Here is a 72,089-nt window from a genome sequence, read left to right on the forward strand (position 1 = left end):
AAGAATGTAAATAAATTGTATAATAAAAAAATAATTTATCGATTTTACGATTTTGTTTAATGATCTTACTAATTTTACTATATTACAATTATATTTGAAATCTAAATTACAAAATAAAATTATAAAATCTTACCATCTTATAATTTGAATTTCAATATTAGCTACAATGTTTACAATTGATTGAAATATTAAATTTGAGAAAGACTTGAGAGATTAAGAGAAGAAACCTGTATGACAACAATATATTAATTTTTTATATATGTTGTTTTTATATAATGCATATCTATATATATATATATATATATATATATATATATATATATATATATATATATATATATATATATATATATATATATGAACAAGTAGAGAAGTTATTTATGTGACTTTGTAAAAAAAAATATACCCAATTTGTTTTAGCAAAAAGGAATATATATACATAAGATAATTAAATTGTTTGAACTCGTATACAGAGGTTATTATTTTTTGAAGAGGCTATTATACTTTTAGAAATGAAGAATTATTTTATTTTATAATTTTTAAATAAGAAAAATATATTTCTTTATTTTTATACATATTTTAAAAAAACTATTATATAAATTCTTTAAACATTTTTTTTATTATAACTTGTTTGATACTTTTAAAAGAATACTAATAAAATATTTTATGGTTGCAAAAAACTTAATAAATTTATAAATGAAATATATAACGATATCATAAACAAGTTTCCTACTTTCCACATCCCCTTGCAAATGAAAGAAAAGAGGAAAATCAAAGCAAAATATTAAATTCATTCTAACTATATTTAGGAATGGATTTGTCAAGTACAAAATGTACATTGTCATAGTAAACCACACTTAGTTTTTAGAAGTGAATAATATTGTTAAATTAATTTATACAATCAAGAAAAATAGATTAATAAATTTAAAAGTGTAAATTTTCAAATATATTAGTCTAAAATTTAAATTAAAATGAAAATTAGTGATAATATTAATGCATGTTCAGAAACTAAAATATAGTATGTGGTTCTAAAAGTTTAGATGAAAAATTTAAAAATTTCAACAGTTTATTTAAAAGTTTTACAATTTCGAGATGTAATAATTACCTAGTTATAAGGAGACAAACCAAAATACTAACATTCTCTGGATTTATGGAGTGGTTACAAACAACCAACCGGATATTCAGGTAATCTGTTTATATCTTATTATGTTTATATTTTATTGGGCTTATATCAGCTCAGGATCCATGAGGTAAATTATAAATACAAAGCCAGGGCCAAAAGCCAGGTACGTTCCACTTACTCTACATGACTCTCAAATACTCAATAGTGATAATCATTCACTAAATATTCAACCAAGAGCCGAGGCTCTTCAAATTACACGCCTAACTTGGGCGTCGGAGTACCTTTTGCAGGTACATCCCCTCGTCAAGAAGGAGACCGATCGGTTTGCGCCAACACCGATCGGCCAACAGGAGGAGTTTGGAAACGAGCGAGCGGCCCAGACGCGTCAGCAGGTTAGTCTCTCGGTCCCCAAAAGTATCCACCGAAACATTTTGGCGCCCACCGTGGGGCCGAGCGGCAAACCCAACGGCGACCACGAGGAGCATGGAGGAACAACAAAGCTGAACGGTAAAGCCCGTTCCCTATGAAGCACTCTAGGTGAATCATCATCTCTACGTGAGACGTCATCCACAAGATAAGTATTTTTTGAAATATGAATATTTCATAAAATATCTAATTGATAATAGATATTATAACAACTATTTTTATGTTAAATATATAGTATAATCCATAATATATTATATGATATATAATATAGTACATAACTATAAATATAGTTATCTAATTATTATAACCGAAACATTTTCTGGCATGATTCAAATAGTCAAATAAATTATTGTGTTAGAGATAACTATCAACAACAATATTATAAAATCTCAAAACGGTTTTGATACCTTGTTTATTATCTATGTTATTTATTCGGTGCAATTCATAATATCTGGTAACCGAATCATTTATTATACGGTTATATACCATAATATATATCATCATGAGGATTTCAGCAATGAACATCTTGAACAAATATATATCGAAATCCACGCCATCAACTATGCAAGTGCAGACTAAGATCTAGTCATAAACGAACTTCATGCTTAAAGTATCATGGAATTCAATTAACGAAGGGGAAGTCTCCTATTGCAAGCACTGATTGCCAATTTTGTCAGCAAAGTTCATAATTAACGATCAAGTCCAAGACCGAGCGGTAAATCCCTCTCGGGAGAGAGGTAAAGCCCTCTCAAAGACGAACGGTAAAGCTCGTCCACTAGGAAGCACTCCTAGCTCAAAGCAGAGGTAAAACCCTCTCAAAGACGAACGGTAAATCTCGTTCACTAGGAAACAATCCTAGCTCAAAACAGAGGTAAAACCCTCTCAAAGCCGAACGGTAAAGCCCGTTCCCTAGGAAGCACTCCTAGGTCGAAGACCGAGCGGTAAATCCCCCTCGGGAGAGAGGTAAAGCCCTCTCAAAGACGAACGGTAAATCCCGTTCACTAGGAAACAATCCTAGCTCAAAACAGAGGTAAAACCCTCTCAAAGCCGAACGGTAAAGCCCGTTCCCTGGGAAGCACTCCTAGGTCGAAGACCGAGCGGTAAATCCCTCTCGGTTCATGTTGAAGGACGAGCGGTAAATCCCGCTCGGTTAATGTCAAAGGCCGAGAGGTAAATCCCTCTCGGTTCATGTTGAAGGACGAGCGGTAAATCCCGCTCAGTTAATGTCGAAGGTCGAGAGGTAAAATCCTCTCGATTAAGGTTGAAGACCGAGAGGTAAATTCCTCTCGGTTCCTGTTGAAGGACGAGCGGTAAATCCCGCTCGGTTAATGTCGAAGGTCGAGAGGTAAAATCCTCTCGATTAAGGTTGAAGACCGAGAGGTAAATTCCTCTCGGTTCCTGTTGAAGGACGAGCGGTAAATCCCGCTCGGTTAATGTCAAAGATCGAGAGGTAAAGCGCTCTCGGTTAATGTAGAAGACCGAGCGGTAAATTCCTCTCGGTTCCTGTTGAAGGACGAGCGGTAAATCCCTCTCCGTTACTGTTGAAGGTCGAGCGGTAAAACGCTTTCAGTTCCGCCAACGCAGCCTCCCTCAAACTCATCAGTCCTATAGTTAACCACGGCTAAAACCAACCGCTTAACTCGGACTTGGGGGGCATAATGTATAGTATAAAATATTAACCGAGTGGTTACAAACAACCAACCGGATATTCAGGTAATCTGTTTATATCTTATTATGTTTATATTTTATTGGGCTTATATCAGCTCAGGATCCATGAGGTAAATTATAAATACAAAGCCAGGGCCAAAAGCCAGGTACGTTCCACTTACTCTACATGACTCTCAAATACTCAATAGTGATAATCATTCACTAAATATTCAACCAAGAGCCGAGGCTCTTCAAATTACACGCCTAACTTGGGCGTCGGAGTACCTTTTGCAGGTACATCCCCTCGTCAAGAAGGAGACCGATCGGTTTGCGCCAACACCGATCGGCCAACAGGAGGAGTTTGGAAACGAGCGAGCGGCCCAGACGCGTCAGCAGGTTAGTCTCTCGGTCCCCAAAAGTATCCACCGAAACAGTTGGTATCCATGGAAAGAAAATAAATGTAAATTTCCTGAGAGTATAGTATTATAAATATTTTTAATAATTTCATGCAATGTTTATAAAGTACAAGATAACCCACGTATGAAGCAACTTGTTACTATGCTACCATGGTTCAATCTTTAAAGTAAAAAAGAACAAGAGAACTGTGAAGGTTGATGAAAATCAGAATAAAAAATTATTGTTTACTTATCATAAATTTTGTCGAAAACCAATTTGTAACATCTACCAAATTTCTTCACGGATATTTATATTAATGATTTTTTCTTTTAAATTTTCCCGACCACTTATATAATATAAAGATTTTTTTAGAATAAAAAGTTTAAATCCACTGTTAATTCCTGTAATTTAATTCTTATATAAATTTAAATCATGTAAAAATTTTCATAATTAAGATACTTTAATGTAATATTATATATATGATTTAATTGTTAATGTAACATTCCAATTTAGTAATAGGCTTAAATGCTTAGTTCGTCCTCATGTTAAGGTGAATTTCTGTTTAGTATCCGGTTTTAAAAATGAAGACTTTGAGTCCCTATGTTATGAAAAGTGTATGAATAAGGTCTTGTCCGTTAAGTTGACAGCAACGGCGTTAAGTCCATGTTGATGTGGTCGTACCTTTTCTCTTCTCTTCTGTTGTCCAGCTTTTTCTCTCTCTTGTTCAGCTTTTTCTTTGATGATTTGTTGAACTTGTTCTTTCTTTGTGGACCTTATTCATATATTTTTCATAACATAGGGACCCAATGTCTTCATTTTTAAAACTGGATACTAAACAGAAATTCACCTCTTAACATGGGGACGAAGTAAACATTTAACTTAGTAATATAAAACCACTAAAATAAGAGCTACAAAGATGATGATTTATCAAAAAACTTGAGATTTCTTAGAGAAGAAATATCTACATTTGAAGAATTACAGAAGCTATCTATAGCTTCTCCCTCACTTCCACGCTGAAACAACTAGAGAAATGCTCTTCCTAAACTCACACTCATTAAGGTGATCATCGCAAAAGAAAACATACACAAAAAGTAAGGGTAAACTAGATTACAACAATTAATGATATATTAACATAAGTTAACATTCACATAGAACAACAAACCAAACAAACACTTTATGCATGACAACCCTTTGACTTGACCATCCCGATTAGTATGAATATCAAGCTATGATAGTTCGTGCACTTATTGTGGCGAAACAACTAACCTACCCCAAGCTACCACACAAGGTTAGTCCGTTATCACTCGCCTTAGGCTAAGGTAAAGTCCCTAGACCAGGACCTCATGTTATTCTCATGACATGCATCACCCTTCTACTTGAGAATGAGTGACCATTAGAATGTCAGGATGAACTCCAAGACTAAGCTTCCCATATTCAACTTACAATACTTGAAACCACCACTAAGAAGTTCCTCCTTGGAACTCTCTTCCATACCTTTGAAACCATTAAGATCACTTCACATTCATATAGGACACCAATACATGAGACTACCGATCATACATTAAAGAAATAGAAACACCCATACAAGTCATTAAAAATCACACAATAACACAATTTCTTCATGGCATCTTGGTACTCACATTTCAGTAAGGAAAACAACTTTAAAACCCTCACCAATAGCTCTGGAAGGGTCCAAAACCCCCCAAAGAAACCTAAAGAACGTAAAAAATTGATAACTGGAACCCCAAATTTGAAATCTCGAAAACTAAAAAAAACCAAAATCTGCTGAGTTGCGCCCAACGTCGCAAAAAGGGGCGATCTGGCGCCAAAGGGCGCTCAGGAGGCGGCCAAGTGAATTCTTCTCACAAAAATGACGCCCAAAGGCCCCTTGGAGGGCGCCCAACGCTGCACCAGCTTCTAAAATTCACCTATTTTGATTTTGGTGACCCTCTATACAAGTTTAAATTATTCCTAAACACTCGTAGGCGCTGAGAAACATCTAAAATAATACCTCTAACTTGAATTGACCACTCAAAACCCAAAATGACCTATGAAAATCCAAATTCACTCCTATAAGCTACCCAAACTCAAATCTACTACTTTGAACACCTATTTTCTACAACTAATACCTGGAACAAATTCTAATGTACTTAATAACCTAGCCTAAACCATCAAATTCAACACAGACTCACTCCTTTAGAAATTCACCACTCAAAACCCCTTTAATTGTACTTAAAATCATGCAACACAACCTCACTAACTCTCTAATGCATTATACACCAAATTTTACTAGATTAACCACTCTCACAAGTCCTGATAGACTTTAAAACAGTTTGTAAATCATCACCTATAGCCCAAAACTTTTAATTTAGAATCTCACTTGTAAATCCTCAATTTAGACCAAAAACACCCAATAACTCACCCTAAGATGACACCAACTGTTACATACCAGATTTTTATAATTTCAATGCTTAAGCAAGTCATAATACAACTAATACTAGACCCCCAATGCCCCAAACTAGTTTACAACCCTTACCTCACAATTGCATTACTCAAAACCTCACTTTTACACTAAAAACACTACAAAACTCACCGAAGAACCACCATTTTTTTCCTAATAGATTTTAATCAAATAACACATTTAACAAGACTTAAATTATCTCATGACAACACCTAGACAATTACTTTCTTACCTCAACCTCTCTTTCTCAAACTCACTCATCCAAATCCCCTCATTTTAGACTTAAAACTCAAGATTTTTACCAATCCTCACTCCAACCACTTGAATCTAGTTTTAAACCATCATACCACTTCATCATACACAATTATAACATAAAAAACAATACAATTACACATTGTCAAACATTCAAACATGTCATATAATACTTTATCGTCATCCATACACCAAACATATTAATGCAAACATACAATTTCACTTAATTCATGTTGTCATACACAGAAAAGTTAACTTTTAAAAACATAAACAAAATTTTAAGCATAGGTCTAGGTTCCCTTACCTCACAATAAACTGTCCGACTCAAAAAACGTTCGGTCGATTTCTTGAAATGCAAGGAATCTCTAGACGAACCTGCAAAACATCAAATTGGAAACTGACAGAGTCTTTAGAATTCTAGATGAACCAAGAATGACTAGGAGAAGCATGATCACAGATGCAACAGTACAAGATTCTTCTAAAAACAAATTAGGAACGGGAGAGGAAAAAAAGTCGAAACGTACTTGCTCTATTGCAGAAACTGATCAGATAGAAATATAGACTTCGTCGCCGTGGTCGATTAGACACCTCCTGATTCTCCAATAGATGACTGAGAAGTTACAACTCCTAAAGAGAAAGTAGAAAACTCTAGAAAAATGATTTCTAGAGAGATGATATGTTTTAAAATAATGAAACTCGTTTATAACAAAACTATTTATAAATAAATCATTTAATATTAAAATAATCGAATCTTATTATTTTTAAACTACCACAACTTCTAAAATATCATTGGCTAGAGTTTTACCGTTAAAACATATTACTAAGTTTTCGTTAGTTTTCGTTATGAGTAAATTTCATTATTAAATATTGTTATAAACTTTGCTTAAATTCGAAATGAAACGAAAGAAGTTTTGTTTATATGTAAAAAAAATTGAAATAAAGAAGTTTAAATTTACTGTTAATTCCTGTAATCTAATTCTTATATATATTTAAATCATGCAAATTTTTCATAATTAAGATATTTTAATGTGGTATTATAGATATAATCTAATTGTGAAAACATATTAATGAGTTTTCGTTATGAGTAAATTTTATCATTAATATTGTCCTAAACTTTGAAATTAAAGGAAAGAAGTTTTGTTTATATATATATATATATATATATATATATATATATATATATATATATATATATATATATATATATATATATATATATATATATATATATATATATATATATAAACTATTTACTTTTAAAATAAGTAAACAACACAAATTTTTTTATTAAAAAATAACTTAAAAAAAATAAAGACAAATGATCCAATATCTTATGCAACAAAGTAACAAAAAACTATTATAAAAACATCAGCTTTTGTCTGTTAAAAGTAGTTGAAAATTGAATAATGTATCCACAATTAATTCAAAATACTTAAACTTTAAAAAAGTTAGAGAAACAAAACTGTAAATATTTTCTTATAAACATTAAATATGCATATTTTCAAAACATTAGGAGATGGATTTTTCTCAAAGGAATGCAAACTTTTGTATCGGAATTAATTATGAAATGCATCAGATGTATACGAAAGAAAACATACATAATCACGATGACGAAACGAAGGAAGATGTTTAAGTTACTAATGGAAAGGAATTAAATAGTTAGTTAAGCAGTGAATTAATGAGGTAAATATAGTGGATAATTAATAATGGAAGAGTTAGTAGTATATAGAAAGCGTGACAGGTATGTCCCAATCAGTTTCCATAACTGCATTAATTAGCATCAATTTTTCGGTTGGGTCTTTGTTATTAAAGCTTCTCAACCACTATTGCAACCCAACTTCAATCCCTCAACTATTTATGTATATTCATTACTTCTGCAATTATCATCACTTTTTGTTCGTTCTTCAATATCATCAACATATACCCTTCATGCAATCAGTTTCCACTCTCCAATATCATCACCAATATTCTTCTTTCTAACGTGTCATGTCCATCTTTCAATTAAATTCCATTTTCACCATTTAAGCCCCACAAATTGTACCACTATCACACCTTACAGCAAATCATATTTCTTCATAACTTTCTCAAACTCTATATTACTTGATATTTTCGTTGTTGATAGTACTTAGTGGTGCCCCATTTGTATGTGTCACAATTAATTTTATAGGTTGTACGTGACGCATGCGTTTTTAACTCTCTTTTCTTCTTACCCCATTGGAGGAGAAGGTGTCATTGTTACAAAGATAGGATGAGAGATTGTTCACTTTGCTTAATTTATTTATTGCTTGATCTTAAAAAATATAAAAAAAAAAATATTTTATGTGAACCAGAAAGAAAGACAGTGGTGTCACAAGTACTAGATGGAGTGGTGGAAAAGAGGAGCAAAGTAAACCAATTATTAATGCATTAAAAAATATAGGTAAACGGTTGGGTGGAGGCAATTAAAGTTGCTTTTAGACTATCGAAAGTCTGGGAACCAAATGGTGTGAAAATTTCCTCTTCGGAATGGCTAATGAAACAACGAATTATAAAATGGGTTTTTGAGGATGTTGATTATGGTAGTCAAATGGTGAAGAAGAAAATAAGTTGTTGGTATGGGGCAGCGTATGTGAAAGTACATGTAAAAGATGTTATGAACATCCAAATATTCGGTGACTTTACACTTTTATGGTATGGCGTGACAGTTTCTGCTGTATGCCTCTAACATGTTTCGATAAAATAAATCTGGCACTTTTGTTTCTCTGTCTACGTGTCGCGTCTTCTCTAAATATCTGAGGCCTTTTTTAATTCAATATATATTAGTTTGAATTAGACTTGGGATTAATTAAGCAAAGTTCTTCTTAAAATGACGATTTCCAAAAAAAAAAAAAGTGTTTATGTCGTTTAATTACGTAAAGAGAATTTGATTCCCTCCGCCAAACGAGGAATTCTTGTGCGTAAGGAAATGATTTCCGTTTTAGGGTAGACTTGAGTGATAGATTAAAGCTTCTTAAACAAAGTGTGGATTAACTAACTAAACACTTCACAGTTAAACAGTGTTATATAAATATCTTAGATATTTTATTTATTACATAAAAATATCTTAGATATTTTAAACAATTAAGTAACTAATCACATTTTTAGGTAAGGTTGTTATTTTTTTTTGCTTATAAATACAGTAACAGGACAAAGGTCCGGGACGTTCTCTCTATGCTCTAGAGACCCTAAATAATATTTCAGAGCAGTACCTCCCCCTCCTTTAACGAGTATGAACAACAACAATTGGAGAAGAACAAACATTCAGGAGCAACAAAAACACACGGAACAACATTTACACTGAAACAAACAGATTTCTAATAATTATGAAAATGTTGTGCCTTATTCAAATATGACACCATTTCTAATATTTATATATTTTAGTTCAACTCGTTAACAATTTCGTTAAAATATATTTTAATCCTTATGACCTTCATATAAATATATTATAAATTTAAATCAATCTTATAAAATTAATATCTATAATAAAGATTATACCTATATATATATATATATTTCCTCTTATCTCTAATTAAAAATATTTTTTAAGAATAAAATTACAGCAATGTCAGTTAATGTTTATGCATATTACACATATAATCTTTTTTTCCCTTTTTTCTTACTTTGAGTGTTTTGAATTGAATCCAAAGTTCTATTAGAGAAATTTGAAGGGACTTTGATTTGATTGGATAGGAAAAAAGTGCATTAGCTAGTGATTCCATCAGAAAAATGTTAATTATCAACATGTTTTTCAAAATTCAATAATAAAAGGGAAAAAGGAAATATTTATTTTTGGTTAGTATTTGTTCGAGATATAGTATACCTTTCAAATCCCTCTCCTCGGCCACCAAACCACATGGACATGATGGTTTACATATGATACGTGAACGTAATAAATCAGGGATGCGCAAGATTTAGTTTTTCAAACCACATTCTTCTTATGATTAACATCAACTTATACTAATAAATTGTGTGTTATCATTATTAGTCATAATAACAACATCTCAAAAACATAAAAAAAAACACTAAATTTATGATAAAATTACACAGTACACATAACACGTATTCATTATAAAAAAAACTAAAGAAAAATATAGATAAATAATAATAAATTTATAATTTCATTCACAAAAATCATTTTATATTTTAAATTTCATATTCTAGAAAAAAAATTATCATTAATTAATTCTCTTACATTAAAAAACATTAAAATTTATTAACTTTTTTAAAAGTATTTATTTTGAAGGATTTAAAATTAACAATTTTTGACCTATTCCTACTAAATTTTCTTCTTACTTAAAATGGTTTATTAAAACTTTTCAGTCATGAAACACATTTAGTTTATTTAAAAGTTAATTTCTTAATAATCATAATACTAATATCATTTTTATTTAGTTTTATTATAGTAACTTGTGCGTATTGTTATTATTATTATTTAAATTTTTATGAATTAATTTGTTGAGTCTATCAAAGAGGAAATTTATTGAAAAGACACAAACATCAATAATGAGATATGAGACTAACTATATAAGGAATTGATACTACTCTCTACCCAAAACTTGAAGACAATGAGTTAATAAGTCTTTTATCTTTATATGTTTTACTTTCTTATTTATTTTCTTATTTATATGAAACGTGGGACTTAGACTCACACTTAGATTTCAAACACATTTTTCATATTATAAACTTAGGATCAAGTACATGCTTATACTAAATAATATGTAATAGATATTTGGCTTAATACCTCTTTTGGTCCCTCGAAAGGGAGGAAATGTTCAAGTGCGTCCTACGTTTTTTAAAAAGTTAAATGTGATCCCAACTTGTGAAAAAAGTGTGCAATTAAATCTTTTTTGGTCATGGCGTTAATTTTTTAACGGTCGAGCTGACAACGTGAACTGAACTGTGCAACGTGTCAGATAATGTGGCAGTGGTTAAAAAATCTAAGGGGTTAGGGTTTCGGTTCCTAACACTTGGTCTCTGAGGTGAGGGAAGTGTTTGGGACGAGATAGGAATGACTTCTTCCCAGGGGTGTTCTTTTAATTTTGAAGACCCTTTGAAAATGGTGGCAGCAAAGTAAGCATGGCTAAGCCATTCCTCCTCCGATTTGGGAACTAACCAAAAAGATCAATTTCTAGGGTTCTTGGTTTCGTCAAATCAAAGATATTTTCTCTATGCAGCAATGGATAGCAGTAACTCGGAACAGGCCGTGCTTGATGCCAAACTCTATAGAAACATCAATTCTCTCATCGTCGCACATCTTCAGGACAACAATCTCACCTATGCAAGCCCAATCTTCCTTCAAACATAACCTAACATGTTGAATGAATGCATTTATTTATCTCAGAAACCAATTTTCTTTTCTATTTATAAAGCAAATAAAATGTTTACTAATTTTTCTTCAGGCTGCAAGTGTTGGTGCTTTAGTAACGTTAACCACTGTCACGTTATTTGTAATAATCAAATTTTTACTCTCAGACAGCCACGTATTCACTTTAAACAGACACATTGCATAGTTCACTACGTTGTCACTTGAACCGTTAAAAAATTAACGCCGTGACAAAAAATGATTTAATTACACACTTTTTTCATAAGTTGAAACTACATTCAACTTTTTAAAAAACGTAGGACGCACTTGAATATGTTTCCCCTTTCGATGGACAAAAAAGTATCAAGCCTAGATATTTTATCTTTTATAATCACGTTTTATGTTTATTGATGTTTTAGTTGAACTAAATAAATTGTCTTTATAATTTTATAAAGACAATATTACTTTGTTTTATAACGTGGAGATATAATAAGATATATTGTTTCTGGATGGATGTATATCAGGAATAATTACATTCGGTATTTGACCTTACATTTAGGTATTTGACCTTGTCAACTCTTTTGGTGTACCTCGATGCAGTGTCATGAGTTGAGTTAATATATTACGTACACGTAGATGGGACCTCAACAAAAGTAAAATAATAATAATAATACTTATTTGATCTCACATCTTTAAATATTTTGAATCTTTTTATTTTTTCAGAAATGTTGAAGTAATTATATCCTTATTTGCATGAACCACCACCGTTGGTGCATCTGATGTTTTTATATGCTAGAAATTACGAATATTCAAGACCCAGATTTTGAATGGTTCCCTCTTCCTTTTCATTACAGTTTATGGTAAGTCTCAGTCACGGACTCATCCAAACCCATTTGAACTTATCTGGAGCCTACACACACACACACATATATATATATATATATATATATATAGCAAACTTCAACAACTACTCTCAATGTAATTTAATGCAGACAGAGAGCAAGAAAGAGAGTGCAGTTGCATACTGCAAAGTCACACACAGCTCATCATCACTATATGAACCACTCACGCAATGACCAAAGAAAGAGCTCAATAACTGTAACAACACAATCAAGCACTGAAGATTGAATAAACATTCATATTATATTATTATATTATAATTATGTTAAGGTTACTGTTATTACTAGCTTAATAAGTCGAATCTGAACCTTGCATGGTATCAAATCTTCGGTGATAATAAATATTCCATCTTCTTTTCTACATTGTATATTATGACACATCCACCACCACCTCCTACCCCATTCCTAATCTCTCCACGTTAGCTACTTTCTTCAATACAGCAGCACAACCAAAATCACTACGTGCCCACCTCCTCTTTTCCATTCCCATCTTCACTTTCTGCCTTTTTGCAAACGTACATTGCAGTTTGCAGTTGCAGGGCACCTTCTTGTGTTAGCTACTACTAGTTTTTTCTTACTTTTCAGAAAAAAAGGATTGTTCTTCTTTTTTTCTCTCTTTTTTTCTGGCCAGAATGTCAGACCGGGGTACCTTCTCCGGTGACTCGGCCGTGGATGCTAAGAGCAAAAAGGAACATAAAGTTTCTCTGCTGAAACTCTTCTCTTTTGCTGACTTCTATGACTGTGTCTTAATGGCCTTTGGATCTGTTGGGGCATGTATACATGGTGCTTCTGTTCCCGTTTTCTTTATCTTCTTTGGCAAGTTGATCAATGTCATAGGCTTGGCCTATCTTTTCCCCAAGGAAGCCTCTCACAGAGTTGCCAAGGTTTGTAGCAACAACTAACAACCTTTTCTCCTGTCCTCTTCCATATTAACCTTCCAAGGTAGTAACTGTTTGGCTGGAAAAAAAACAACACTTTCTGTCAATTGAAGGCTAATTTGGACTTAACTATTGCATTCAAGAAATGTAACTATCTTACTAGCTGCATGTTTTAATGTGATACTTGTTTTCGATTTTGCAGTACTCTATGGATTTTGTGTATCTAAGTGTAGCAATATTGTTTTCATCTTGGATAGGTATGAAAATAGCCAAGTCAAAAATCATGTGTTATCTCAGTTGATTTAATTTTATCAAATCTTAGTAACTAAAGAATATAATCAATATTGATGTTGGATTGATCATATAGAGGTCGCTTGTTGGATGCATACTGGGGAACGTCAAGCTGCAAAGATGAGAATGGCTTATTTGAAGTCAATGTTGAATCAAGATATAAGTCTATTTGACACCGAGGCATCAACAGGAGAGGTTATTTCTGCCATCACCAGTGACATTATCATCGTTCAAGATGCACTATCCGAGAAGGTATGCATTTTAACCCATATTTCTTACTGCTTCCATGCATTTCTGAATGTTTTTCCTATCCTCATTACATATAAACTAAGAAGTTGTACAAAAACTTATTCCCATGTCAATTTCAATTTTAATCTCATTCAGTTTTTTTGTTTTTTTCTGGCTTCTTCAATCCATCTGGTGAAATTGTTTTCATTAATCATTATTAATTGCCGCTTCAACTTTGTTCGGACAATTTTTAGTTTATGGAGCCTTCCCCTATTCTTCTCTTCCCCAAACCAGTAAGAGACATAATTTTTTTTAAGAAGATTTTTCTTCATGTAATTTAAATAACAGGTAAGACTACAATTAATTGTTATTAAGAAAGTTTCCCTTGAATATAGATTTGAAAATAGAAATATTTTGAAAAAGAACATTGAATACACCTATTAAGATATAATAAATGCTCTTATTTGGGTAACAGCGCGGTGGGTTGGGGAATTTCACTTGAAGCGGTAAAATAATAACTTCACCATTTGGCGTTTCTTATGGTTATGTTCTTCCCTTCTTCCGCGCCTGTGTTTTGTCTCTGACACCATTGATATACGAAAATCGAACAGTGTGGATTTAATGCATCCGATAGCATTTATGCGACCGGTCGATATGGTTACGTTGTTTTTAAGGTTTTGAGTTTTTAACCTGAGCTGCATGTGCCTCCAATAAAATGCACACTTACTTTAGGATGCATGCAATTATGATTCGGCATCTACCAACAGTATCCCTGTGACCATTCACCAGACACGTAGCCACAACCATATGCCACACTAAACCATTTCTATGGTTTTAATCCATTTGAATTAATGGAACAATTTTTGTGGTCATTTACGTTTTAACATTCGAAGAGTTCAACGTTAATTGTTTATCAGAAGACCATTAAACTTTGTCAACTTAATCTATTGTGGCATTATATGATGTAATAATAAAAGCTGTTGCACATTCTAAATTAATTAGCTTTTTTCATGGGTTTTCTCCTGTGTATTTCGTTACATGGATAGAATTACTTCTAAATAAGTATTTTAAAACTTAACGAATGCATGTTTTTGGTAAAAAGATTGATAATAGTTGAAGATTGGAATTTACAGGTGGGGAACTTCATGCACTACATAAGCCGATTTTTAGCAGGGTTTATTATTGGGTTTGTTAGAGTGTGGCAGATAAGTCTTGTGACTCTTTCAATTGTACCTTTGATTGCCCTTGCTGGAGGTCTTTATGCATACGTCACAATTGGTCTTATTGCAAAAGTTCGAAAAGCCTATGTGCGAGCTGGGGAAATCGCTGAAGAGGTAATTAATTAACTCAATTTTCATAAAAATATTCAACTGTTTTCTACTTTCTTGTGTACGATCAAAGAAAATCTTGCTACCTATGTGGTTTGGATTATTTAGGGTTTTACCAATGTTCATTAAAGAATGCTAGATACCATGTGAAATTCGTGCTATTTACAATGTTTTTTAACTACTAAGTGGAAATTCATGCAGAACATTAGATTGGCAGGAATTAGGTCACTATATTAAGAGTGAAAGCTGTCGTATTTGCATGAATTTCAATCATAGCGTGTGGCTAGTTCTTTAAGACATGGCTCAATGTTGTACTCTTTGTGAGTTTCAGGTGATAGGTAATGTTAGAACGGTTCAAGCATTTGCTGGAGAAGAAAGAGCAGTAAAGTCGTATAAAGCTGCTCTCATGAAAACTTATGTAAACGGTAGAAAAGCAGGTTTGGCAAAGGGCCTGGGCCTGGGCTCAATGCATTGTGTCCTTTTTCTATCGTGGGCTTTGCTTGTTTGGTTTACTAGTATTGTTGTTCACAAGAATATTGCAAATGGAGGCGAATCTTTCACTACCATGCTCAATGTTGTGATCTCTGGCCTGTAAGCCCTTTCTATCTTCTACATGACATCCTAGAACAGTTCATAATAATTGTGTATCGTGGAATAAGTTGCATCTTATTTTTGGTTTCAATTTTCATGCAGAAATTTGCACATACACACACATGTAGTGAAGTACATTTTTCTGATAAGGCTGATAATGATAGTAAATTTTGCTGTTATTCACTAGAGTGAATTACATATAGTTGAATAATAGTATTAATTAAAAACATGTTACAGTGGGCTTACATATTTATTCTAATCTTAATCATATTTTCTTCCTTCTACAATATATTTATTAATGTCATTTCCTTGCCAATTATTAATACAACCAGACTATAGTTGACATTGCATTATGGATTGTATCTAGTTTAAGGTTGTATTTCTTGTGTTAAATTTTTTTTCTTCATTAAGGTAAGTGTGAAGGTCGTGTTTTGTTTCTCAGATCACTTGGGCAGGCAGCACCAGATATCACTGCATTCATTCGAGCAAAGGCAGCAGCTTATCCAATCTTTGAGATGATAGAGAGGGACACAGTGACCAAAAGTAGCTCAAAAACTGGTCGCAAGTTGGGCAAATTGGAGGGTGACATCCAGTTTGAGAATGTCTGTTTCAGTTACCCATCTCGTCCAGATGTAGTAATATTCAACAACCTTTGTCTTGACATTCCTTCAGGGAAAATTGTAGCCCTTGTGGGAGGAAGTGGTTCGGGAAAGAGCACTGTCATATCATTGATCGAACGCTTTTACGAACCACTTTCTGGACAGATACTGTTAGACAGAAATGATATCAGGGAACTTGATCTCAAATGGCTTAGGCAGCAAATTGGGCTGGTAAATCAAGAACCTGCCCTTTTTGCTACAAGCATCAAGGAGAATATACTTTATGGAAAAGATGATGCCACTCTCGAAGAACTAAAGCGTGCTGTGAAGCTTTCAGATGCTCAGTCTTTCATTAGCAATCTTCCTGATAGACTAGAAACTCAGGTAAGATATTGATGTGTATTTCAAGAGGTTTTCCATAACAAAGTAAATATGGTGAACTTTTTCTTTTCCTTGAGAGGTGATAGTGGTCACACTAAATCAGTTTTTTATCTTTTCAGGTTGGTGAGAGAGGGATACAACTGTCAGGAGGGCAAAAACAAAGGATTGCAATATCTCGTGCAATCGTGAAAAATCCATCAATTCTTTTGTTGGATGAAGCAACGAGTGCTCTGGATGCTGAGTCTGAGAAGAGTGTGCAGGAGGCTCTTGATCGTGTGATGGTTGGGAGAACAACTGTTGTAGTGGCACACAGACTTTCAACCATCAGGAATGCAGATTTGATTGCTGTTGTACAGGGAGGGAAGATTGTGGAAACCGGTAACCATGAAGAGCTCATGTCTAACCCAAGTAGTGTATATGCATCTCTTGTTCAACTCCAAGAGGCAACTTCTCTGCAACGCCTCCCTTCGGTTGGTCCTAGCATGGGACGCCAACCAAGGTACTTTATTCTCATTTTCATCGGGACACTTAAATGTAAAGCTTTGATAAAAGTTTTAAAAATACACAAGTTAATTGAATGCTTCTGTATGTCTTTTACGTTTGCCTCTTGGATAACAATTCCATTAACGTGCTGTTTATGATTATATATTTCTTTTGGTTGCAGCATAACCTACTCGAGAGAGTTATCCCGTACAACCACCAGCCTTGGTGGTAGTTTTCGATCAGATAAAGAATCTATTGGCCGGGTTTGTGCTGAAGAAACAGAAAATTCAGGCAAGAAAAAGCACGTTTCAGCAGCAAGACTGTATTCTATGGTCGGTCCTGACTGGTTTTATGGGGTTTTTGGGACCTTATGCGCATTTATTGCTGGAGCACAGATGCCACTTTTTGCACTCGGAATTTCTCATGCACTTGTATCATACTATATGGACTGGGACACAACATGTCGCGAAGTTAAAAAAATAGCTTTTCTCTTCTGTGGAGCAGCAGTTATAACAATCACTGTCCATGCCATTGAACATCTGTCTTTTGGAATCATGGGAGAGCGACTTACCCTTCGTGTGAGGGAAATGATGTTTTCAGGTAATATTTATCAATTGATTATTACTTGCTCCCATCACTTGTGCACTTTTCTTGCCATGATTTGTTTCCTTTCAAGCTTCTTACTTCAATCAATTCACACTGAATGTGAATGTATCAGCAAAAATCCATTATTTTGTAGTTTGTGTTACACATTTTGAGGATTCGGTATGTTCATGAATCATGATCAGTAATACAATTAATCAATTCATTTTCTGATGAATTATATTTTAAAGGTGCATTTGAGTTTTCAGTATTCAATATATTATTGCCTTTTTTACTTTTGATGTATATAAAAAATCTGAAAACTAAATACATAGCTATCGGAGCTTCTCAATTAACTTCCCTTGCTCATCTGGGTGCAGCTATCTTGAAGAACGAAATTGGATGGTTTGATGATACAAACAACACAAGTTCTATGCTTTCATCGCAGTTAGAGACTGATGCTACATTGTTAAGAACTATAGTCGTTGATCGTTCAACAATTCTGTTACAGAACATTGGTTTGGTTGTTGCTTCATTTATTATTGCCTTCATCTTGAACTGGAGAATAACACTTATTGTCGTAGCTACATATCCTTTTGTCATTAGTGGTCATATCAGTGAGGTGATTTTCCTTATTTAACATTTCAACATCATAGAACTAGCATATCTTTCTGCGTTTTAATATTTCCCCGGGATCATTTCAGAAACTTTTTATGAAAGGATATGGTGGCAACTTGAGCAAAGCATACCTAAAAGCCAACATGCTTGCTGGGGAGGCTGTGAGCAATATACGTACTGTGGCTGCATTTTGTTCTGAAGAAAAGGTCCTTGACCTTTATGCTAATGAGCTTCTTGATCCCTCTAAACGCTCATTTAAACGAGGCCAAATTGCTGGCATATTCTATGGCGTTTCCCAGTTCTTTATTTTCTCATCTTATGGTCTTGCCCTGTGGTAGATGTTTTAACTTTATTCTGTCTTAAGTAGGCTACTTGTAGGATTAATGTCTTACCAAATGCTGGTTACATTTGTGCTTAGAGTGTAAACCTTTTGCAGGTATGGATCTACATTGATGGAAAAGGAGCTTGCAAGCTTTAAATCAATTATGAAGTCATTTATGGTTTTGATAGTAACAGCTCTGGCTATGGGGGAGACTTTGGCCCTTGCCCCAGACCTTTTGAAAGGGAACCAAATGGTTGCATCAGTTTTCGAAGTGATGGATAGAAAGTCAGGAATAACAGGAGATGTTGGAGAAGAATTGAAAACAGTTGAGGGAACAATTGAGCTCAAAAGAATCAATTTCAGCTACCCTTCAAGGCCAGATGTGATTATTTTCAAGGATTTCAACCTAAGAGTTCCCGCAGGCAAGAGTGTTGCTCTAGTGGGGCAAAGTGGTTCTGGTAAAAGCTCTGTGATTTCCCTTATCCTCAGATTTTATGATCCAGTATCCGGAAGGGTGTTAGTTGATGGTAAGTTTTTCGTAGAACTTTATCCAATTAAATGCAAAGGATTTGTCATTGACCCATTTGCATGCATAAGCTATTTGCCTGTAACATTCTTTTAACAAGAATAAATGAAACTCTTACAGGCAAAGACATCACAAAACTTAATCTGAAATCTCTAAGGAGACACATTGGTCTTGTGCAACAAGAGCCAGCTCTTTTTGCCACATCAATTTATGAAAACATACTCTATGGAAAAGAAGGTGCCTCTGATTCAGAAGTGATTGAAGCAGCTAAGCTTGCCAATGCTCATAACTTCATCAGTGGTCTTCCTGAGGGCTACTCCACCAAAGTAGGAGAACGAGGAGTGCAACTATCTGGTGGGCAAAGACAAAGGGTAGCCATTGCAAGAGCAGTTCTAAAGAACCCTGAAATCTTGCTTCTTGATGAAGCCACTAGTGCACTTGATGTGGAGTCAGAGCGTGTGGTGCAGCAAGCATTGGACAGATTAATGCAGAACAGAACAACAGTTATGGTGGCACATAGGCTATCCACCATAAGAAATGCAGACCAAATCTCAGTTTTACAGGATGGAAAGATAATTGAGCAAGGGACTCATTCAAGTCTCATAGAAAATAAAAATGGAGCATACTTTAAACTAGTCAACCTTCAACAACAACAGCATCATCAATTATAGCATAATGGAAGAAGAACATAAAAAAAAACATGGATTTTTTATACTGTAATTTTGTATTTTTTTTTTAGTTTTTCCCCCACATTTATAGAGAATGATGTGGATTGGGAAGCTGATGTCGGATCCAAATAATTTCATACAATATGTGTATGTAAGTGCCATAAAATGTAAAATGGCTTCATGTATTTAGTTCTTCATTCTGATTTATTATCACCTCTGGTGATAGCATGCTTATAACATAAAACAAAGAAAAGATTGCACATTGCTTATAGCATGCTTATCACCTAACAAAAAAACAGTGTTAACATTGCTTATTCACTTTCACTGTTCAAAACATTATCAAAATAATAAATATAAATATCATAAATGAAACAGTTAGTGAAACTACATGATTTGTGCTGTAGAACTGCTGTTACTGGATTTTCACGCGAACTATGTAATATATTGTGTCAGGATGTCAGAAATATCAATTCAAGGATCGATAAATTCTCTAGTCTGTTGAGTTGACATTTTTCTGTAAATTTTCTTGTAATCTACGTGTTTCAATAAATAATAGATATACTTAATGAATATATTCTTTTTTAGTTCCTAAATTAAAAAAAAGGCATATTGCCATGACAAAAGTATCTGCAAATCAGTTTTTCTATTGTTTATCAAAGTATGACAATATCGTAATTCTTTTCATATATAGGAAAAGCCAAATGTCAGGTTTTTGCACGAGAATGGGCAAATTTGCCTACTATATTACCAAAATAGGCAAAGTCAAACAAATTTACGTAAATGGGGAAGTCGTGGGGGGCCCAAACGACTTCAAATGAAGAAGTCGTGCCCCCCTGCACGACTTCACACTGTAGATTACTACAGTGCTGAAGTCGTGCACCCCAAAAACGACTTCAGAGGACTGTAATCGATTACAATGTGCTGGTAATCGATTACAACGTGTTGAAATCGTGGTCACCTAGCACGACTTCAACTTGAATGGGAAAAATTCACTGGTAATCGATTACGGCAGGTGTGTAATTAATTACCAGGTTGTTTTTTGTGGAAGATTGACACTGGTAAGCGATTACAGGGTCGTGGTAATCGATTACCAGTGTGTTTTTGGTTGATTTATGAAATTTTGTATTGTAATTGTGGTGGATATTTTGAAGTTTATTAAGTGTGTTGATATGAAGTTGTGTAAGCACGCATCGTTGTTAATTACATTGTGATGTATTGTTTTGTATAGGAAGAGTATATCATTTGATTTAATAAAAATAAGAGAATATCATAATATGAAAAGACAAAGTATTTTATTGAATGAAAAGTGCATTACATAAAGAAGAACAACCTAAAATGTAAAGAAAATGACAGTAGAAATTGAAAGACATCTAGGAAGATGATCCACCGTGTGGACCAAAATGACGACGCAGATACTGGATGTCGTGCTCCACATTTTCAACTCTAGCATCAATAGTATCGAACCGGTCACCCATATTCAGCTCCAATTGTTCAAATCTTGCATTCATCGTTTCATTAAGTGTATTGAAGCTGTCGCCAACAAATGTTCGGAGATCGTTTATCCCCGTCATGACTTCATCAAATCGACTACGGGGAGGTGGTGGTGGTATGTATAGTTCAGGAGGTGGGTCACGCTGACGTTGAGGTGGAGGAGGAGAATTTCTGTGCACCCATCTGTTGTCAGCATTCTGGATGAGTCCAAATGATTGTATGACTGCTCCTGATATCATCCAATGCCTAGTTGGTGGCACCGATATTTCATCCTCCAGTGGAACTTGAAAATGTTCCAAGATGCGGGTGACCAATGTTGGATATGGAAGTGGAGCACCGTCCCTCAAACCCTTCTTCATCCTATGTCGGATTAGATGAGTCCAGTTGATCTGCTTTGCCGTCATTATAACCCACATAATCAGAATATCTTCCTCGGTTGCCTGTGCAAAGTTAGAAACACGAGGAAACAAAACACGACATATAGTATAATGTAAGACTCTAGCCTCAGCTGTCATATTCCCGGCTAGAAATCTAGTGGTGGGGCGATTGTGTGGCAAACAAAATAATTGTCTGGCTGCGTTCATATTAAAATCATTGGCCCAATCCTCACATAATTTCCCTTCAAAGGGCAACCCAACAGAGGGAAGATTGGCTATAGCAGCGAAAATGCTGGGTTTGATAATAATTTGGACATTGTTGACCTCACTTTTCATTGTGCCATTTTCAGCAAATTTTAGGTTACTATAAAATATACGCACCAAATGAGGATTATATGCACTAAAATCGCAGCAAAATTCATCCAATCCCAAATTTTGAAGCATCCGAAAAAATTCAAAATCATGGCTCTCAAAATACTGCTCATCTAGATATTTTGGCTCAATGATTGGGCGGTCTTTGTATAGTGATAAATACCTTTGGGCTTGTGCAGGAGTTGAAAACTGAACATTGTAGTGTTCAGCGGTGGGTGACGGCGGTGGTGAGGGTAGCGGAGAGTTTTGTGGCGGTGAAGGTTGACGGCGGCGACGTCCCCCACCTGTAGAAGATGATCCCCTTACTCTTTGCCTTTTCGAAGATTCCGCCATTTGAAAATCCAATCGGTGCAAAGTGAAGAGAATTGAAAGGGGAGTGGAGTTATGGTGTTTTAGAGTGAAAAAGGTGGAAGATTAGGTGATTTTTGGAGGTTGGAGAGGGTGGAAGAACCCTTGGTGGCGCTGCAGCTGGAGTGGTATAGGGTGGTTGTGCGTGAGGAGAGAGAAAAAGTTGAATATATAGAGTAGGGTTAGTCGCGTAATCGATTACAGGTTTGATGTAATCGATTACACGAGCCCTCTGGTAATCGATTACGAAAACCAGGTAATCGATTACCAGTCAGTCTGGTGTGGCCCATTGTGGAAAATCCTGGAAGTCCTATCATGGAAATGTGGTAATCGATTACGGACAGAATGTAATCGATTACCAGTGTGGCTTGTTATGCATAGTTCAAAAAATCCTGCAACTTCTGACACTGGTGGACTAGTAATCTATTACGAAAGACCTGTAATCGATTATCAGTCATTCTTGTGTGTGGATTTAGATAATTTTTGACCTGTTACGTTAAATTAGTTATTGAATGCATTATGTATTAAAATTGGTTTGTATATAAAGTTCAGTTGAATAAGGTAATATGATGATAATAGTTTATGATGATAAAACTGTTTTTTAATTACTTTAAGAGAAGTAAACAAATTACATATTTATAAATAAAGAAGGCAACCATTCTATCTATGTCCTCCAGTTCCACACGGTGGTCGTCGTCGAATTCGTTGGGCTCGCCTTTGTGATCGTTGTTTCGGTGTGGGATCGTGCGTTGGTTGGTCTTCATCCGTCGGATCACTTTCATTGCACTGTTGACGGCTTTGATAGTCAAATGTCGGTCGATAGACGTTATGTGAGGATGAAGGGTGTAAGTATGAAGATGGTGGAGTCATTGTGGTGGTTCCAAAATAATTGGATGGACCTCCACTGAACGGTGTGGATGGTGGAAAGGCGAAATAACCACTCTCAACCGCAGGATATGTTGGTGTCGGTGGAATGTTTTGTTGAAACCTTGAATTTACAGCTGGATGTTGATAGTTGCCATGGTCAGAGGCAGACCTTTGTGGATCATGATATGAAGAAGATGCACGGTGTTGAGATGGCGGCTGGAAGTGTTCCTCGTGGTCCATGTCATACTGCAAAACACAATTTCTATTAGTTAATAACACAAGATATGAACAGTATAATAAAATTTTTTGGAGGAAATATTGTACTACCTCAGAGTCCGTTGAATCTTCTATTAAACCAATGTACCGGATGGTATGACTTATATACCACTGCATATACTCCGATTCATCTCGCAAGTGACCATTTTTCTGAAAAGGTATCCCGTTGAAGACACGATTATGTCGGTCATTCCACAATCCAATCCACTGGTGATGGTGTTCATGCCAATTCCAATCAGCGCGTCCTCTCATATCCAATTTATGTTCCTCATCTAGATTCATTGGTGGATGAGGAACATTTTGTCTAAAACCAAACTGTCGCATGACCCGGTCGGATTGTTGGTATTCTACCACAGAGAAACATATAAGTGGCACAAGTGCCCGACATGTCGGTGGCACTTCTACTTGAATGAGATGTGAAATTTCAGCACGTCTGTACGGTGTCCATAGAAACTGCATCATAAGAAGTTCTTGGTTTAGGGTATACTAATTAAGCCATCAATTGTACAAAAAATTTATATCATAAAAATTTGTTTTGTATTTCAAAAATACCTGTCGAGGTGATACGTCGTCTATTTTTTTGGCGAAATTGTTTAACAGTTGTCATGTCCTGGCAAGCAGACTGTGTTGTGCGACACCATCTTTTCGCAAGTGGAAAAACTGCACCAGAAGAAATCTCGTATTCTGTGACTTCAAGTAATTCTGGTGAAAGACATGTTATTCTTTCCCATGCCCAGCACTGTAACAAGATCATGCACCCTCCGATATTGTCTTGGTCAGCCCTAGTCTCGTGATCAAGGGCACGATACAAGCAGGAGAGCGTGGCTGATCTCCAGCTATACTGTGAAACGTTTTGCAGGTCGGCCAATAGGGGAAGATACATCAAATGCACCATGCTTGCAGATGTATCTGGCATCATCACACTGCCAATTATTATCAACATATACGCCCTAGCGTATTGTTCAATAACCTGTTCCGTTGCATGATGAGGCACTTGGCGGAAAGTGTTATTCAACCATGACAACTTCATTCTGTTTCCCCTTACACAATTCTCAGGTGGAACATGTCCTAGTAGTTGATGACAAAATACCGTTAGGGGACCAGAACTTATGCCAGTGACCACCTGTCCTTCAATAGTAAGCCCCAGTTGTAATGCAACGTCTTCCAATGTAATTGTAGTTTCACCATGAGGGAAGTGGAAAGTATGAGTTTCCACTCTCCACCTTTCAACCAAAGCAGTAACAAGGTTGTGACTTATCTCCATACTTGAAGCTTGTAAAATATGGATAAAACCTGCTCCATGTAAAATATTCTTTATTCTTTCATCAATTTCGTGGACATGCTTTGCTAACCAAATTGCATGTCTTCGAGGGCAAATGACTCTTTCATTGCTTTCCCAAATAGACTTGACGATGTGTTTATCTTGTAGACGTAAAAGGGACATATCAACAGGAAGTTGACGAGCAGAAGCCATTTAAATTTTGTGGGTGAGAGTAGGTTACTCAAGCTTTGACAAAGGAGAAGTCTATTTGGTATTGGAACTCAGATTTGGTATTCGTAGACTACAGGGATATGGAAGCAAAGACCATGCTTAAGGGGTTTGGGTATTGAAACTGAGAGGACGTTGGGAGAAATGAAATGCACCCTCTACCAATTTAAGTAGAGGAATTGATTCCCAACAATATTCAAAGTCACGGGAGATAGAGAAAGGAAAGAAATGACAATTGATAATAAGTGCCCTCAGAGATTCTTCAACCTGCAAAAAAAGAAGACATGCATGTGAAAAAGTACAAATACAATTATAAATGTACGCATGCAAATGAATAGGAAAGTTGGTAAGCATAGTTGAATACTATTATTGGTGTTCAGAGAAAAATGTGAAGCATGCATGTGTACCCTTTCTTGTCCCCCGTAGCCCAATGCATCCATAAATATAATTTACATATTTATAATGAAAAGTAATTACTAAATTCATATAATAAATTTTCATGAATTGGAAAAACAATATGGAACCCAAAAAATAATTTTTGCAAACTGTAAAAGCAATGGGAATGGGATTTAAAAATAAAAAAACAAAAAAAAGGGAAGTTGGAGGGGGTGGGCACGACTTCAATAGGTGAAGTCGTGTACCCCCTACAAGACTTCAACAATTGAAGTCATGTAGGGGGTGCACGACTTCACCTATTGAAGTCGTGCCACCCCCTCCCCCCCCCAACTTCCCCTTTTTGAATTTTTTTTGATTTTTAACCTTTTGTAATTTTTTTTATTCCTTTTTCTAATTTTTTTAGATTCCCTTTTTTAAAAACATCCATTATGTGTATTTATAATTTAATTAATTTACAAACTATTTTATTCAAATAATTTAATGTATTTATAAAGTATTTTATGAATGACGGTGTAGGGAAGCTATCAAAGTGACAGTGCTTTACGGATGGAGGTGATTCATATCACTTTACAGGAAACGAATAGATGTTATACTATTGGTACCTTCTAACACCATCAAACCAGTGCTATATTCACAGTCCAGCAAATATTGTTGACTACTTTGAATTTTACATCATAACACACACTGATGCTTGTGAATGTATTATACGCTATATAAGAAGTCTATCTTCACATTCACTCTCCACGCCCAAAACCTCTTCCACTAGAGCTTGCCAACCAAAGTCTTCCGAATATTTCCTAAAAAATGGCATCATGGAACTTGCCATCATCTTCATCATCACAGCTCATTGATGAAGAACCTTTAATATTGGACAACGTTGATGACTTCAGCACGGATGATGAATTAGACAACATAATCGAAGATGACAACAACGACGACGGCCACATAGCACAATCATCTGCACAAGTAATTCCAGAGTTGATTCAAGGTATGCAGTTCCACTTAAAGGAGGAAACTATTCTTGCAATCAAACATTATCACATAACAAACGGTTACAAATACATCGTCGTTGAGTCCAAACCCAACATTTATGTTATTCGTTGTCTGGAATATCACAACGGTTGTCAATGGCGTCTTAGGGCAGCTTATAGCAAAGTCCGTAAATATTGGGAAATCAAAAATATAGACGGACAACATTCGTGTTTCTCAACAATACTATCTCAAGATCATACGAATCTTGATAGTACTCACATTGCCACGATCATATCCAATTCAATCCGGACAAACCCATCCATTCATGTCAAGAGTTTGATTGCCGATATTAAGGGTCGATTCGGATATTCTGTGTCGTACAGAAAAGCTTGGATCGCTAAACAGAAGGCTCTTGCTATGGAGTTTGGAGACTGGGAGGACTCTTATAACCACATGCCCAGGTGGTTGCATGCCGTCAAGGAAGCAAACCCAGGTACAATTTTACAATGCACTGGTTCTCCTGTCAATATTGATGGAGATACCGACGATAATTGCTATATTATGGAAAGAGTTTTCTGGTCTTTCGGTCCTTGCATAGAAGGATTCAAGTACTGTAAACCCATTCTTCAAGTTGATGGCACATTTCTCACGGGTAAATATCATGGAACTTTGCTAACCGCCATAGGTCAAGATGGCAATAGAAATATTTTTCCCCTGGCCTTTGCCATTGTAGAAGGTGAGACAAAGGAGGCCTTGATATGGTTCTTTCAACTACTTCGAGAACATATTTGTCATCAACAAAATATTTGCATCATCACTGACAGAGGAAAGGGTATATTGTCCGCCTTAAGATCAGATGAAGTTGGTTGGGAACAAGATGGTTTGAACTCTGTTTATTGCATACGTCATCTAGCATCAAACTTCAACACCAAATTCAAAAATCACGACCTAAAAAAACAATTCATCAATTTAGGTACTCATACAAAAATTCTTCTAACACTTATATACTTTTATAATTTTGTTAACATTATTATTCTTTAATTTATTTTTTTTATTACCTTATTACAGCTTACGAGGTGAAGCAAGCAACTGTCACAGCAAAACTTGCTGCTTTGAGAAACCAATACCCACAACAAGTTCAATGGATAGATAAAATTCCATTACAAAAGTGGTCTCAGGCTTTTGATGGAGGGAGAAGATATGGACATATGACGACTAATCTTGCTGAGTGCACCAACTCCATTTTAAAGGGAGCACGTTCATTACCAATATGTGCTCTCATCAGAACAACATTTGAGAGGACACAATCATGGTTTGTTGAACGTGGATTAAAGGCCAACTCTATGATACAAGCAGGACACCAATATCCTGAACAGATCGCCGACATCATTAGGAAAAATCAACAACAATTTGCATATTGTCATGTTCATCGCTACAATCGTGAAAATTCTGAACTTGATGTTCAAGAAATTTCAACACCTCACCACTACCGCCCAGTTCCACTTTCGTACAAGGTCAGTCTAAATGAATGGTGGTGTGATTGTGGACACTTCCAAGCTACTCGTCTCCCATGTCATCATGTCATTGCTGTTTGTGCATTTTCGCATATCCCCCTAACCCAAGTAATCGATCCAGTATACAGTCTTCACAACATTTTCAAGGCATACGAAGTACAATTTCACCCAATCCAAAATGAAGACTATTGGTCTCTGTATACAGGTCCAAACTTCATACCAGATCCTAAAATGCGACGCAAGGCATCCGGAAGACCATCTACAAATAGGCTTCATAATGAAATGGATCAATCCAATCCAGATAAGCCAAAAAAATGCTCTTACTGCCGCAACGAAGGTCATCATAGGGGAAATTGTCCTTTTCGCCAATAGTTTTTTCTTAATGTTACCAAATTGTAATCAAATCCATTACTCATATATTACTATAAATATTTCCTAGATATATTTATTTACTCTTTTCCTATAACATAACCAATACATAACATATGTCAAATACAAAATCATTTTCATAAACCAAACAAAAACCCATTGGTAATCGATTACACAAACCCTGTAATCGATTACCAGAGTGCTTCTTCCTACAAAACCAACCTGGTAATCAATTACTCACATGCCGTAATCAATTACCAGTACGTTTTCTGTCTACACATTTCAAAATCTGCAGGGTCTCCATTTCAACACTGTGTAATCGATTACAATGAAATTGTAATCGATTACAAGCCCCAGAAGTCGTTTTTAGGGTGCACGACTTCAACACTGTAGCTATGAACAGTGTGAAGTCATGCAGGGGGGGCACGACTTCTTCTTTTGAAGTCGTTTTTACCCCCCACGACTTCACTTTTGGTCAATTTTTGCCTAGTTCCGTAATAAATTGCTCATTTTTGCCTACTTTGGTGAAAAAGCCCAAATGTCAAGCCAACTATGTTGACCAGAAAAGTGTGTATATATACACTTCTTTATAATATGATGTTTCAAAATGTTAATTACATTAGCAATATATAAACACTTAATCTGTTTTGCTTAGACATCACATAAATAGTCTAGTATGAAATCTATACTAAAATTTTCAACTTTTTTTTTCAATGTATAATTAGTAAAAGAAGTTCATTTTCATCTTGTTGCAACTGAGTATATTCACAAGAAATTATCTAATGACTCATTTTGATATGCAACAAATAATTATAAATTTTAAAAAATTAGAATAACTTACTTTTCACATATAAATAATTATATTAATTATATTTTTTTCACATGCAAAAACATATAAGATGATTACAAATTAACAATTAAAAAAAAATCCATTCTTGCTTTTTTATATATAATATGGAAACTTGATTTTTAGAATTTCCATGGTGGTTTCTTTGTTTTGCTAATTAAGTGATCTAGTTATGTGTCAGAGCCATTAAAAATCCACTCAGGATTCACTTTAGTGGATTTCACGTGTCAAGAGGGGGCTCGACACTCAGTTGGTGGAAGACAGGTGTTAGCAGATGAGCGGACGCTCGTTTTGACGTTGGAAGGAAAACTTTGATTTTCAGAAATCCACGCCACTCACTGCATGCACCCTTCTTCCTCAGATTCTAAAAAATCTCATTTTCTCCTCCTTCTCATTACATCTCCTTCATCTTCTCTCTAAGAAATTCTCACCTTTACTTCCTCCGATCACCATTCAGGCACCGTTTCTACTCCTCCGGTGTCAAGAGCTTCAGTTTGAACCGATCGGTTTTGGGTTCTGAATTGATAAGTTCTTCTTTTCACTTAGCCGTGCGTTTTCTTGGACATGCAAACCAAGTTATGGTTTCCTGTGTTAATAACTCTTCTGAAATAAGAGGTTCTGATAGTATATTGGTTTTACTTGGTTTTAGTTTGGAAAATGTTGAGCGTTGAGGGTAGACGGATTCTTAGAGGTGAATCAGTGGTCCTATTTGTGAACGTTCGATCACATCAGAGGTAAGGGAAGCTTATTTAATTTAATTTGTATGTTGCTATGTTTTGATTGTATGAAGTATGGAAATTTAATATGATATGGATGTATGAGATTTTGAAGATAAATAATTCCTAAGTATGAAATTTACCTAAGTTGATGTGTGTTCGTTACTAAATGGTCTTTGACCGTTCGGTTTTTATAGGGGACTCGTTTAGAACGGAATTCTTTCATTTGGAAAGAATTTATGTTGAGGACGAGTGTCTTCGTCTAGTACAATTTGTGTACAACCGTTCCACCAAGGATATCCTTTCCTTGGTATTTTATTATAAATTTAAGTATATATGTGTAGTAGTATGTTCGTTCGTTCTTGAACATTAGTCAAATGATATTCTATATTCACCAAGCGATCGTACTATTTAGTGCTGGGTCTTACACTAAGCGGTCATTCTCTTTTCTATAATCTACCTTGATGAAAATAGCGTTCATCCAAACTCAATGGTGTTCACCATCTACCGTGCTCGATCTTTGACTGATATTCGATTTTCTTGAGGAAAAATTTATAAGTAAGCTAAGTATTTATAAGTGTTCGATTTCTTCATATGAGTCTTCTAAGTACTATTATTTGAATGTCTTGTAGTGTCTGTCTCCATTAGTTTCGGCCTAGAGTCTTAGTACTCGGTCTAGGCTTTAAGCTGTTCAGTTTAAACGCTCATGGGTCAATTCATCAAATTGATTCACCTTGTAAATAACGTTCGATCCTTTTAAATCTTGAGAAATATTATTGAACTCGGTCTCTTTCAAATCCCGATGGTAATTCTCTCTCGGTTTTGATCTATTCTGGAACTGAAAACCTCTCGGTCTCAGTCCAAGTGTTCGGTCTCGTTAAAGATTAAAGTTTTACGTTCGGTATTTTGTATCATAAGTGATCTTAGTTAAACTTGAAGTTAGAAAATGGAAGATGATGGAATATGATGTATATGAAATGTATTTGATTTTTGACGAGTATTCCGGGGAGGAATATCTCATGAATGAATATTGGAATTTGGTAAAGTATGAATGTGGGCATGCTAAGCTGGCGGTTCATCCTGATGTTCTGTGATTACTCGTTCTCACATAGAGAAGGGTAAGTCATGTGCGGGAACGACAGGAGGTCCTAGTCCTTATGGTTAATTTGGACAGATAGGACTAACCTCGGGTGGCAACTGTTGAGGGTATCCCAGTTACTACATCACCCGGGTGCACGAACGTCGTAGCTACACAGAATTCATACAGTCCGGACAGTCAGTCTAGTATTAGGCTTTGCATGAGCGAGTGATGAATTATCTTGTTTGGTTTTGATTGTGTGAAATATATGTTTGTACCTGAATTAAATTACATAAGCTTACCCTATGTATTTCTGTCTTGTCTGTTTTGTACGTTCGGTTGTCTTTCTGTTGCAATGATCATCCATGTGGATGTGAGCAGAAGGAGACGAGCTGCTGGAAGAAGCGCTGGAAGAAGAAAACTTAGTCGAGGTAGAAGTTAAGACCGAACAGTAGAACCGTTCGGTCAGTAGTTTAGTTTGATAGTAAGGTGATCATTCGATCACCTTTTCCCTTTGCTTTTGTATGACCGTCCGGTGTGGACATTTGTAAACCGTTCGGTCAGAATTGCTTATCTTGTACAATTTAAGTTTTTAGTTCTTTCTGTAAGGTCGTTGATGACAAATTTATGAATACCGAAAAACGCCGCCAAAAACTTGTTTAACCCTTGGCAAGTGTGACCGAATAGTATCAAGTAATAAACTCGGTAAGACCAAGTATCGTTCTCCCAAAGGACTCACGACCTAGTTAGTTATATGATTTCTTGATTATTTAAGACTTGAGAACAAATTGTTATAAGTTTCAAATGCAAAAGACAAAAAGTAAACATGTATGCATGTGATGATCAATGGGAAAGAAGAACACAAACACTGAACAAATTATATGGATGAGTATGTTGTTGGGGTAATCAATTTCATCTTATCCACTCTCATATATTTTAGGAATTAATCATTCTTTTCATCAATGTTAATGTCACTCTCTAAATTACCTTAAACTCGATGTGTCGGCGAAGAAAGCCTATCCTTAATTATGAGTTCATACAATTCCTAGCATCCCTAATAATTAATTCTGAAGCACAGAAGCTTAAAGGCAACCAACCCTCATATTCCTATGTCTAGGCAATACTGCTTTTGGGAGAATTTCCCCAGTTCTAGATTTCCCCGTATGTGTCCATATCGACAAAATCAATAATCATGACATCGAATGAGTTAAACAATGCATGCTATGAGCAAAGAAGAAAAACCCTAACTAATGATGAAAGAATGCATGTATCATAAATATGATGTTTAAACACAAAATTCCATATATGAGAGCTTCAAAAGATTACATTGATTCCCCAACAACAAGAAGAGTTTAGTTCACCATATTCATGGTGAAACTAGATGAAATACAATGAAATAGTGAAAGATAGAACCCTAGAAAGTTGAGTAGGTAGCCTTAGCATCCAAAATCTTCCTCCAAGGGGTGGAAAGGTGTGTGTTTGCTTCGTACTCTACCAAAGATACAAACCCTAGGAAGTCCTAAAGCTTATATACTATTCAAAATATTACAGAAAAGTGGGCCTAAGCCCAAAATAATGGCGCTTAGCGGTAAACTACCACTCAGCGCTAAGTGCGTGTGTTGAATTCTTCCCCTCAGCTTCACTTTCACCCCTCAGCGGAGCCAACGGGTGTTCATTAGTGCCGCTCACCGTTAAACTGGCGCTGAGCGGTACTTGCGACTTCTCTTCTTTTGCACTTATCTCTATCCTTCTTCACTTTTTTCATCAAATTCACCTTAAAACCTGTATAAAACATTGAAATCAAGCATAAACCTGTCCAACTCTCTTATTTCCAAAAATATAAACAAAAGCATGATTCCAAGCTAGTTTCTAAGTGTTAAAGATTGTTTTTAGTATCAATTTTAAGCATAAAAATAACAGTTTTTCAACTGTTATCAGCCGTTCGGCCACAAGCGTACTTCTCTTTTAATGTAAGACTGATCTGTAATATTATCAAATGTGACTATTCTATTATATAGTTTTAGACTATATTTTTGGAATGTTACGTTATGGAAGAAAAATAAGACTAAAATGAGTGCTTTTATTGAAAGAAAAAGAGATTTATTTTAATAAGATTTACGAAAAAAGTAAAAGGAATAAAGCAAATATGCATAAAACACAGCATTTAAAGCGTGAAAAAATTATTTAGGATACAATCTTCTGTATTAAAATAGCATTTGATAAAATACGCATTCAATATTTAAAAGTGTAAAACCGTGGAGAAAATTATATTCCAATATTTATTATTCTGTCCATATCCTATGCATTTCTTTACTATAATATATATTGTATATTTAATATATTTATAACTTATTCATTTATGTATTTATAAAACATGTAAAATTCTCTTTACAATATTTTCTGTATCTATATTTTTTATTACAAGAAATTATATTTTTAATTTTATAATTCACTCATTATTTATCTAAAAGAAATTATAATTTACCTATTATTATGGTTTTTATTTTTAAATCAGGGGCAAATCCCTTAATAGAGGTAATTTGTATGAAATTCTAACTTCAAACTTTATTATCATCTTTATACATGTTCAATTCTAGAGAGAATAATTAAGAACATAATCAAATCGAAAAAATCAATAAACAAATGATCATAGTAAAAAAGAAATGTGATAAGACAAATGAAGATCTACGAGAGGAATCAGGTATAGAAAGAAACTTGACCCAAATAAAAAAGCATAAAAAAAAGGTTAAATTGAGAGAAGTGGAATCGAGATGGGGATTCAAGCACACTCAAGAGAGATTATATGTAATAATAATGCTACATATGGTGGAATCAAAGATAACATCTAACACGTTTATGATAGTTACTTCAATTTATGTATATTTTCTTTTATTTTATTATATTAAGTAACTATCAAATGGAAAATATAAATAGATATAATTATAATCAAGGTGATAAATTATGGATATAATTTTAACTGTTTGAGAACTTTGCAAATATGAAGAAATGATGTATTCAGTTTTGTTTGTAACAACAATTTGGATCATCACTCTCATTTATTTAGTTTACAAGTTTTGCTTGCAATTTACATTTGTGCAAATCTTTTGTCTCCATTCTCCTCTTCATCTCCATTTTCAGTTTTTATCTTTTTCCTTCATCCATCATTCAACTTGTTGAAAAATAACAAAAAGACACCAAAAATATAATTATCAAAAGGAAATACACAAATTGTTGATTGAAATCAATATTAAAAGATTATTCAGTAACTTAAAGATTTATGTGACTTTAATTTATAATATAAGTAGATTGTTCATCACACTTTAATAATATATATATATATATATATATATATATATATATATATATATATATATATATATATAAATATATAAATATATATATATATATATATATATATACACACATATACTTGAAAAAAACTCATAAATTTACTATAACGCTATAAGCACTATTATAAATTTTCATATTTCATGCAATTTTTCTTGCAAATTTGTTATAAAACTTGATAAGAAAAATCTTTTTTTTTACTATTTTTTAAAAAATTTAATTAATAGATAATTATTTCGTGGATAATTATTTCCTACAAAATTATAAAATTTACAAATATTTTTCTAAAAAAATTCTGAATTTTTTATACAAAATATTTTTAAAAAAATTTGATAGGAATTTCTTACAAATTATTATTCATAACAATAAATTTACAAATATTTTTAAGAAAAAGTTAAAAAAAGAATTGACAATGTATACATTTTTTAAATGGGAATCTGCATTGCATCGAGATTTTTTCATATTTTCTGGGGTCTATTTTTCTTCTTCTAAATGCATCGGATCATCTCATCTGGTTTTAAATAAATATTCTGATTTTTACTTAAAAATTGTATTCTGAATTTTATTTAAAATTTTATAAGGTTTAATCATTTTCAAGTTCTCTAATTTTACTGAGAAGTTTCAATTAGGTTCTTAGTAGAAGTTTCAATTAGGTTCTTAGTTATTTTTTTTCTTAATTGAAACTCTATTTTCAAAAAATTAAAACAATTAGGTCATTGTCGTTAGTTTTGTACTAACACCATTAAAGGAGTGACACGTGTTAGTTTATGCTTTTTTTGAATTTTTAATTATTTTTTAATTATTTTTTAATTATTTTTTATTTTTTTAAAATAAAATTTAAAAATGCCACGTGTCAAACTGATAGTGCCATGTGTCATTGTCAAGTCACATTGCATTAGTCTTAGTTTGGTCCTTGTATTTTTATTTTGTCTTAATTTGGTCCCTCTATTTTTATTTTGTTTCAATTTAGTCCTAATTTTAAAAATTAAACAATTTTGTCCCTCTTCAAATTCAAATAAAATTTAAATTGTATATAAATCTTAACAAATATTTTTATTAAATATTTTTAACAAGATTAAGTTTAATTATATTTATATTTACTTAATTATATAAATGTTAATTATGTTATTTAAATATACCATGGAAGATCATGAGAGAAGAATGACATAACATGCTGGTGTGAATTTTCGTGGAAAAAGTTTTCATGGAAGATCATGAAAGAAAAAACTACCTTTAATTACCGTTTTCATGAAAACTTTCTCTAATTTTTTAGTTAAAAAATAAGTTAAATTTCACATCAATAATTTGTTCAATGAAATAAATCATTTCGAAAATTCACACCACCATGTTATGTCATTGTTTTCTTTTAACTCTTATAGGTATATTTAAATAACATAATTAACATTTATATAATTAATTAAATAAAAATATAAACAAACTTAATCTTGTTCAAAATATTTAATAAAAATATCTGTTAAGATTTATATACAATTTAAATTTTGTTTGAAATTGGAGAGGGACAAAATTGTTTAATTTTTAAAATTATGACTAAATTGAGACAAAATAAAAATAGAGGACCAAATTGAGACAAAATAAAAATACAAGGACCAAACTGAGACTAATGCAACAACATGTGACCTGACAATGACACGTGACACTATTAGTGCCATGTCACACTATTATTGCCACATGGCACAATATCAGTTTGAGACATGACATTTTTTATTTTAATTATAAAAAATTAAAAATAAATAAAAAATTAAAATAAAAATAATTAAAAAATTCAAAAACACGAGGAACTGACACCTCCTTTAATGGTGTTAGTGCACAACTAACTTCAAGGATCTAATTGCTTTAATTTTTCGTAAAACTGAGAACCTAATTAAGACTTCTCAGCAAAATTAGGTCTTACCAATAAGGAGCATTGGTAAATTTGAAGATAAATGATTTTGATGATGCTGAAAGACGATAGACTGTTATAATTGTTTTAAAAGCACTTTGAAGATTATAAATGTATTAGGAAAAACTTTAAACATGTAATACTTAGAAAAATTCGTATTTCTAGAACTGTTACGCATTTAATCGATTATTAGAAGGTATAATCGATTATCCTGAGCCCTTCTGAAAAACCTAGTTGCTCTGGAATAATCGATTATTACTCCAAATAATCGATTATCACTAGTTCTGATGAGAACTGCCAAAGTCTCTGGAATAATCGATTATTCCTCAGGATAATCGATTATCTCTTTTGAAAAACCCTGTAACGGACTCAAATAATCGATTATCACTAACAATAATCGATTATCTGTGGCAGTTATAATTCATCTCTGCGAACTTAGACCAGTTGGCTATATAAGGTAGTTCCAAAACTCTTAGAAGACAACTCTGAACTTTTTAAGAATACAGTTTGTCTGAGGAAGTTCTAAAAAGCTAGTTCAAGTGCTTTGCCTGGTTTCGTGAATAGGAGAAGCTCGCGTTTCGTGTGTCGATAGTCGGAGCGGTTCTCTTCGAGTTGGCAAGGTGGTCATCTTCTGGTTCGTTCGTCGAAGGAAGGTTTTATCTATCTATTTTTTATTCATTCTTATTGTAATTTGTGAAACTTATTTTAGTGAAAACGTTAATAACTTTTTATAGTGATTAACAACTGGACGTAGATTCTTTTGAATCGCACCAGGATAAAAGTCCATTGTGTCAATTTTTCTACTCTCTATACTCTTTACTGTTTTATGCACATCAACTGTTTGATAAATTTTCTCTAAGAAAATTAAATTTCTAAAACGGACCATCTTATTACGAGTTTGACCGAACACGCTTTCCGCTTTATTAATTTATTCCGCTACGCGACTCTATAACGGTACTGATTGTTCCGACAATTGGTATCAAAGCTTGATTTGATATTTTTTCAAACTTTTGTGAAAATGGCTGGTCATCAAACTCAAGTATATGCTGAGGGTGCATCCATCAACAGACCACCTCTTTTTACTGGTGATAACTATGCCTTCTGGAAAGTCAGAATGGAAATTTTTATGGGGTCTGTTGACAGAGGCATCTGGGAAGCTGTGCTAAATGGTCCCTATATTCCTAAAAGAACTGTTGATGGTGTAGAAGTAGAAAAACCATACTTTAACTGGACTCCTGAGGAAAATAGAAGAGCCCAATTTGATATTAAGGCTCGTAATATTATTTCATCTGCTGTAGTACTTGATGAATTTTATAGAATTTCAGTGTGTAAGACAACACAGGAAATATGGGAGGTCCTCAGAGTCACACATGAGGGTACAGACGACGTGAAACGTGCAAGGAAGAACACACTCATCCAGGAGTATGAGATGTTCAGAATGCAACTTGAAGAAACAATATTTGATGTCCAGAAGTGTTTCACTCACATTGTGAACCACCTAACAGGTTTGGGTAAGACTTTTGACACTGATGAATTGAATGTGAAAATATTGAAATCATTAGACTCTTGACACTGATGAATTGAATGTGAGTCTCAAAACCTCACTCAGATGTCAACAGTGATTCTCTTTGGAAAGATTCGTGAGCATGAGCTTGAGTTGAGAAGATTAACTACAGAAGAGGATCAAGGCAAAAGAAAGAAGCTTGCCTTCAAGTCTGAAATCTCAAAAGGAAAAAGTTATAAGAGAATTGAGAACGATGATTCTGATGACGATGAGGAAAACATGAGTCTTATGATTAAGAAGTTTGCTAAATTTATGAAAGCAAAGGGAAAAGACAAATACCGTGGAGAAAGGAAAGAAAATCAAGGACCTCCATCAAGCATTAAATGTTATGGATATGGAGAAAGAGGTCATGTGAAGACTGACTGTCCGAAAAATAGGAAAAGTGAAGAAAAGAAAGAAAGAAAGTTTCCAAAGAAGAAGAAAGCTTATATAGCTTGGGAAGAGAATGCTTCTAGTTCTTCAAGCTCAAGCGATTCAGATGAAGAAGCAAATTTGTGCTTAATGGCAGACTTAGAAGATGCAGGAAGCCAAGTAAGTGATTCTAGCTTAGAGTCAAGTGATGAGTTTGATTTACAAAAGGCATTTCTTGATTTGTTAAATGAATCTGAAAAACTTGATGTTTCTCATAAAAAGCTAAAGAAAGAGCATAATGAATTGAAATTGAGGTATGAAAAAGTACTAGATGACGAAGTTGTTTTGAGAAACAAATTTAGTAATCTAGAAACTAAATTATCTAAATCTGATGCTGTTAGACAACCTGTTGAATGTCTATCGTGTAAGAGTCATATGTTTGATATTGAAATTCTTGAGAATTTACTTGCAAAGGCAACCAAGTCTAATTCACAAGTCAAAACAAACTTTACAAGAAGCAATGCTGGAAATAGAAACATGCATCAACACAAAAAGTCTAAAGTAAAAAGAACTCATAGAGTTTGGGTAGAAAAAAGGGACTTTTGTGAAAACTAAAGTGTGTGAGGCTTGTTGTTTTTACTGCATGAAATATGGTCACACCTCAAAAAAGTGCAACATTAAACATTTTGGTGTTCCAAATGGTAAATATGTATGGGTTAAAATTGTGAAAGGATGTGCGTCTGCATAAACTAACCCCAAGGACCCATAATAAGATTGGGGACCTAAATTCTTGCTCAATTTTGTAGGAACCTACTAAGTCAAAGAAGTCATTGTGGTATCTTGACAGTGGTTGTTTAAGACACATGACCGGTGACAAGAAAAAGTTCATATCTTTTGAGAAGAAGAAGCAGGGATTTGTGACCTATGGGGATAACAACAAAGGTAGAATCATTGGAACTGGAGACATTGGAGGAGGAAACACATTGATAATAAAGGACGTGTTATGTGTTGAAGGTCTCAAACACAATCTCCTAGGCATAAGCCAACTATGCGACAAGGGTCTCAAGGTAACCTTTGAAAGTGATAAATGCACTGTTGATGACAAATTTATGAACACCGAAAAACGACGCCAAAAACTTGTTTAACCCTCGGCAAGTGTGACCGAATCGTATTAAGTAATAAACTCGGTAGACGAAGTATCGTTCTCCCAAAGGACTCATGACCTAGTTAGTTATATGATTTCTTGATTATTTAAGACTTGTGAACAAATTGTTATAAGTTTCAAATGCAAAAGACAAAAAGTAAACATGTATGCATGTGATGATCAATGGGAAAGAAGAACACAAACACTGAACGAATTAGATGGATGAGTATGTTGTTGGGTTAATCAATTACATCTTATCCACTCTCATATATTTTAGGAATTAATCATTCTTTTCATCAATGTTAATGCCACTTTCTAAAATACCTTAAACCCGATGTCTCGGCGAAGAAAGCCTATCCGTAATTACGAGTTCATACAATTCCTAGCATCCCTAATAATTAATTCTGAAGCACACAAGCTTAAAGGCAACCAACCCTCATATCCCTATGTCTAGGAAATATGCTATTGGGAGAATTTCCCCAGATCTAGATTTCCCCGTATGTGTCCATATCGACAAAACCAATAATCATGACATCGAATGAGTTAAACAATGCATGCTTTGAGAAAAGAGGAAAAACCCTAACTATTAATGAAAGACAGCATGTATCTCAAATAAGATGTTTAAACACAAATTCCATATATGAGAGCTTCAAAAGATTACATTGATTCCCCAACAACAAGAAGAGTTTAGTTCACCATATTCATGGTGAAACTAGATGAAATACAATGAAAGAGTGAAAGATAGAACCCTAGAAAGTTGAGTAGGTAGCCTTAGCATCCAAGATCTTCCTCCAAGGGGTGGAAAGGTGTGTGTTTGCTTCGTACTCTCCAAAGATACAAACCCTAGGAAGTCCTAAAGCTTATATACTATTCGAAATATTACAGAAAAGTGGGCCTAAGCCCAAAATAATGCCGCTTAGCGGTAAGTGCGTGTGTTGATTCTTCCCCTCAACTGCACTTTCACCCCTTAGTGGAGCCAACGGGTGTTCATTAGTGCCGCTCAGCGGTAAACTAGCGTTGAGCGGTACTTGCGGCTTCTCTTCTTTTGCACTTTTTGAGTTCTTTTCTGATTCCATCTCTATCCTTCTTCACTTCTTTCATCAAATTCACCTTAAAACCTGCATAAAACACTGAAATCCAGCATAAACCTGTCCAACTCTCTTATTTCCAAAAATATAAACAAAAGCATGATTTCAAGCTAGTTTCTAAGTGTTAAAGGTTGCTTTTAGTACCAATTTTAAGCATGAAAATAACAGTTTTTCAACTGTTATCAACTGTATATTTTAAAAATTCTATTGAGATTGCTTTGCAAGGTGTTAGGCATAATAACATTTACTTCATTGATATTGAAAGTGCATGTAGCCATAATATAACATGTTTAGTTGCTAAAGAAGAAAATCCTTGGCTATGGCATAAAGAGCTACACATATTCATATGCAACATTTGAATAAATTGATTTCAAAAGATCTTGTGATTGGTTTGCCAAATTTAAAATTTGAGAAAGTCAAAATCTGCTTTGCATGTCAAAAGGGAAAGCAAACCAAATCCTCATTTTCGTCTAAAACCATGATTTCAACATCAAAACCTTCAGAACTTTTGCATATGGACTTGTTTGGTCCATCTAGAATTAAAAGTTTTGGTGAAAACTACTATGCTCTTGTGATTGTTGATGATTACACTAGATTTACTTGGACATTTTTCTTAACCTTGAAAAGTGAAGTTTTTAAAGCATTCAAATCGTTTGCAAAACGTGTTCAAAATGAAAAGGAATTGAAAATCAAAACTTTGAGAAGTGATCACGGTGGTGAATTTGAAAATGAATCTTTTGAAAAGTTTTGTGAAGAACATGGAATTGCTCATAATTTTTCTGCTCCAAGAACTCCCCAACAAAATGGTGTTGTTGAAAGGAAAAATAGATCATTAGAAGAACTAGCTAGGACTCTTTTAAATGAATCTAATGTGCCAAAATACTTTTGGGCTGATGTAGTTAGTATTGCTTGTTACGTGTTGAACATAATGCTAATTAGGCCTATTCTTAAGCTAACTCCTTATGAACTGTTTAACGGTAGAAAACCAAATGTATCTCATTTGAAAATCTTTGGATGTAAATGTTTTGCTTTGAATAATGGTAAAGATAATCTAGGTAAATTTGATGCTAAATCTGATGAGGCAATCTTCTTAGAATATTCTTTAACTAGCAAAGCATATATGGTATTTAATAGAAGAACCTTGAAAATTGAAGAATCAATACATGTTGTCTTTGATGAAATTGTTATCACATGTGATAACAGTTGAAAAACTGTTATTTTCATGATTAAAATTGACACTAAAAGCAACCTTTACACTTAGAAACTAGCTTGAAATCATGTTTTTCCTCATGTTTTTAGAAATAAGAGAGCTGGACAGGTTTATGCTTGATTTCAGTGTTTTTGTGCAGGTTTTAAGGTGAATTTGGTGAAAGAAGTGAAGAAGGAGAGAGATGAAATCAGAAAAGACAATAAAAAGTGCAAAAGGAGAAGCCGAAGTCACCGCTCAGCGGCAGTTTACCGCTGAGCGGCACTCAGGAGCTTGCGGGAGGTCCGCTGAGGGGCAAAATGGCCGCTGAGGGGAGAAAACAAGTCACGTACTCACCGCTGAGCGGTAGTTTACCGCTGAGCGGCACTCTGGAAGTCACGGGAGATCCGCTGAGGGGCAAAATGGCCGCTGAGGGGAGAAAACAAGTCACGCACTCACCGCTGAGCGGTAGTTTACCGCTGAGCGGCACTTTAATGGGCTTGGACTTGACTTTTTGTAATTTACGAATGATACATAAGCAAAATTTTAAGGGACAATCACTAAACGTCATGAGATGCCTTTACAAGGTATTTTAGAGGTTGAGGTTTTTGATTGTTGGGGTATTGACTTTGTTGGACCCTTTCCTCCATCTTTCAACAATGAATATATTCTGGTAGCAGTGGATTATGTGAGTAAATGGGTGGAAGCATTAGCTTGTCCTAAAAATGATGCTAGCACGGTAATTAAATTCCTGAAGAGGCAGATATTCTCACGTTTTGGCACTCCAAGAGTGTTGATCAGTGATGGAGGTTCTCATTTTTGCAATTATCAGCTAGAGAAAGTACTCAAACACTATGGAGTAAAACATAAAGTAGCTGCACCTTATCATCCACAAACCAATGGACAAGCTGAGGTATCTAACAGGGAGATAAAACGGATCCTGGAAAAAACAGTGACTTCATCAAGAAAGGATTGGTCTCTCAAATTGGATGATGCTCTTTGGGCTTATAGGACAGCAATGAAGACGTCTATGGGATTATCACCATTTCAATTAGTCTATGGGAAAGCATGCCATTTGCCTGTAGAATTGGAGCATAAAGCATTATGGGCTTTGAAATTCTTGAATTTCGATCCTTATGAAACTAAATGCACACGCAGACGACAGATTTTGGAGCTTGAAGAAATGCGATTACATGCATATGATTCATCCAAGGCTTACAAAGACAAAATTAAATTTTATCATGACAGAAAGTTGGTGAACAGAGTTTTCAATCCAGGACAACAGGTATTATTGTTCAATTCGAGATTGAAGATATTTCCTGGGAAGCTGAAGTCAAAATGGTCAGGACCATATGTGATAAAAGAAGTGCATCCGCATGGAGCAATTGAAATATTTAATCCAGTTGCTGCTGATCCACAAAGAAGTTGGGTGGTGAATGGTCAACGTCTCAAACCTTATCTAGGGGGAGAGGTGCAACAATTTTCGACAATGATGTTGTTGGTTGATCCTTGAAAGTTTGGGTCAGGCTCGTGACGTTAAACAAGCGCTCACTGGGAGGCAACCCAGTGTTTTGTAAGTATTTTCTGTTTTTAGATTAGAGTTTGATGTACTTTATTTGAAACCTGGTTTCTTGTGATGGTTTGCTATTAACTGTGATTGTGTGATAAGTAATACTGAATGATGCTTATGATTAACTGATGTTGAGATGATGTGCACATTAAAATGCTTATACAGGTGATTCACAAGCTTTGTGAACAAATGCAAGATGTTATGATTGTGATTATGATTCTAAGCAGGATGTTATATGTGGAATGTGAATGAGCTTATATGTGAGGTTTTGAGCTCCAGAGTTGTTATTGTTGAATACTATTACTGTGAAAGCATGAATGATTTTGCCCAGGTTTTCTATGAGTGAATCAATTGCTTGTTTTGCATCATATGATCAAGGCCGTTTGTTGGAAACCTTTTATTGGCCAAATTTGTAAAAATTAGCCCACTAAAAGAGAACACTTTGTGTTCAATCCTTTTGAACCCTTAGCCTTGAACATACACTGAAACCTTTGATTGAAAAATCTTTACCTTGAGTTAAGTAGAAGATCTTGTGTGGTATTGTTAAATGTTCAAGTTTGGGGTTGTTGGGAAAACATGAAAAGCATTGAGCTAAGAGCTAAAAAGTAAGAATATGCATAGAAAAAGAAAAGAAAAGAAAAAGAAGCAAAGCTCAATGCAAAGGCAAAAGAAAGTTGGGAAAGAATAAGATGATTGTGTTGTTATGATTCTCTTAACTCAAGGATTTTGTGATCCAGAAAAACCAATTTTCTTGTTAGCCCAGCCACATTATAAGCCATAGAAAAGTCCTTGTGATGATGCATGCTTGTGAATGTTTTTGATTGTGGTAAAATGAAAGGCAAAGTTAATTCATGTAACATAGTGATAGTAGAGTGAATGAGTGATCATCTCTTATACACTTGAGTGTGAGTGAAACACTTGACTTAGTGAGGAAATATCACATGAACACATGAACATCCATGTTTAATTGATTGATCATTCATGAAAATAGCATTTGTTGGAATTTAAATGACTTTGTGAACACTAAAGCATGTGCACATCTTGATTGAACTCTTGGTCATAAGTTTGAGTGAAGTTTTTGCTTATCTTGAAAAGAAGATTTTTGAATGCAGTGAATCATCATATGAATTGGTTTAAAGATGGAGTTACATCTTATTTGCTTGAGGACAAGCAAAGTTTTAAGTTTGGGGTTGTGATAATAGTTGAAAAACTGTTATTTTCATGATTAAAATTGACACTAAAAGCAACCTTTACACTTAGAAACTAGCTTGAAATCATGTTTTTCCTCATGTTTTTAGAAATAAGAGAGCTGGACAGGTTTATGCTTGATTTTAGTGTTTTTGTGCAGGTTTTAAGGTGAATTTGGTGAAAGAAGTGAAGAAGGAGAGAGATGAAATTAGAAAAGACAATAAAAAGTGCAAAAGGAGAAGCCGAAGTCACCGCTCAGCGGCAGTTTACCGCTGAGCGGCACTCAGGAGCTTGCGGGAGGTCCGCTGAGGGGCAAAATGGCCGCTGAGGGGAGAAAACAAGTCACGCACTCACCGCTGAGCGGTAGTTTACCGCTGAGCGGCACTCTGGAAGTCACGGGAGATCCGCTGAGGGGCAAAATGGCCGCTGAGGGGAGAAAACAAGTCACGCACTCACCGCTGAGCGGTAGTTTACCGCTGAGCGGCACTTTAATGGGCTTGGACTTGACTTTTTGTAATTTACGAATGATACATAAGCTTTAGGGTTTCCTAGGGTTAGGCATCTCTGGCTGGAACGAGGCAAACACTCTCTCTACCACCCCTTTGAAGGAGGATCTTGGATGCTGAGGCTTCCTCTTCACCTTTTTAGGGTTTATTCTTTCATTCTTTCATTGTAATTCATCTAGGTTCACCATGAATATGGTGAACTAAACTCTTTATGTTTGTTGGGGAATCAATGTAGTCTTGTGAAACTCTCATATATGGAATCTGTTTTTACATCTTTTAATTAAGACTTATGCTTTCTTTCATCATTAGTTAGGGTTTTTCCTCTTTGCTTAATGCTTGCATTGTTTAACTCATTCGATGCATGATTATTGGTTTTGTCGATACGGGCACGTACGGGGAAGTCTAGATCCGGGGAATTTCTCCCAATTTTATATTGGTTGTCGTTAAGCTCCTGCACTTATGAACTGATCATTAGGAATGCTAGGAATTGTATGAACTCGTGATTGGGGAGAAGCCTTCTAGAAAGGTACATTAGAGAGTGGCATTAACAATGGTGATTTGATTGTTGAATTCCTAAAATATATGAGAGTGGATAAGATGAAATTGAACCCCAACAACATATCCATACATAAATTTCATTGAAAGTGTTTATCTTTTGCTTTTTGCCATTGATCATAATTCATGCATACATGTTTATTTTCTGTCTTGCATTTTAAAACCCAATTAATTCGTTTGTAAGTCTTATTTAATTAAGAAATCACATAACTAAACTAGGCCGTGAGTCCTTTGGGAAGAACGATACTTGGTCTTACCAAGTTTTATTACTTGAACGATTCGGTCATACTTGCCGATTGAAAACAAGTTTGTGACATCATAATTTGGTGTTCATAAATTGGTCCATCAGTGAACCCTCTTGAGTCAAATAAACCAATTACAGGTGATGAAGATTATTTGAGGGAAGCTCTTGAAGAGATGTATCTAAATGAAAACTATCCTCCAGAAACTCAAAATGAACATCAAGTTGTTGATCCTAAAAGCTATCAACAACCAAGAGGACTTTCTCTGGACAACATCATCGGAGATATATTAAAAGGGGTAACTACTAGGCACAGTCTTAATAATTTCTGCTTAACAGTAGCTTTTGTGTCTCAGGTAGAACCTTAGAACATAAAGGAAGCTCTTCAAGATGATAAATGATGTGTTACTATGCAAGAAGAACTGAATCAATTTGAAAGGAATGATGTTTGGGAACTCATTCCTAGACAAGATGATTATCAAATCATTGGAACAAAGTGGGTGTTTAGAAACAAGCTTGATGAAGATGGAAACATCACAAAGAACAAAGCCAGGTTAGTTGCAAAGGGCTACTATCAAGAAGAAGGTATCGACTATGATGAAACTTACGCCCCAGTAGCCAGGTTAGAAGCAATTAGATTGTTACTTGCTTATGCCTCTTTGATGAAGTTTAAACTGTTCCAAATGGATGTGAAAAGTGCATTTTTGAATGGTTTTATTAAAGAAGAGGTATACATTAGTCAACCTCCTGGTTTTGAGGATTTTAAATATCCTCATCATGTTTATAAGTTGAAAAAGGCATTGTATGGTCTTAAATAGGCACCTAGGTCTTGGTATGAAAGACTTAGTATCTTCTTGATTGAAAATGATTTCTCTAGAGGAAAGGTTGATTCCACCTTGTTTATTAAGAAAGTAGGAAAACATATCTTGATTGTTCAAGTATACGTAGATGATATTATTTTTGGGTCTACAAATGATTCATTGTGTGATGGATTTGCACAATTAATGGAAGGTGAATTTGAAATGTCTATGATGGGTGAGCTTAACTTCTTCTTAGGACTGCAAACAAAGCAAATAGATGGGGGAACTTTTGTCTCCCAAACTAAATATTGTAGAGAAGTGCTTAAGAAGTTTGGTATGGATACTTTTAAAGAAGCCAACACACCTATGGCAACGTCTTGCTAGTTAGATAAGGATGAATCTGGTGAAGGAGTCAATGAAACCATGTTTAGAGGAATGATAGGATCCTTACTGTATCTAACTGCTAGTAGATCAAACATTATGCAAAGTGTATGTGTGTGTGCTAGGTACCAAGCTAATCCTAAAGAATCTCATATAATTGTTGTCACACGGATTTTGAAATACCTTAAAGGAACCACATCTTTTGGACTTTGGTATCCTTCTGATGCTTTACATAGTTTGATAGGTTACTCTGATGCAGATTATGGTGGCTATAAAATTGATAGGAAAAGTACTAGCGGAACGTGTCATTTTCTGGGCTGTTCTTTAGTGTCTTGGCATTCAAAGAAACAAGCTTGTGTAGCCTTGTCTACCATTGAAGCTGAATACATTGCTGCTGGAAATTGTTGTGCCCAAATTTTATGGATGAAACAACAACTGGAGGATTTTGATATCTTCCTTGATCACATTCTTCTGAAATGTGATAATACTAGTGCTATCAACCTAACTAAGAACCCCATAATGCACTCAAGAACTAAGCACATTGAAATTAGACATCATTTCTTGAGAGACCACATTCAAAAGGGAGATTGCCAAATTGAATACATTGACACTTTACATCAATTGGCTGATATCTTCACCAAAGCACTACCTAAAGATAGATTCTATGAGCTTCGAAGAGAGTTAGGGGTGTTAGATATGTCATAAACTCCAGATTTATGAAATTTTCTCAATTCTCGTAAGATCAGCGCTTTTAATCGATTATCATAGGATAATAATCGATTATTTTTGGCTTTGGCAAAAGCCTCTATACGCAGATAATCGATTATACCATAGAAGAATCGATTATTCATATTTAAACCCAAAACTGGACATTCATGAGAAGATAATCGATTATCTTCATACATAATCGATTATTACACAATTTCTGGAAAGTGACTTATGAGCAAATAATCGATTATCACTTACAATAATCGATTATTGCGTGGTCTGTATCAAAATTATAGCCGTTACAATGAATTTTAACGGTTGGAAACGGTCATAAACGGCTAGTTTCTCCATTTTTCTTATAAATAGCCCCTTATAATCGATTATTGCTCACTTTTTTGCACCCAAAAAACTGCTGCACCCAAATCTGAATCCAATCTCTTCATCTTTCTTCTTTCCTTCCAAAGTTTCTTTTTGCCCATTTCTCTCATGGCTGATTCAAGAAGAACCCGAAGGAGGACTGCTGGTGCTTCTTCCTGTCGTTCCCGAAATGTTCGTCCTACTTCCATCGAAGGTTGGATTTTAGATGAGGAGAAGCATGGTGACTATGTCCATTTCTAGCAAGAACGACGAATCATGGCGGTAAAGTTCATCCGCCTCGACTTTTATCATTTTTATGGCTTTCAATTTCCAGATTTGTTTCATGCTCAAGGACTTACTCATCTCGTGGAGCAAAAGGTGTGTATCTACCCTGATCTCATCCGTGTCTTCTACTTCAATATGCATTATCGTGACAGCATCATGACAACAAAAGTGAAAGGTGTCCCTATAATTCTGGATGATGACATATGGACGAATGTCGCACAACTCACACTATGGGATGATGCTGTCAAAGTCCATCTTGGAGTTCCGGACTTCAATCGTCTCCTCGCCTTTCAATCCTTTTTGTGCCATCCTGAACAACAAATCAATCGTCGACAGCTGCTTATGGATGGATTCAAGGTGGAAGAAAGGATGATTCACTACTTAATTGTGTGGATCCTATGTCCTCGTGCCACTAACCATGCTCAATACTCGGAGCAAGATCTTCTACTACTATATGGGCTTTTAAATCACATCCACATTGATTGGCCAACACTCATCTCCGACACCATGGTAAAGGCCAAGAAATATACTTCTTATCATTTTCCATATGCACTTCTCATCTCTCGAATTTTATAATACAAAGGTGTAAGTGTGGAAGGCGAACTCACTACCGCCATTCAAGCAATTGGCACTGAAGTTGGTGAGACAACATTTCGCCAAATGGGTTTTGTTGCTCGTGGCCGTGTGATCATTCACAAGGATGATGATCACCACGAAGATGCCAATGACGATATGGACGCCTATATGGCTAATCCAGTCCCAGCTGCTACCCTTGGTGATGTTGGTCCTTCTCACATGCCTTCCTCTTCATCCCTGACTATGGAGGAGCATTTTGCAAACCTGTCAAAACAACTAGAGGATATGCGTCTCTTTCAACAGACTCACTTTGAACAAATATATGAGTGACAACAAAATCATGAAGAATTTGTGATTGACCAGTTCAATGACCTTGATACTCACATTGGAAACATTGAAAATCACTTTAATCTCCAACCTCCAGAGAGACCATCAAGTCCTGAATTTTAGATTTAGGATTTTATGTTAGTGTGCTTTCATGTTTGTTTGTTTTGAATTCCTAGGATGTTTTATCATGTTCATGTCTTGCTTTATGTGCCCTTGTAATCTTTAATGTTTTCATGAATAAAATGATCTATTGTTTTAGTACATACATTGTTTAATTGAGGGGGAGCTCATATTAAGGGGGAGCATTATAACTCTTTTTGCTTATGATAAAAAAGGGGGAGAAATATGTGCAGTTACTACTAACTCTTATTGTCGTCTGTCAGTTTGTACCTTTTGCAGATAACCCAAAGTTTCTTTTAAAATGTGATTTTTGATCATCATCAAAAAGGGGGAGATTGTTACCAATGAGGAGCATTGGTAAATTTGAAGATAAATGATTTTGATGATGCTAAAAGACGATAGACTGTTATAATTGTTTTAAAAGCACTTTGTAGATTATAAATGTATTTGGAAAAGCCTTAAACATGTAATACTTAGAAAAATTTGTATTTCTAGAACTATTACGCATTTAATCGATTATTAGAAGCTATAATCGATTATCATGAGCCCTTCTGAAAAACCTAGTTGGTCTGGAATAATCGATTATTACTCCAAATAATCGATTATCACTAGTTCTGATGAGAACTGTCAAAGTCTCTGGAATAATCGATTATCATCTTCCAGTTCGTTCGTCAAAGGAAGGTTTTATCTATCTATTTTTTATTCACTCTTATTGTAATTTGTGAAACTGATTTTAGTGAAAACGTTATTCACTTTTTATAGTGATTATCAACTGGACGTAGATTCTTTTGAATCGAACCAGGATAAAAAATCCATTGTGTCAATTTTTCTACTCTCTATACTCTTTACTGTTTTATGCACATCAACTGTTTGACAAATTTTCTCTAAGAAAATTAAATTTCTAAAATGGACCATCTTATTACGAGTTTGACCAAACCACTTTCTGCTTTATTAATTTATTCCACTGCGCGACTCTATAACGGTACCGATTGTTCCGACATTAGGAACCTCAAAAATGGTTAAACCTAAAATTTTTATTATGAATTTTATGCATTCAATTCTTACTTCATTGACCCCAAAATATTCCTCCTGAAGCCCAATATACGTCTGTCTTGTAAAAATACAATTTCAAACCTTTGTTAAAAAATATTTCATAACTATTTTTAAATAAATTATAATTTATAAGTTAAAATGAGTAATACATAAATATATTTATTAAAAATTATGTTATTTTTTATTCTTCTTTAAACAAATTCTATTACTGTTCCACATTACTGCGTGGGTCCACGCTTGGGTTGAGTGTTCCTAGACATATATTCACCATAACTCCAATTTATTTGTTCTCATAAATTTCTTTTGTTACTTTGTACTGGGCTTAGTAGAAAAAACAAAATTACATAAAGTGATTTCCTGGCACGATTTGTCTGATAAGCAGAACGATATGTGTTGCTATAGGTAATTACTATATCCTATTCATTTTTTCCATAATATCACTTGTAAAATACTTACAAACTATTTTTTATTTACAAGTATTTATTAGAGATCAAAAAATGAGCGGGTAGACCAATTGATGTGTCTAGTGGGTCATTTATATGGATGGCACTATGAAAATGATGACTCAGCAAACAACTATAATGAAGTAGATTATATAACATGCAAGTCTAAGGACCAAATGGTGTCCATTTGGATGAGGAGGATGAGATAGCACATGAAGCATTAAATGATACATTTGAATCGATTAGAAATAAAATTAATTTAAAATATAGAAGTGGGTACAAACATCACTTTCCAAGCCGGTTTTGTGGGTTGAATTAAGTTTAAAGTTCACTTCTTAATATGGTATCACAGTCAGGTTAAAACATATCCAACGATATTTGTTGTTTGTTGGACATATTGTTCTATCTGCTATCGAATCGCTATTGGACCACTCATTAATGTTTATAGTTTCACGCTCGATATGTATATACATTGGTATGAGAGAAGTGTGTTGAAAGTCTCACACCGACTAAAGATAAGACCACTTTAGAATATAAAAGTGGGTACAGATCTTACCTTACAAACCATTTTCTTAGAGTAGAGTTAGGCTTAAAGTCCAACATAATGAAACCCCTACCAACAATCGGATAATTCTAGCTTTGTGCCTTCCATTTGATTTTATCCACCAATTGTTAAATGTAAAGAATTTAATTAACACCTGTTTCATTCCACCATATACAAATTAGATGTCTATTTACTCACATAAAAGATTATTAATTAAAAGTTAATATGAATTCTAATTAATTCTTGTGGATAAAATTGACTTATCAATATCATTTGAAAGCATCTTAAAAGCAACAAATAAAATTAAATATAAAAATAATTAAAATAAACTCAAATAAATAAATCAAATGAAGATTTAACAGTGTTTACATTTTATGATAAAATTAAATGAATAAATATTTATACAACTAAAAACTTATTTTTATATTTCAAACTCAATTAATTATCTTAAAAATACATCTGAATTAAAATAACATTTTAAAACACAAAACTCAATAAGAATCATTGGAAGAATGATCAAGGTTGGAAGAGTCATTGGACGTGGATTCACACCTCGTGGACAAGGAAGAGGGAAAGGAAGAAATCCTAACTATGGGAAGCAATGTTCTCACTGCCATAAAATGAATCACACAGTAGATGAATGCTACTCTAAACATGGATACCCACCGTGGTACAAGAAAAGTGACAGCAACAACCAAAACAGTATGGGACAGAGTGAAGTGGGGTCTGTAAGTGCCTGCACTACTTCTGCTGAAAGATCACAGACCAACCAGCAAAATAATACTAACATTGCTCAAAGCTTCTTCACCCCAAAAATAATGCAGAAAATACTGCAGATGCTCGAAAAGAGTGACAACCCTTCTCATACTGTCAGTCAAATGCACAAAAACACTGTAGAGGACAGACAAGGTATGTTCTCATGGATTATAGACATAGGGGCCACAGATCATGTGACCCATGACAAAAATTTGTTCATGACATTCAATAAAATCAAACCCATATCTATTAAGTTGCCTAATAACTCCATTGTTACAGCCCACTATGCAGGAACTGTACAGTTTTCAAAAGATTTCACAATTTTCAATGTTTTATACATACCAGATTTTAGTTTCAACCTTATATCTGTTCAAAGTTTAACCATAGATATAGACTGCACACTAACCTTTTCCTCTAAGATGTGTCAGATCCAGGACAACTCTACATTGAAGATGATTGGATGTGCTAAGGTGTATAGAGGGCTTTACTACCTACAGGCTGTTGGAAGAGATCTGGCACCTAATTTTGTCTTTTCTTATAAGCATGTAAATATAAATCTATGGCATTATAGGCTGGGCCATCCTAGACATAAAGTTGTTGAAAGAATGTGCAAGACTTTTCCTTATATTCAAACTATTTTTGATAGTGTTTGTGACATCTGCCATTATGCAAAGCAACATAGATTACCTTTTCCTAAAACTAATTCTTTGTCAGAAAATTGTTTTGATATTATACATTGTGACATATGGGGTCCTATCTCTATTCCCTCTATACATGGGCATAAATACTTCCTTACTATTGTTGATGATTGCAGTAGACATACCTGGGCTTTTCTTATGCACAATAAGGGTTACACTACAGAGCTTCTACAATCCTTTGTCATGAAAATTAAAACTCAGTTCAATAAAATTATTAAAACCATTAGGACTGATAACGGTCCTGATTTCAATTGTTCCAACATGTACAATTCTTATGGAATTGAACATCAAACTAGCTGTGTTGAAACTCCACAACAGAATTCTGTTGTGGAGCGCAAACATCAACACATATTGAATGTCACCCGTAGTCTTATTTTTCAATCTAGTGTTCCTTATGCTTACTGGTCTTATGCTCTATCCCATGCTATATACCTGATTAATAGACTGCCTTCCCTTGTTATTAATAATAAAACCCCTTATGTTGTTCTGCATAATGATCCTCCCACTTATCTTGACTTAAAAGTTTTTGGGTGCTTGTGTTTTGCTTCTACTTTAGAAAGTAACAGAAATAAATTAGACTCTAGAGCTAGAAAATGTATATTTTTAGGATATAAAAGTGGTGTAAAAGGTTACATTGTTCTTGACATCAACACCAGGGAAATCTCTATTAGCAGAAATGTCATTTTTTATGAAGACATCTTTCCTTACAAGAATGAGCAAGGAAATAGGAATGACTCCAGTAACAGTGAAGGCAACACATCTTTTCTTGATAATTTACCCTACAGCTATGAAGAGGCTTTGTTTGAGGATAGAAGGGGAGACCAAAGACATGCTGATAACAATGATAGCAGTGCCGAGAACACCACTCTCACTGAAGAACAGAGAAACAATCAAAGGAAGTCCAACAGAGTTAAAAGAACCCCTAAATATCTAAAAGACTACATACACCAAGCTGATCAATCCTCATCTACTTCTTTGTGCATCAAAAACAGTATGAAAAATCCTTATCCTATCACTGATTATAAGTCCTTATCTGATAGACATCTGAGATACACTCTTGCCATAACTACTAACAAAGAGCCTAATTCCTATAATGAGGCTTGAAACAGCCTTGAATGGGTTGATGCTATGCAAAAGGAAATTAAGGCGTTGCAAGATAATGGTACTTGGTTTTTGACTCAACTTCCTCTTGGAAAGAAATCCATTAGATGTAGGTGGGTCTACAAAATAAAACACAAAGCTGATGGGAGTGTGGAAAGGTATAAAGCTCGTCTTGTTGCCAAGGGATATACCCAACAGGAAGGGATAGACTTTTTGGATACTTTCTCTCCGGTTGCTAAACTCACTTCTGTTAGACTATTGCTTGCTCTCGCTGCCTCAAAGAATTGGTTTCTACATCAACTCGATGTAGATAATGCTTTCTTGCATGGGGACCTAAATGAAGATGTCTACATGGATCCTCCACCTGGTTTAAATACTAACACACAGGGACAGGTCTGTAAACTCACTAAATCTCTGTATGGACTGAAACAGGCCAGCAGACAATGGTTTGACAAACTCTCCACTTTTCTTATTTCTGCAAATTATACTCAATCCAAATTTGATCACTCCCTGTTTATAAAGAAAACCCCCACTGATTTCACGACTTTACTTGTGTATGTTGATGATATTGTTTTAGCAGGAAATTCCATGAATGAAATCACTGACATAAAGGCTCTCTTACATCAACAATTTCAGATAAAAGACCTTGGGGAACTAAAATATTTTCTGGGTTTTGAGGTTGCTAGATCTAAGAAAGGGATACATCTTTGTCAAAGAAAGTATGCCCTTGATATCCTTAAAGAAACAGGAATGCTTGGAAGCAAACCATGCGCTACACCTTTTCTTAGTAGCACCAATTCCTTATACAAAATAGAGAATTATATGGATGACTAATAACAGTTGAAAAACTGTTATTTTCATGCTTAAAATTGATACTAAAAGCAACCTTTAACACTTAGAAATTAGCTTGAAATCATGCTTTTGGTTATATTTTTAGAAATAAGAGAGCTGGACAGGTTTATGCTTGATTTCAGTGTTTTTGTGCAGGTTTTAAGGTGAATTTGGTGAAAGAAGTGAAGGAGGACAGAGATGGAATCAGAAAAGACATCAAAAAGTGCAAAAGGAGAAGCCGCAACTGCCGCTCAACGGTAGTTTACCGCTAAGCGGCACTCAGGCAGTCACGTTGGATCCGCTGAGGGGTGATTTGGCCGCTGAGGGGAAGAAAACAACTCACGCACTTACTGCTGAGCTGTAGTTTACCGCTGAGCGGCACTATTTTTGGGCTTGGGCCTAATTTTCTGTAATTTTAGAATAGTATATAAGCTTTAGGACGTCCTAGGGTTTGTATCTTTGGCAGAGACGAAGCAAACACTCTCTTTTCCACCCCTTGAAGGAAGATCTTGGATGCTCAGGCTACCTCCTCCTCTTTCTAGGGTTCTATCTTTCATTTTTTCATTATTGTTCATCTAGTTTCACCGTGAATATGGTGAACTAAACCTTGTATTGTTGTTGGGGAATCAATGTAGTCTTGTGAAACTCTCATATATGGAATTTGCTTTAATGTCTTAAATTAAGATATATGCTTTCTTTCATCTTTAGCTACGGTTTTTCCTCTTTGCTTATTGCTTGCTTTGTTTAACTCATTCATTGCCATGATTATTGATTTTGTCGATACGGGAACGTACGGGGAAGTCTAGATCCGGGGAATTTCTCGCAATAGCATATTGGTTGCCTTTAAGCTCCTGAACTTTAAGAACTAATTACTAGGAATGCTAGGAATTGTATGAACTCGTAATTAGGGATAGGCCTTCTTGCAAGGTAATTTAGAGAGTGGCATTAGCATTGATGATAAGAATGATGAATTCCTGAAAATATATGAGAGTGGATAAGATAAAATTGATAACCCCAACAACATACTCATTCATATAATTCATTGAAGTGTTTGTTTTATTCCTTAGCATTGATAAAATTCATGCATACATGTTTAATTATTGTCTTTTGCATTAAAACCTATAATCAATTTGTTCTTAAGTCTTAAATAATCAACAAATCACATAGCTAAACTAGGCCGTGAGTCCTTTGGGAAAACGATACTTGGTCTTACCTAGTTTTATTACTTGATACGATTCGGTCACACTTGCCGATTGTTAAACAAGTTTGTGGCGCCGTTTTTCGGTGTTCATAAATTTGTCATCAAGTTTTTGGCGCCGTTGCCGGGGACTCGTGGTTTAACTAGTTCATTTGTGTGATTATTGATTATCTTTGACTTGTTTTTTTTAATTTTGAAATTTGAATTTCTGTTTTTATTTTTTCTATTTTTATTTTATTTTATTTTATTTTATTTTCTGTTTTTATTTTTATTTTTTTTGTTTTCTGTTTTTATCTTCTTATATCTTATCTTATATCTTCTTTTATATCTTTTTGTGCTAACCAATTTTTCTAGGGTTTTGTTTTCTTGTGTATGTAGGAAGCAATCCGAACTAGAAGCAAGAAAACTGCAGAACCTCTTTTTGAAGGTTTAGACGAGAGTAGACGGAGGAGAAGAATCCGTACATCTAGAGAACTTTTTCCTCCTCCGGAAACTCTGTTACAACCATCACCACAAGGTTCTAACCATAACACAGAAAATATGGAGAATAATAATGCCAGAAGAACTCTTGTAGATTACACCAATATAGTTGGACCTCAACACTTTAACAGCATAGCAAGACCAAGGGTCAATGCAGTCAACATGGAGGTTAAGCCAGCATTAATCCAACTGGTGAAGAGTAATCAATTTAATGGGTTGTCTCACGAAAGCCCATATGAGCACCTCACAACTTTTAATGAGATTTGCAACACGGTGAAAATAAATGGGGTGCCGGAGGAAGCAATCAAACTTAGCTTGTTTCCATTCTCACTAGGAGGCAATGCTAAGCTTTGCTTAAATTCTTTTCCAGAAGAAAGCTTTACAGAGTGGGAAGCAGTGGTGACCAAGTTCCTAAATAAATACTTTCCACAATCAAAAGTAAATAAAGGAAAGCAAGAGATCTCATCATTCAGGCAAGGCATGGAAGAATCACTGGGGCATGCATGGGACAGGTATAAAAGCTTATTAAGAAAAACACCCACGCATGGCTTTGATGATGTGCAAGTTGTCCTAACCTTCCTTGGAGGTCTTGGTCCACAAACCAAGATGATGCTTTGATAACAGTTGAAAAACTGTTATTTTCATGCTTAAAATTGATATTAAAAGCAACCTTTATACTTAGAAACTAGCTTGAAATCATGCTTTTCTTCATATTTTTAGAAATAAGAGAGCTGGACAGGTTTATGCTTTATTTCAGTGTTTTTGTGCAGGTTTTAAGGTGAATTTGGTGAAAGAAGTGAAGAAGGAGAGAGATGAAATCAGAAAAGACATCAAAAAGTGCAAAAGGAGAAGCCGAAGTCACCGCTCAGCGGCAGTTTACCGCTGAGCGGCACTCAGGCACTCACGGGAGATCCGCTGAGGGGCAAAATGGCCGCTGAGGGGAGAAAACAAGACACGCACTTACCGCTGAGCGGTAATTTACCGCTGAGCGGTAATTTACCGCTGAACGGCACTTTAATGGGCTTGGACCTAAGTTTTTGTAATTTACGAATGGTATTTAAGCTTTAGGGTTTCCTAGGGTTAGGTATCTTTGGCTGGAACGAAGCAAACACTCTCTCTTCCACCCCTTTGAAGGAGGATCTTGGATGCTGAGGCTTCCTCTTCACCTTTTTAGGGTTTATTCTTTCATTCTTTCATTGTAATTTGTCGCAACCGGAATCGCGACGGGACGACGATCCAAAAAGAAACGCGGGTTTTGAAAAGAGATTTTGGAGTCGCCACCATAGTTTATTCTGGAAAACTACGGAAAAACCATAAAACGATAAAGCACGGTCCACGAAAACCAAAGATTGGGTTCGGGAGTCGGTTACGCGTGGGGAAGGTGTTAGCACCCCACAACGCCTGCCCTAAGGCAGTACCTTTAACTAAATGCACGAATATGATGTGATTTTCAAAATGTTTAACTATCCCCTAAAATAAAATTCTAAAATAAACAAAACATATTTTTTAGTTTTTTGGGCCCGACAAGGATTGACCTTGCTCCTACGTATTCTCATTCAAAATGAGAAATCAGGGTTACGTAGTTCTTTTAGAAAACTGCTTGAAAATTTTGTTTGAAAATTGTTTAGAAAATTTTGTTTGGAGAAATTGATTATGGATAAATTTGGATTTTTGGGGAAGTGAACCTGACAAGGACTGGCCTTGCTCCTACGTATCTCCATTTTTGATGGAGAATCAAGGATCACGTAGTTCTAGCTAGGAAGATTGTTTCTTGTTTAAAATTGTTGATGTTTTTGGGTTTTTTTTGAAGATTTTATACCTTTTTTGTATTTTGTTTAAGAAAGAGAAAAGGTTGTTAGCACAAGGACGATGCGTGCGATCACACATGTGCATAAACCTTTAAAACATATTTTGTTAATTTTACTTAAGGAAAAGAAAAGGTTTTTAGCACAAGGACGATGCGTGCGATCACACGTGTACCTAAACCTTTAAAACATATTTTTGTAATTTTATTTAAGAAAGAGAAAAGGTTTTCAGCACAAGGACGATGCGTGCGATCACACATGTGCCTAAACCTTCAAAACATATTTTTGTAATTTTATTTAAGGAAAAGAAAAGGTTTTTAGCACAAGGACGATGCGTGCGATCACACATGTGCCTAAACCTTCAAAACATATTTTTGTAATTTTATTTAAGAAAGAGAAAAGGTTTTTAGCACAAGGACGATGCGTGCGATCACACATGTGCCCAAACCTTTAAAACATATTTTTGGTATTTTTAATTTAGAAAGAGAAAAGGTTTTTAGCACAAGGACGATGCGTGCGATCACACATGTGCCTAAACCTTTAAAACATATTTTTTGTAATTTTAATTTAGAAAAAGAAAAGGTTTTTAGCACAAGGACGATGCGTGCGATCACACATGTGCCTAAACCTTTAAAACATATTTTTTTGAATTTTATTTTTATTTTATTTTGTGATTATTATGTGAAAACAAAACAAATAAGTCTAATAAATAAAACAAAGGGGTGTGAGATTACCATACAAGGGGTATGCAGTAAAAACCAATAACCCCAAACAAATAATGCAAATAGAAACAAAAGCCTAAAAATAAAACAAGAAAAACAAACCAACAAGAATAGAGGTGCAGAGATAAAAAACCAGGGGTGTAGAAAAAATGAAGCTCTTTTGTCCGGGCCAAAATCCTCTTCTCCAGACTTTGGATCTGCTACGGGTGTAAGGATGAAAAATAGAGGTGCATAAGAGTATTCGCTGGTCAGGCCCGGTTCTCTTTTCTTTATTTTTATTTGCATAAAGGCTTAAACCCAAATAAAAGGGGTGTGCGGGTGAAAAACGAGGTTGCGCAAAGAATTGGCTTGAACACTTCCATCCTCATGGCTTCAGCTTTCCTTTTACACTGACCTTTGCTGAATGTTTCACTGATAAATTTTTCTGCAAAACTCCAAACGTAATGAAACTTTTTTTCATAGAAACTAGATCGAAGGTGCTTTCATTTGATATCTCACACTTATATTTTAGACCTCTGGACTAGCTTCAGTATAACTTCGAAATCAGGTTTGGATGTTTCGTTTCTGGCACTGACCTTGTTTACTGTTTGGCTCATATCTTTTTCCGCAGAGCTCTAAATGCAATGAAACTTTTTAGGTTGGATTCTAGACTCAAAGGGCTTTCATTTGAATACTCACACATAATTTTTGGACCTCTGGACTAGATGCAGTATGATTTCGAAATCAGGCTTGACTGTTTCGTTTCTGGCACTGACCTTGGTTTACTGTTTGGCTCATATCTTCTCCCACAGAGCTCTAAATGCAATGAAACTTTTTGGGTTGGATTCTAGACTCAAAGGGCTTTCATTTAAATACTCACACATAATTTTTGGACCTCTGGACTAGCTGCTGCTCAATTTTGAAGAGATGAGTGGGGAAAGAATTTTAGTGTTTGGTCATGATGAAGGAAATCAATTTTGCGGGTAAAATATGTTGATACTGGTTTGCTGAAGGGGCGTAAGGAATATGGAGAATACAGAATAGGAAAGAGATTGAAAGTAATTGGGTTTCATATGAGCAAGAATCAGATCTATGAATTTGGTTTTGGAGGAATGAAAAGATTGAAAGGAAAAAGAAACTCCCTCTCTACTCTGGAACGTCCTCCCCTTTTTAAAAAAACCTGGTTGCTTGGTGTCCAACTTCTTTTAAAGCCAATATCCCCGCTTCTTGTGCTTCCTCTACGGCGCAAATATTAAACCAAACACGGGCCCTCCACTTTCTCTTCGTTTCAGTAAAATGAGTGCACTGCTTCTTGGGTGCAAAGTTGATTCCCATGGGCCCCTGCTACCATTTCCTCTCCAAGCTGCTGCCTCCATTCTCATCACTCTTTCTTCTCTGGACCTCCGCTTCTCCTTATGTTGGTGTACGTACTGCTGCACCTCCATTTTCTTTAAGCACACACACTCACTAACGTTGCAGTGCTGCTGGGCCGTGAAGTAAGGATGTTGGTGGTTGAGTTTGGTTTGATGAGGGGATAGGTTTCCAGTGAGTAGTGTGTGGGGTGGAAATGAAAGTCAGGGGGTTGAGTGAGAGCTACCGAAGCTTGGGCTAGGGAGGATGGTTAATGGGGTTGAAGATGATCGAGGAGTAAGATGCAGATGATAGGCTGTTGGAGGTGATCACGGGTGAAATGGAAGTGTAGTTGGGATGGTTATGGGTGAGGGGCTGAGGAATTTCAAGTTGATAGCCATGGGTGTTCCCCGTAGCCGTGAGTGCGTCCTCCCCTTCTTAATGCAATCCTCCTCCATTCCAATCATAAGCCTGTGGTTGCATCTGTGCTGGCTGCCATATGGAGCATGCGTATAAAGCCAGCACGGGAGGCAAGTGGAATAATGTCTGCAGCATCAGCAACATGCCAGGCACATGGGAGGCAACCAGTAGTGGCTGCCATGGAGTCAAGCTTGTGTGACTGGAAAGCTGCAGGTGCGCATGGTGGCTGGAAAGCTGCAGGTGTGCGTGTTGGCTGCGGGAAAGCATCTTCTCTGCAAAGATTAGGAAACCATCGTGGCATCCCCCTTTTTTATTTTTTTATATATATTTTTTTTGTATTTTTCTATTTTATATATTTTTTTGTATTTTGGATATTTTATTTTTTTTGGTTTATAAAAAATACGTAAATAAAAAATAAAAAAAATACAGATAAAAATAAAATGAAAATAAGAATAAAGTCAAATGGAATAAATCAAAAATAAAGTAAAATAAAATTAGAAAACAAGATTAATTTATTACAATTTTTATTTGATTATTTATTTTTTACGAAAATGAACTAAAAATAAAGATGAATTGGAAATGGAAACAAAGATAAAAAGATGCAAATTTTTCACACACACTTTTATCATACCCGGACAAAATTGGGTGTTGACATAATTCATCTAGGTTCACCATGAATATGGTGAACTAAACTCTGTATGTTTGTTGGGGAATCAATGTAATCTTGTGAAACTCTCATATATGGAATTTGTTTTTACATCTTTTAATTAAGACTTATGCTTTCTTTTCATCATTAGTCAGGGTTTTTCCTCTTTGCTTAATGCTTGCATTGTTTAACTCATTCGATGCATGATTATTGGTTTTGTCGATACGGGCACGTACGGGGAAGTCTAGATCCGGGGAATTTCTCCCAATATGATATTGGTTGTCGTTAAGCTCCTGCACTTATGAACTGATCATTAGGAATGCTAGGAATTGTATGAACTCGTGATTAGGGAGAAGCCTTCTAGAAAGGTACTTTAGAGAGTGGCATTAACAATGATGATTTGAATGTTGAATTCCTAAAATATATGAGAGTGGATAAGATGAAATTGACCCCAACAACATATTCATACATAAATTTCATTGAAAGTGTTTATCTTTTGCTTTTTGCCATTGATCAAAAACTTCATGCATACATGTTTATTTTCTGTCTTGCATATTAAACTCCAAATATTTCGTCTTTTAAGTCTTAACTAATCAGTAACCCACACAACTAAACTAGGCCGTGAGTCCTTTGGGAAGAACGATACTTGGTCTTACCAAGTTTATTACTTGAACGATTCGGTCATACTTGCCGATTGAAAAACAAGTTTGTGACATCATAATTTGGTGTTCATAAATTTGTCCATCATGCTTGACGCCTCAGCAGGAGGAAATATAAAATGGAAAACTCTAGAGGAAGCTACAGAAATCATTGACAATATGGCTACTAGTGACAATGAGCTCAACAGTGAAAAAGGAGCGCCTATACAACAAAAAGGAGTTCTACAATTACAAACCCATGATGCCTTGCTAGCACAAAATAAGATACTAACTCAACAACTAGAGACTCTTACGAAAACTCTTGCACAACTACCAAAAGAGTTAAAGACTGTTGCACAGGCTCAATCACAGTTGTGTGAAGTATGTGGAGGAGACCATATCAATGGTCAATGCGCTTTTCCAGTAGAAGCATTAGAAGATGTAAACTTCATGGCCAATCAATACCGTCAGGGGAATTTTAATCAAGGGTGGAAACCACACCCAAGCATTGGTCACGGACAAACTGGGCAAGCTGGACAAACTGGGCAATTCAATAAGCAACAGCAACAACCAACCTTATGGCAACAGATGGCTATACTAAATGAAAGGTCAATAAGGATGGAAGAGAATCTTAATCAGTTCATACAGAAAACTGAGTCTACTCAAAAGAGCACTGAGGCTTCTATTAAGAATTGGGAGACTCAAATGGGTCAGTTTACCAAGCAATTGGAAGAGAGGCCAAATAAAAGTTTTGGGGCTAATACTGAGGTTAACCCCAGGGAAGAATGCAAAGTGGTGGAGAGCACAAATGATGAGAGAGTTGAGTTAAAAGAAAAGAAAGAAAAGAAAGAAAAAGAAGAGAGAGAAAAAGAAAAAGAAAAGAGAGAAAAAGAAAAAGAAGAGAGAGAAAAAGAAAAAGAGAGAAAAGAGAAAGGAGAGAGAAGAGAGATAGAGAGTAATGATATTTTTCCTTTTCCAATGAATCAAAAGAAGCAATTTGATTTTACAGAATTATTCAAGATGGTGGACAATGATGTACCTTGGAATCAGATACTACAACAAATTGCAGTTTATACTAAACCTGAAGAAGAAGTCTCTACAAGGAAAAGATGTAGAGAGGATGATACAAAAAAATATAAAGCTGTTAAAAAGGAGCCATTCCCTCTAAAGGCAAAAGATCCAGGAGGTTTCTCCATTCCATGCACAATAGGGAAAGAGAGGATAAACAAAGCCTTACTCGATTTAGGATCAAGTGTTAACTTGATACCTTATTCTTTACTGGAGCAGATCGGTGATGTTGATGTGAAACCTGTAAAGGTTAACTTAGTAATGGCAGATGGATCTTCAAAGGAACCCTGTGGAATAGTAGAAGATATTATAGTTTGTGTGGGCAAACTCCAATTCTTGGTAGACTTTGTGGTGATGAAGATGGAGACTGAAAAGATACCCATTATTCTTGGAAGACCGTTTATGAAAACGGCCAAAGCTATCATTGATGTGAACGAAGGTATAGTGGTGCTCCAAGACAGAGAAGAGAGAGTTGTTGTAGATGTCTTCAAAGATGAGAGGCAGATGCAGGAGGAAGAAGCTAGTCATAAAGCTGCATTTCAAGATGTACTCATGACTAGCTCTCAAGATGAAAAGCCCAAGGTTAAAGGTAAGCATTTTTTATTGTTTCAGGTAGCGAAAAAAGAGAAGACTGGAAGAGGAAGTAAAGTTCCTGATGACTGGATGAAAGAACAACTCCAACTGGGTACACCTGTGAGAGTCAAAAACAAATTGTGGGTTGTGAAAGGCTATAAAGAAAAGGAGATGTAGAGATAGAGTCTCCATATTCTAGAAGAGTCAAAATAGTACACAGGAAGCAGTTGAGGAGTTGGTGGAATATGGACATCAACCAGGAAGAAGGAACTTGAACTTTATTGGGTCAAGCTAGTGACGTTAAAAGAGCGCTTGCTGGGAGGCAACCCAGTGATTTAAGGACTTTTAATTTTTGTTTTGGTGATGTAATTTTGAACTTTTGGATATTATTTCTGTAAATATTTTGTTGGGATATAGCATCTACTGAAGGATGCTAGGTGGTTAAGTATCCACTGAAGGATACTAGGTTTGTTACACCTACTGATGGGTGTTGGTAAGAAAATTTTGCACCTACTGATGGGTGCTAGTGGATGTTGGGTCAAGCTCGTGACGTTAAACAAGCGCTACCTGGGAGGCAACCCAGTTGATTGATTATATTTTTGTTTGTTCTGCTGTAGTTGCATGATAGGATTTTGCATGAGTAATCTGAGCATATTATTGCAGGGAGTAAGTGAGAGGCATGGGTAGGAGACACCTAGGTTAAGCTAGGAAGAAGAAGAGCACTTCCCGAAAATGCCGCTGAGCGGCAAACTACCGCTGAGCGGTAGTGTCGCAGACTGGGCTTAGGTTGCCCCTAAGCGGGACCCGAGCCCATTAGGGTATTTTTATACCCTAAGCTGCGCATTATTGTCTCTTTTTAGAGTTTTCTTTGCACACACACTCCTACATACTTTTTCAAAGGTTCTCTACAACTTTCCCTCATCCCTCTTGAGAAAATCTCTCTTTCACTCATTTTATCATTAATTCCATCTAAGTTTGGGGTAGGAATAGAGAGCATCATAGCTTGAAAGCATTCTCAGTTCATCTAGCATCTCCACCCAAGTAAGTCAAGCATTTTTCATTCTAGGGTTCTTGAATTTGAATTTGATTGTTAAACCATGAATCTTTAGGGATTTTGATTTCCATGCATGATTTGATGATTTAATTGAAGTTTGAACCAATTAAACTGAATGATTTTGGTCTGAAAAACTGAAAATTGCATGTGGGTGGAGTTAGGACAGGTTAAAACGAAATTTTCAAGAATCTGCAGATTTACCGCTGAGGGGTAAATTACCGCTAAGCGGTACTCTGACAGATAACAGATTTTTGCTGAATTGTGTTCTGGATTGCTACACTGGTGGCGCTGAGGGGTGATTTTGACCCTCAGCGGTGGTTTAGCCTCGAAATAAGGTGTTTTCTGTGTTTTTACTAATGATTAACAACATGTTGTGTGGTTTGGTATCTGTGTTTGATGTAGGAATGGCATCCTCTTCAGGCAAAAGATTCAAGACCATGGCATCCAAAAGAAAAGAAAAGGAACCGGAACAACCCCATTCTAGTAGGTTCCTATCTCGCCAACATGAGAAGCACTTCAAGGTGGTCCAAGATAGGAGGTTACTGATGGAGAGAAAGGTGGGAATGATACCTAACTTTGCTCCTCAATTTGGAGAGCAATTGTTAGGGAATGATTGGGGAAAGCTAGCCACATACCCTTCACCTGCCAATATAGCTGTGGTAAAAGAATTCTACACTAATGCAAGAAAGATTGGTGATTATCCAGCTGAGAATTACTTGGGCTATGTCAGAGGCCATGCTATCAGGTATGATCCTGATTCCATCAACAACTTCTTGGATACTGTGTGGGCTGGTGAACAGTGCCAGTTTGCTCTCTGTATGGAAGAAGGAGCTGATTTTGAGGATGTAGAGAGAGTTTTATGTGTGCCTGGAGGACATTTTCAAAGGAATAGAACTGGCGTTGTGGTAAACATTAGGAGAACTGACATGACTCCTCTTGCAAAGTATTGGATGGCCTTTTCTCATGCCAACATTCAGCCATGTTCTCATGTGTCAGACATTACTCTTAGCAGGGCACTCCTCCTTTATTGTGCAATCAGGAACTTGAATGTCAATATTGGACAGGTAATAGCTGATGAGATAAGGGTGTGTGCTAACACAACAAACAACAAAGCACCCTTAGGACATCCGTCCTTAATCACACACCTCTGCAAGATAGCTGGGGTGGATACTTCATCTCCACCCTTTAAAAGGCCAAGGAAAGCAATTGATGAGGCTTATTATAGACAATATTGTGGAGGAGATGAAGTAGCTCAACCAGTTCCACCACGCCGTACTCGCAGAGAAAGAGGGCAAGCACAGAGTAGGGCATCTGCTGAGACACATGAAGCAGAACCATTCCAAATGAGGGACATGTACATGTCTCTTATAGGTGGGCAGTTACAGTCTATCCACAGAGGGCAGGTGGCTACTGTAGAGATGATTGTTGGAATGTGTGATACACCTCCAGCACACAGGTGGACTATGGAGGAATTTCATAATGTGGTAGCTTGGCCAGAAGAGCAAGTACAAGGAGGCAGAGCTGAAGCAGCTGAAGCTTCAGCTATGGAGATGGAGGAAGAAGATGATGAAGCGGATGATGAGGATGCATTTGAGGATGCTGCAGATGAAGAAGAAGATGATACATATGACAGCTCAGATTGATGGGGAGCTGAGATAGCATTTATTGATGAATGTTATCATGACTAGAGCATGACTTATGCTTTTATTTGGTTTTGTGTTCTGAACTTATTTACTTTTGTTTTAGAATAGGGTTTGATGTACTCAATTGGAAACTTTGTCTGGTGTGATGGTTTGCTTATAATTGTGATTGTTTGATAAGTGATGCTTGATGATACTTTGATATGGATTGATGTTGAGCTGTGCACATTACATGCTTGTATAGGTGATTCACAAGCTTTGTGAACAAATGCATGATGTTGTGATTGTGATTGTGATATTAAGCAGGATGTTTATGTCAAATGTGAATGAGCTTATATGTGAGGTTTTGAGCTTCAGAGTTTTTGTGATTGAATGCTATTACGTTGGAAACATGAATGACTTTGCCCAGGTTTTCTATGATTGAATTACTTACTTGTTTGCATCATATGATCAAGGCCATTTGTTGGTAACCCTTATATTAGCCAATTTCATGATTAGCCACTAAAAGAGAACACTATGTGTTCTATCCTTTGAACCTTTAGCCTTGAACATGATTTGGAAACCCTTGTTGAAAAGCTTTACCTTGAGTTAAGTAGAAAATATTTTGTGGTATTAATAAATGTTCAAGTTTGGGGTTGTTGGAAAATAGAAAGGGAAATTGAAAGCATTGAGCTAAGAGCTAAGAATAAGAATGTGAAAGAATAAAGAAAAGAAAAGAAAAAGCAAAGCTCAATGCAAAAGAAAGTTGGGAATAAATAAGAATGATTGTGTTGATATGATTCTCTTAACTCAAGGGTTTTGTGATCCAAAAAAACCAATTTTCTTGTTAGCCCAGCCACATTATAAGCCATTGAAAAAGTCCTTGTGATGATGCATGCTTGTGAATTTATTTGATTGTGGTTAAATGAAAGGCAAAGACTATTCATGTGACATTGTGATAGTAGAGTGAATTAGTGATTACCTCTTATACACTTGTGTTTGAGTGAAACACTTTACCTAGTGAGGAAATATTCATTGAGCACATGAACATCCATGTTTAGTTGATTAATCATTCATGAAAAATAGCATTTGTTGGATATTAAGTGATTTTGTGAACACCAAAGCATGTGTACATCTTGATTGAAATCTTTGTCATAAGTTTGATTGAAGTTTACTTATCTTGAAAAGAGGATTTTTGAATGAGTAAACCATTATAAGGATTGGTAGACGATTGAGTTACATCTTGTTTGCTTGAGGACAAGCAAAGTTCTAAGTTTGGGGTTGTGATAATAGTTGAAAAACTGTTATTTTCATTCTTAAAATTGATACTAAAAGCAACCTTTAACACTTAGAAATTAGCTTGAAATCATGCTTTTGGTTATATTTTTAGAAATAAGAGAGCTGGACAGGTTTACGCCTGATTTCAGTGTTTTTGTGTACGTTTTAAGGTGAATTTGGTGTAAGAAGTGAAGGAGGACAAAGATGGAATCAGAAAAGACATCAAAAAGTGCAAAAGGAGAAGCTGCAACTGCCGCTCAGCGGTAGTTTACCGTTGAGCGGCACTCAGGCAGTCACGTTGGATCCGCTGAGGGGAAGAAAACAACTCACGCACTTACCGCTGAGCGGTAGTTTACTGCTGAGCGGCACTATTTTTGGGCTTGGGCCTAATTTTCTGTAATTTTAGAATAGTATATAAGCTTTAGGACGTCCTAGGGTTTGTATGATGGAATCCTACTTGACTTAGTCTTCCTTTTGTATTTTTATCTTTCCTAGCTTAGTTCTTAAGGAGCATGGGTTACTATAAATACCCAACTCCTCTCTTGTATTAGTACTTTTGAGATTAATGAGAATTAAGTTTTCTGAAATAGAAACAATTCTCTCTTGAAAGTCAGGTTAGAGAGTCCAAAGACTCCCTCTAGCCACCTTCCTTGCACACTGCCTTCATTCTCATTTTCTTTGAATTCCACTGTGCTCCATTTATTTCTCTCGTTTCCTCGCTACTATTCTTCGCTGCTACCTCACATCAGCACTCCAAACTGCCTACACCTTCAGCAGCCATGCGTCCTCTTTCGTATCCTCATTAGCACATCACTCTTCACTTATTTTTTCATTCACGTTTCTCTCTCGAGAATGTTCTTCATCATCACCAACCATTCTTCATCACAGATCCATTTCTTTGCTTCAGTAAGTCTCAGATTCACCAGTTTCTTCATCCTTATTCCACTGTCACCGAATCATCTGCACCTTTGGTTAGGGTTACTTCATCTTTCATCATTTTCTCTGATTTTAGCCGATTAAAATCACTCTTGATTCGTTCCAAACCTTTTCCACCGTTCAATCTTCATTTTGAACCGATTAATCGGTTAGTATTAGGTTTCCTTCCATTTCTAGGGTTTCTATCGAATTTAACCCTCTAGTTCTTGTTCTTCTTCGAGTTTTTGTTTTTTCCGCTGCGTCATCTCTCTGGAGGAAGCTTCGAGGAGTCCGCGTCGCGCCTTCGTCGGCCTCTCCTCGGGCGTTCGTCCATCAAGTGGTATTCAGAGCTCGGTTCGAGCACGCTTCGAAGGTAAGTATCTCGGTTCGTCTCTATCTCGGTTTGATTCTGTTCTTTGCGTTTTGTTTCGATTCGGTCTTGTCTGATTCATATTTTGTTCATTTTGATTATGATTCGCGTTTCTGTTTTATGTCATCCTCTGTTCGTTTTGTCTCGTTGGGATTCTTTGTGTTTTGTTTCGTTCAATTTCAGAGTTGTTCATCATTTTCCTTCATTGTCTTGAGTGTTCTGATTTGTTCTGTGCCTTGAGTCATTACTTTGAGTTTTATTTTCATTTTATTCGGTGATTTCACTTTATTTGAGTTTTTATTTTCTAAATCCATTTCTGTCATGTTTTAGTCTTGTGCTTTGTTTTATTTTGTTATTCTTAATCTGAGTTTAACCTTTCAAATTTCCAATTCATGATTTGATTTGATATCTGCCTTGTTTGAATCTGGTCAATCATCAAGAGCCGTGACATTCAATTGAATGAGTTCGATGACAGATTTCAGTGGCAGCATTGGTTGATGTATCATGTGCTAATTGTGCGATTCATGATCTGAAATGTGTTTGAATGTGAATGTCATTGCACACCAAATGAGTGATGAATTTCAATTGTGAGCTCGGGTGCAAATGATTAACATCAACACTGTTTTTCACCAATTACACCGAAATTGGAATTTGCTTTGAAGAGTCTGTGAGTCATTCATACTTGGTTTTAAATTCTTTGCCAAGTTCTGATTCAAAATTTTTCCAGTATTGACTTTGTTTCATTGGCATCTATTGGGGTATTTGAATCTGCAGAATTGCATTAAAACTGTTTACAACAGTGATTGAATTTAGTTTGAACTTCTGAGTTTGTGAGCCATAGTGTGCATTCACTGTTTTCACTTTGCTATCAATTCTGCAATTGAGAATACATTTTTGGTCACTCAAGGAAGCCTAAACCAGTGGTATTTGAAACTATAACTGTGGCTGAGAGTGATTAACCTCTTGTTTTCCTTTGGATTTGTTTTTTTTTAGTTGAACCATGTTTACTTTCCTTTGGCAAAAATTTGATTAAGTTGCAAAAACTGATTAGGTGATCTGTTGTGAATTGTGACTGAAAATAGCAAGTTCTAAAGTGTTATCCAACTCGTCCATTTGGCTATCAAATTGTGAAGAGAAAAAAAAGAGCAAAGAGAACTGGTGCAATTCACAATATTGTTCACTGTTTCAGTAAACTATCTCTGCCAAAATCAAATCAGATATAACTTTCTTCAATCATAACTGGTTCAACTTAAGTCCTTTTTATTGTTTTTAAAATCTGTTCTAGTTCTATTCCTTAGGTTCTATTTGTTGTGCTTACTTTGATCAAAAGCTTTGTTTCTTGTTTGTCAATTGTTGGCTGTCTTAGTTTTGTCTCAATGCATGTGCATTCTATTCTGCTGTTCTTTAATTGAGCTTTTAATTGTTTTTTTTTCATCTAATCTAGAGTCTGTCTACAGTGGTTATTGTATTGTGCTGTCAATTCCTTTGCTTTAGTGGCTGTCCTGTTCTGTTCTACCTGTCTGTCCATTACTTTGATCTTTGCCTAGCCATTTCTTTATTACTTGAGAAGCTATTTCACTCTGGTTTCTGGAATTTGAAAGAAGGTTTGTGTGCTTGGTAGCATCTTAGGTGGTGGTGGTCTGGAAGACTCTCCAGCTTTGAACTGCCAAGGGAGAATCTCCCTTCCAAACCTTTCATTTTTATTTTTGAGTGCTTTAAACTTCCAGAGATAGACCTGATTTTTGTGAGTTTTGTGTGGCTGCATCTAAGAGCCAAATTTCTTGTTGAGAGTGTGTTCTTGTTTAAGTGTTGAAATAACTTCTGAACTTTCAATGTGCTGACCATTTAGTTGTGCAGATTTTGTTCTGATTAATACTGTTCAAAAGCAGTTTGCACGTGTGGGAAGTCTAACACAAGAATACCTACAGTGGAGAAAAAGGAGCTTTGCTACCTTCATAAACTACACCAAGTTGAATAGGGAGTTTTTTTTCATTCTGTTGTGTAGTTTCGTGCTATATTTGTGCCTGATTAGAAATAGTTAACCATATTTGATTGAATATTATGCTTGGATATCATATGGTTTAACTGTTCCTGAAAATTGAATTTGGTTTAGCAAGTTTGGACATCCATACATTAAGTGATAGTGCTGGTCTAGTGTTATTGTTGGCTTAGTAGATTTAACGTAGGCAAACTATTTCTTTGATTCAATTCAGGCTAATAAATTGGATGTTGTAATTATTGTTTGGAAGATGCAATAATCCTTTAAGGGTTCAAAAACACCAATGTAGGGAGAAAGTCTAGATTAGGGCTGGGATTTGTTTTTCTGTGTTGATAATAATCCAATCTGAACTGTGCTGTTATAAATACTAATTCTTTTCTTTCTCTGGGATCTTGGTGTATAGATAAACTGCAGCATTACGTGGGATAGGAGTTTTTTTTTTTTTGAAAAGCATTTAGAAGCAACACAACAATTGCACACGGTGAAAGCCAGAGAATAAATGGAGCTATCTAAAGTTTAATTGAGCAACCAGTAGCAGCCATCTGAACTGAAGGGAGTTTCTTTCACCTTAAATTGCATTTGTTTTGGTTGAACTACTCTTGCTATCATGTTGAATCTGGTATGACAGTTTTTGTACACTAGGATTAGCCAATCTGAATTCTGAACTGCATTGCATTGGATTGGTCAGGATTTGATTAGTCTGGATGGTTGTTTAATCAGTTTGGTTTCAGCTTAGATTTTACATTTCTTTGAATCTGGTATAATGACCATTTGCATGTGTCTAATAGAATGTGGTTTGATTTTGGTGTGTGCAGAACTGATTTGTTTGAGAGTTTAGCTTGAGCAGGAAATTACTGAGAAAACAGCAACCTAAGCATTTAATTTGGAAGCTTTGAACTAAAGGGAGTTATCTAGTTTAATTGCTTCTGACTGTTTAAACTCTTTTGGATTTAAATTGTTCATTGTTGAATTACATGATCTGCTGAATTGGTGTGAATTATCTGTGCAGAGTTGTTTTTTATTGGAATTCAAATTGTCCAAGAGTTTATTTGAGCAGCTGCAGATTATCACTAGAAAGTTTGTGCAGCCAAGAGAAAGGGAAGTTCTTACTGTCCTATATTTTTGTGCAAACTAGTTTTACTAAGGGTGTAAGTGACAACAACCTTGATTCATTTGTGTTGCAGGATTGGACAAATTAATTTCTGGATTAGGCTGAGAGGGGT

At 35.3% G+C, this 72,089-nt stretch overlaps 3 protein-coding genes across 3 annotated transcripts; 2 read left to right on the forward strand and 1 right to left on the reverse strand.

Annotated features, from left to right (window-relative positions):
- The first annotated feature begins 12,622 nt into the window (after positions 1 to 12,622).
- Positions 12,623 to 20,204, forward strand: LOC124845564 (ABC transporter B family member 2-like). Its single transcript, XM_088100352.1, has 12 exons — positions 12,623 to 13,408; positions 13,605 to 13,659; positions 13,770 to 13,945; positions 15,055 to 15,255; positions 15,581 to 15,840; positions 16,283 to 16,823; positions 16,940 to 17,319; positions 17,485 to 17,903; positions 18,266 to 18,507; positions 18,590 to 18,837; positions 18,940 to 19,352; positions 19,472 to 20,204. The coding sequence occupies exons 1-12, from the start codon at positions 13,157 to 13,159 to the stop codon at positions 20,020 to 20,022; spliced, it is 3,738 nt and encodes a 1,245-aa protein (XP_087956478.1). The 5' UTR covers positions 12,623 to 13,156; the 3' UTR covers positions 20,023 to 20,204.
- Positions 20,205 to 23,263: 3,059 nt separating this feature from the next.
- Positions 23,264 to 24,032, reverse strand: LOC148192169 (uncharacterized). Its single transcript, XM_088100388.1, has 2 exons — positions 23,799 to 24,032; positions 23,264 to 23,720 (listed from the first exon to the last, which is right to left on the reverse strand). The coding sequence occupies exons 1-2, from the start codon at positions 24,030 to 24,032 to the stop codon at positions 23,268 to 23,270; spliced, it is 687 nt and encodes a 228-aa protein (XP_087956514.1). The 3' UTR covers positions 23,264 to 23,267.
- Positions 24,033 to 26,439: 2,407 nt separating this feature from the next.
- On the forward strand, positions 26,440 to 28,493 carry LOC148192170 (uncharacterized). The gene is made up of 2 exons (XM_088100031.1): positions 26,440 to 27,580; positions 27,676 to 28,493. The coding sequence occupies exons 1-2, from the start codon at positions 26,440 to 26,442 to the stop codon at positions 28,491 to 28,493; spliced, it is 1,959 nt and encodes a 652-aa protein (XP_087956157.1).
- Positions 28,494 to 72,089: the final 43,596 nt, after the last annotated feature.

This window comes from Vigna umbellata, chromosome 10, assembly GCF_029865625.1.
Source record: "Vigna umbellata cultivar VRB3 chromosome 10, Vumbellata_1.0, whole genome shotgun sequence".
NCBI lineage: Eukaryota > Viridiplantae > Streptophyta > Magnoliopsida > Fabales > Fabaceae > Vigna > Vigna umbellata.

Bases quoted from the DNA above. Each gene is read 5' to 3' on its own strand.
- LOC124845564 (XM_088100352.1), top strand. From the start codon at position 13,157: ATGTCAGACCGGGGTACCTTCTCCGGTGACTCGGCCGTGGATGCTAAG. The intron at 16,824-16,939 runs GTAAGATATTGA...TTATCTTTTCAG, and splicing joins CTGATAGACTAGAAACTCAG to GTTGGTGAGAGAGGGATACA. The intron at 18,508-18,589 runs GTGATTTTCCTT...GGATCATTTCAG, and splicing joins TTAGTGGTCATATCAGTGAG to AAACTTTTTATGAAAGGATA.
- LOC148192169 (XM_088100388.1), bottom strand. From the start codon at position 24,032: ATGAATCTAGATGAGGAACATAAATTGGATATGAGAGGACGCGCTGAT. The intron at 23,721-23,798 runs GTACAATATTTC...TGTGTTTTGCAG, and splicing joins ATTCAACGGACTCTGAGGTA to TATGACATGGACCACGAGGA.
- LOC148192170 (XM_088100031.1), top strand. From the start codon at position 26,440: ATGGCATCATGGAACTTGCCATCATCTTCATCATCACAGCTCATTGAT. The intron at 27,581-27,675 runs GTACTCATACAA...ACCTTATTACAG, and splicing joins AAAACAATTCATCAATTTAG to CTTACGAGGTGAAGCAAGCA.